At 45.7% G+C, this 72,089-nt stretch overlaps 3 protein-coding genes and 1 pseudogene across 6 annotated transcripts in view; 1 reads left to right on the top strand and 3 right to left on the bottom strand.

Moving 5' to 3' along the window:
* The first annotated feature begins 36,206 nt into the window (after positions 1-36,206).
* On the top strand, positions 36,207-41,946 carry LOC123123558 (kinetochore protein NDC80 homolog). The gene is made up of 4 exons (XM_044544085.1): positions 36,207-37,442; positions 38,929-39,175; positions 41,176-41,322; positions 41,415-41,946. The coding sequence occupies exons 1-4, from the start codon at positions 36,286-36,288 to the stop codon at positions 41,607-41,609; spliced, it is 1,746 nt and encodes a 581-aa protein (XP_044400020.1). The 5' UTR covers positions 36,207-36,285; the 3' UTR covers positions 41,610-41,946.
* Positions 41,947-42,566: 620 nt separating this feature from the next.
* LOC542782 (cysteine proteinase inhibitor A) lies at positions 42,567-43,841 on the bottom strand. Its single transcript, XM_044544086.1, has 3 exons — positions 43,444-43,841; positions 43,085-43,283; positions 42,567-42,762 (listed from the first exon to the last, which is right to left on the bottom strand). The coding sequence occupies exons 1-2, from the start codon at positions 43,672-43,674 to the stop codon at positions 43,086-43,088; spliced, it is 429 nt and encodes a 142-aa protein (XP_044400021.1). The 5' UTR covers positions 43,675-43,841; the 3' UTR covers positions 42,567-42,762; position 43,085.
* Positions 43,842-49,538: 5,697 nt separating this feature from the next.
* LOC123123559 (uncharacterized) lies at positions 49,539-63,067 on the bottom strand (annotated as a pseudogene).
* A 7,040-nt stretch (positions 63,068-70,107) lies between these two features.
* The window catches only part of LOC123123557 (cysteine proteinase inhibitor A), a 3,085-nt gene continuing 1,103 nt past the window's right edge, over positions 70,108-72,089 (bottom strand). For 2 of the 4 annotated variants that reach the window (XM_044544082.1, XM_044544084.1), the window contains exon 3: positions 71,263-72,043. The gene's annotated coding sequence lies outside the window, so the exon portion shown is untranslated. The other 2 variants (XR_006460673.1, XM_044544083.1) reach the window with 2 other exon arrangements.

Raw genomic sequence — 72,089 nt, 5'->3', positions numbered from 1 at the left:
CCTCCGCCGCGCCTCCTCCTCGCCCCGCGCCGCCGCCGCCCTCCGCCGCGGTCGCCGCCGCCGGCCGCCATGCCCGCCGGCGCCCGCGTCGCCTCCGCCGCCGCCGTTCCCGGCGCGCCGCCGCCGCAGCTCGCCGTCGCCGCGCCCTTCTTCCTCCTCCCCACCGGCGCCTCCCCGCGCTTCCTCCGGCCCCGGCGCCTCGAGCTCCGGGCGGCGAGCTTCGCCCGAGCTCGTGCCAGATCCGATCGGGGATCCCCGTGCGTTGACTTTTCTCCCCCCCCCCCAAACTTCCAAGTCATATTATTTTGCATCACATGCCCATGTTCATCGCATCACAACTCTCTGTATATAGCTCCGTTTCGCGCGTGTAATATGTCGAATTGTTCGTCTCGTGATGCTCTTTATTTTGTTCAATTGTACCATGTTTATTAGAGTCCATCTTGATGCCCAAATCTCTGGTGCAAGAGTGCTAGTTGCTGTTATCTGCTGGTACTTACCAGAACTTGCAGATTTGTTATTTTTGTATCATTTAATCTGTGCATCTAATGGGCATGAGCTCTACATGTGTTTTGTTGTATGCCATGCTATATTTCCAGTGGTGTATGCCATGTATTTTTGTGATCTTTGTGGGGACTAGCACAAGCATGCAAACAAGGCCCCGTAATGTTTCTGATTTCAGGGACAATATTTTCTCTAAGTCTTTGTCTGCTGTTATTTTGTTGCCACGTAAACTTGATGCTACAGAGAGATCCATGCATATTTTGGAGATATTCATGAAGGATGTTTTGTAGATATTGTTGTAATTGATCCATTTCTGCCCTTGTTTGCAATTATGGAGTGCCATAGCATGACTCAATCTTGCTCTACTTTTGCTATAAAATATTTCTGGCAGATTGTTTACGTGTTAGTCAATTTTGCCAATCTTATTGTAGTTGATCCATTCATGCTATGCTTTTGTTCTTGCCATGGATAGCTTCATGAACATGCCATATTGCTGTAGGTATGCTTGTTTTGTCATGCATTGCTTTGTGGTGAGTGCATCAAGCTCACCAAGATGCCTTCATATTATTGTTTCTGCCATGCTCTGTTTTCTGCTAAGTCTGAAACCTGTTAACGTAACTTGCTATGTTTGCATGGTTGCCATCATATCTTCTGGTCCTTTTTGGTTATGGTCAGTAAGGGACTTTTGTCATATGCATTTAGTAGAACACTACCATGCCTTGTTTTGCTATGTTAACTTCCTGTAGCATGTTGATTTCGTGCTCTGAATATTGCTACCTGATGCTGTTTCAGGCATGTCCAGTAATTTCACTAAGTTCGTGAACCTGATATCTTTTGCACTTTTGCCATGCTTGTTTGAGCTGTTATGTTGTGATCTAGCCGTAGCTCAGTGTTCATCTTTTGTCAAGCATCTCCTGTAGATTACTGCCATATGCTTTGTTGCTATGTTGGAGTGCTGTAGCATTGTTACTTGTTGCATTTTAAGTGCTATCATGCTGTTAATCGCAGATTCGTGTCATTCTTGTTTTGCTTGCCATTTGCAAACCGTGCATCCGTTTCCGGTGATCTTTATATCGATTTCGACCGAAATCATCTCATCTTTCCAGTGGCATGCTTGGTTTGCCAAGTTACTGCCTTGTTCATCATTTTCCTTCCGGAGCACGCATATGCATCGCATATCATATCTCGCATATCATACATGTTTTGCATCATGTTGCTTGTGCATTTCTCGTGATTGATTGTGGTTCCGTTGCTTGTGTTCTTGTCTTGGGTAGAGCCGGGAGACGAGTTCGTGAACGAGGAACCTGTTGAGTACGCTTACGAGGATCAAGCTTTCGACAACTCTGAGAACCTTGCAGGCAAGATGACCACCCCTCGAAATCACTTCTATCTTTGCTTTGCTAGTTGTTCGTTCTATTGCCATGCTGCGCTACCTACCACTTGCTATATCATGCCTCCCATATTGCCATGTCAGCCTCTAACCATCCTTTCCTAGCAAACCGTTGTTTGGCTAAGTTACCGCTTTTGCTCAGCCCTTCTTATAGCGTTGCTAGTTGCAGGTGAAGTTGAAGTTGGTTCCATGTTGGAACATGGATATGTTGGGATATCACAATATCTCTTATTTAATTAATGCATCTATATATTTGGTAAAGGGTGGAAGGCTCGGCCTTATGCCTGGTGTTTTGTTCCACTCTTGCCGCCCTAGTTTCTGTCATACCGGTATTATGTTCCTTGAGTTTGCGTTCCTTACGCGGTTGGGTGATTTATGGGACCCCCTTGACAGTTCGCCTTGAATAAAACTCCTCCAGCAAGGCCCAACTTTGGTTTTACCATTTGCCACCTAAGCCTTTTCCCCCGGGTTTTCGCGAGCCCGAGGGTCATCTTTATTTAAACCCCCGGGCCAGTGCTCCTCTGAGTATTGGTCCAACCTGTCAGTCGCCGGTGGCCACCAGGGGCAACTCTGGGCTCGCCTATCGGAAGCTTGGACAATCCGGTGTGCCCTGAGAACGAGATATGTGCAGCTCCTATCGGGATTTGTCGGCACATTCGGGCGGCTTTGCTGGTCTTGTTTTACCATTGTCGAAATGTCTTGTAAACCGGGATTCCGAGACTGATCGGGTCTTTCCGGGAGAAGGTTTATCCTTCGTTGACCGTGAGAGCTTATGATGGGCTAAGTTGGGACACCCCTGCAGGGTATTATCTTTCGAAAGCCGTGCCCGCGGTTATGAGGCAGATGGGAATTTGTTAATGTCCGGTTGTAGAGAACTTGTCACTTGACCCAATTAAAATACATCAACTGTGTGTGTAGCCGTGATGGTCTCTTCTCGGCGGAGTCCGGGAAGTGAACACGGTTTGAGTTATGAATGACGTAAGTAGGAGTTCAGGATCACTTCTTGGTCATTGCTAGATGACGACCGTTCCGTTGCTTCTCTTCTCGCTCTCTTTTGCGTATGTTAGCCACCATATATGCTTAGTGCCTGCTGCAGCTCCACCTCATTACACCATCCTTTCCTATAAGCTTAAATAGTCTTGATCTCGCGGGTGTGAGATTGCTGAGTCCTCGTGACTCACAGATTCTACCAAAACAGTTGCAGGTGCCGACGATGCCAGTGCAGATGATGGGATCGATCTCAAGTGGGAGTTCGATGAGGAACGTGGTCGTTACTATGTGTCTTTTCCTGATGATCAGTAGTGGAGCCCAGTTGGGACGATCGGGGATCTAGCATTTGGGGTTATCTTATTTTCATTTGGATCTTGACCGTAGTCGGTCTATGTGTGTATTTTGGATGATGTATGGATTATATTTATGTATTGTGTGAAGTGGCGATTGTAAGCCAACTCTTTATCCCATTCTTGTTCATTACATGGGATTGTGTGAAGATGACCCTTCTTGCGACAAAACCACTATGCGGTTATGCCTCTAAGTCGTGCCTCGACACGTGGGAGATATAGCCGCATCGTGGGCGTTACAGGTCGGGCATTGAGACTGACTCAAGTGCACACCTTGTAACACAGGCAAGAACCCTTTCTTTGACTGATCCATTTTGAACTTCTTCAAAACTTTATCAAGGTATGTGCTTTGTGAAAGTCCAATTAAGCGTCTTCATCTATCTCTATAGATCTTGATGCCCAATATATAGGCAGCTTCACCGAGGTCTTTCATTGAAAAACTCGTATTCAAGTATCCTTTTATGCTATCCAAGAAATTATATATCATTTCCAATCAACAATATGTCATCCACATATAATATTAGAAGTGCTACAGAGCTCCCACTCACTTTCTTGTAAATATAGGCTTCTCCAGAAGTCTGTATAAAACCATATGCTTTGATCACTTCATCAAAGCGTATATTCCAACTCCGAGATGCTTGCACCAGTCCATAAATGGATCCCTGGAGCTTGCACACTTTGTTAGCACCTTTAGGATCGACAAAACCTTCTGGTTGCATCATATACAACTTTTCTTTAAGAAATCCATTAAGGAATACAGTTTTGACGTCCATTTGCAAGATTTCATAATCATAAAATGCGGCAATTGCTAACATGATTCGGACAGACTTAAGCATCGCTACGGGTGAGAAGGTCATCGTAGTCAACTCCTTAAACTTGTCGAAAACCTTTTGCAACAAGTCGAGCTTTGTAGACAGTAACATTTGTTGGAGAACGTAGTAATTTCAAAAAAATTCCTACGCACACACAAGATCATGGTGATGCATAGCAACGAGAGGGGAGAGTGTTGTCCACGTACCCTCGTAGACCGAAAGCGGAAGCATTAACACAACGCAGTTGATGTAGTCGTACGTCTTCACGATTCGACCGATCAAGTACCGAACGCACGGCACCTCCAACTTCAGCACACGTTCAGCTCGATGACGTCCCTCGAACTCCGATCCAGCCGAGTGTTGAGGGAGAGTTTTGTCAGCACGACGGCGTGGTGACGATGATGATGTTCTACCGACGCAGGGCTTCGCCTAAGCACCGCTACGATATTATCGAGGTGTAATATGGTGGAGGGGGGCACCGCACACGGCTAAGAGATCAATGATCAATTGTTGTGTCTATGGGGTGCCCCCCTGCCCCCGTATATAAAGGAGCAAGGGGGAGGCCGCCGGCCAAGGAGGAGGGCGCGCCAAGGGGGGAGTCCTACTCCCACCGGGAACATAAACATAATTATGAACAAGGAGATAATCAATAACATTTATTATTGCCTCTAGGGCATATCTCCTACACGCTGTTCTGCCGTAACGGATCCAGGAGCTACGACGAGCCTCCGCGAGAGCCGGAGCAATCGCCGCGCTGAGCCGGGCCAAAGCATTCCTGCCGGAGCTAGACCCGGCAGACATCGCCCTTGGTTACCCAAGCCTGAAGGAAGACGGCTCAGCCTTCGACCAGAGGGACTTCGCGGCGTGTGTGAAGGCTGTACGCCCGGTGGCCACCATCATCGGGAACGACACTGACTTAACCAAGTACCAGCCGGGTTACGATGCGGAGAATCAGAGGATTCCAACCCCTCGCTATGAAGCTCTCAATCTGATTCCTCCGGCTCGTCAACACACCTTCGCCCCGGAGATTGACCCGGCCGGGTTAATTGACGAAGAAGCCCAGTTCGAAGCTCTCAGCGGCATCGACTGGAAATCATCCACCTTCGAGGTCTTAGGATCAGCCGTAGAAGACAGGAATGAGCCGGGGACTTCAACCCAACAGGCATCATAGTTTAGCTGGCGGGTTACCAAACATTGTTCCACCTTTTAGACTTGAAGAGTTATTGTAATAGAGTAGGTGCAACAATTTATCTCTGCCGTGCCATCGCGCACGTTTTGAATGCGAAAGCCCTTTGAATTTGTCTCTTTGATGTTTCTCCAGGTCATAATCATTCCATTGCTTTTCTTATCCTCAAAAGGTGCCTTTAAGTATCTGCATGTAAAGGCAAATCACAAGTCTCGAGGCGGCTTACCGCCCTGAGATTCAGGTGTTTGAGATAAATAACCCGGAATATGAATCAATAAAGACTGGTCCTTTAATTATACTCTGAACATAGCCGAAATAACACACTTAATAGCCTGTAAGCACCTTCTGGTTTAAATAACCCGGGTAGTAAGGTTGATACCTTAACTCCGATTTACTTGCCTTGATGACACCCATGATGTGCAACTAACACTGTAAACCAAAGTTAAGCCGGCAAGTGAGACCCGGTCATGCATACCTCAGGGTAAACTTGTGAAAAAGCAGAAGAACTTAGGGGCTTCCGGTTCGAATACGACCAGAGACCCGGCCCAAAGGGGTTAAGCCAAGATTCGGATACGATCATATAGCCCCCAGCAGGTGTGGCGATGCCAATCAAGAGGGTACCGACAGCTATGTTCTCTTTGGTTCGAATACGACCCATGTTTGAACAGGAAGCCCCAAGTGACTTTGCTGCTTACGGCTAGATCCGAATACGATCATAAGCCGGATCCTCCTTTAAGTCAACATGTAAAAACAACACACACATATTTGGAGGAGAGAAAAGGACAGAGGTCCTGCTTTATTGCTTATCATAATATATACATGGCTGAGATAAATATGTACACCACGAGAGCCGGTAGCTCAAGTGTAGTAAGGCCGAAGCTGAGCTATGTTCCACGGCCGACGGGTCTCTTCCTCAGACTTACGCGAATCTTTGTGCTCCCGAATATCAATGAGGTAATATGACCCGTTGTGCAAGTTCTTGCTGACCACAAAGGGCCCTTCCCAAGGTGGGGATAACTTGTGTGCATCTGTTTGATCCTGGATGAGCCGGAGCACAAGGTCGCCTTCCTGGAAGACCCGGGATTTGACCCGGCGGCTATGATAACGGCGCGGGTCTTGTTGGTAAATCGCTGAACGGGCTGCTGCCACGTCACGCTGTTCGTCCAACAAGTCAAGAGCATCTTGGCGCGCCTGTTCATTACCCGTCTCAACATAAGCCGCCACACGAGGTGAGTCGTGACGAATATCGCTGGGGAGGACTGCTTCTGCTCCATAAACCATGAAGAAAGGCGTGAAACCTGTAGACCTGTTAGGAGTAGTGTTGATGCTCCATAAGACGGAAGGCAACTCCTCCACCCAACAACCCGGCGTCCGTTGTAAAGGGACCAAAAGCCGGGGCTTGATACCCTTCAGAATTTCCTGGTTAGCTCTCTCAGCCTGACCATTGGATTGAGGATGAGCCACTGATGAAACATCAAGCCGGATATGCTCTCGTTGACAAAACTCTTCCATAGCGCCTTTGGAAAGGTTGGTGCCATTGTCAGTTATAATGCTGTGCGGAAAACCAAAACGGAAAATCACCTTTTTCATAAATTGAACCGCCGTGGCTGCATCGCACTTGCTAACTGGCTCAGCTTCCACCCACTTTGTGAATTTATCAATTGCCACCAAGAGGTGGGCCGTGGTCGCGTTTTGTCTTTCGTTTTGCATTTTGTCCATGTCATGCATTTCATATCATGTCATCATGTGCATTGCATTTGCATACGGGTTCGTCTCATGCATCCGAGCATTTCCCCCTTGTCCGTTTTGCAATCCGGCGCTCCCATCTCCTCTGGTGCCCCCTTTTTGTTTTTCTTTCATGAGCGAGTGTCAAACGTTCTCGCAATGGACCAAGGCTTGTCAAGTGGCCTTGGTATACCACCGGTCAAGTTCCGTTCCATTTGGAGGTCGTTTGGCACTCCAACGGTTAACCGAGTAACCGCAGATGCCTTCTGTGTGTTGCAGCAAAACCCCCCTCAAAAACAGCCTAAAACCCACCAAACTCTCTTCCATACTGTAGGTCGTTCGATCACGATCGTGTGGGCGAAAACCGCACCTCATTTGGAGTCTCCTAGCTCCCTCTACCTATATATTTGCATCCCTCCCGAGATTTCTCGCAGATGAAACCCTAGCAAAATTCCCCGCCGCCACCGGACGTGTCCGGCCCGAGCCGGACAGGTCGCGCCGCCGCCTCCAGCCACCCACGGGCTGCCACGTGGCCCACGCCGCCCGCGCCGCCCGCCGCCCGCCGAGCCCGTACGCCGCCCCCCCGGCCCGCGCCGCCCGCGCCTCCGCCGCGCCTCCTCCTCGCCCCGCGCCGCCGCCGCCCTCCGCCGCGGTCGCCGCCGCCGGCCGCCATGCCCGCCGGCGCCCGCGTCGCCTCCGCCGCCGCCGTTCCCGCGCGCCGCCGCCGCAGCTCGCCGTCGCCGCGCCCTTCTTCCTCCTCCCCACCGGCGCCTCCCCGCGCTTCCTCCGGCCCCGGCGCCTCGAGCTCCGGGCGGCGAGCTTCGCCCGAGCTCGTGCCAGATCCGATCGGGGATCCCCGTGCGTTGACTTTTCTCCCCCCCCCCAAACTTCCAAGTCATATTATTTTGCATCACATGCCCATGTTCATCGCATCACAACTCTCTGTATATAGCTCCGTTTCGCGCGTGTAATATGTCGAATTGTTCGTCTCGTGATGCTCTTTATTTTGTTCAATTGTACCATGTTTATTAGAGTCCATCTTGATGCCCAAATCTCTGGTGCAAGAGTGCTAGTTGCTGTTATCTGCTGGTACTTACCAGAACTTGCAGATTTGTTATTTTTGTATCATTTAATCTGTGCATCTAATGGGCATGAGCTCTACATGTGTTTTGTTGTATGCCATGCTATATTTCCAGTGGTGTATGCCATGTATTTTTGTGATCTTTGTGGGGACTAGCACAAGCATGCAAACAAGGCCCCGTAATGTTTCTGATTTCAGGGACAATATTTTCTCTAAGTCTTTGTCTGCTGTTATTTTGTTGCCACGTAAACTTGATGCTACAGAGAGATCCATGCATATTTTGGAGATATTCATGAAGGATGTTTTGTAGATATTGTTGTAATCGATCCATTTCTGCCCTTGTTTGCAATTATGGAGTGCCATAGCATGACTCAATCTTGCTCTACTTTTGCTATAAAATATTTCTGGCAGATTGTTTACGTGTTAGTCAATTTTGCCAATCTTATTGTAGTTGATCCATTCATGCTATGCTTTTTTTCTTGCCATGGATAGCTTCATGAACATGCCATATTGCTGTAGGTATGCTTGTTTTGTCATGCATTGCTTTGTGATGAGTGCATCAAGCTCACCAAGATGCCTTCATATTATTGTTTCTGCCATGCTCTGTTTTCTGCTAAGTCTGAAACCTGTTAACGTAACTTGCTATGTTTGCATGGTTGCCATCATATCTTCTGGTCCTTTTTGGTTTATGGTCAGTAAGGGACTTTTGTCATATGCATTTAGTAGAACACTACCATGCCTTGTTTTGCTATGTTAACTTCCTGTAGCATGTTGATTTCGTGCTCTGAATATTGCTACCTGATGCTGTTTCAGGCATGTCCAGTAATTTCACTAAGTTCGTGAACCTGATTTCTTTTGCACTTTTGCCATGCTTGTTTGAGCCGGTTATGTTGTGATCTAGCCGTAGCTCAATGTTCATCTTTTGTCAAGCATCTCCTGTAGATTACTGCCATATGCTTTGTTGCTACGTTGGAGTGATGTAGCATTGTTACTTGTTGCATTTTAACTGCTATCATGTTGTTAATCGCAGATTCGTGTCATTCTTGTTTTGCTTGCCATTTGCAAACCGTGCATCCGTTTCCGGTGATCTTTATATCGATTTCGATTGAAATCATCTCATCTTTCCAGTGGCATGCTTGGTTTGCCAAGTTACTGCCTTGTTCATCATTTTCCTTCCGGAGCACGCATATGCATCGCATATCATATCTCGCATATCATACATGTTTTGCATCATGTTGCTTGTGCATTTCTCGTGATTGATTGTGGTTCCGTTGCTTGTGATTCTTGTCTTGGGTAGAGCCGGGAGACGAGTTCATGAACGAGGAACCTGTTGAGTACGCTTACGAGGATCAAGCTTTCGACAACTCTGAGAACCTTGCAGGCAAGATGACCACCCCTCGAAATCACTTCTATCTTTGCTTTGCTAGTTGTTCGTTCTATTGCCATGCTGTGCTACCTACCATTTGCTATATCATGCCTCCCATATTGCCATGTCAGCCTCTAACCATCCTTTTCCTAGCAAACCGTTGTTTGGCTAAGTTACCGCTTTTGCTCAGCCCCTCTTATAGCGTTGCTAGTTGCAGGTGAAGATGAAGTTGGTTCCATGTTGGAACATGGATATGTTGGGTTATCACAATATCTCTTATTTAATTAATGCATCTATATATTTGGTAAAGGGTGGAAGGCTCGGCCTTATGCCTGGTGTTTTGTTCCACTCTTGCCGCCCTAGTTTCTGTCATACCGGTATTATGTTCCTTGAGTTTGCGTTCCTTACGCGGTTGGGTGATTTATGGGACCCCCTTGACAGTTCGCCTTGAATAAAACTCCTCCAGCAAGGCCCAACTTTGGTTTTACCATTTGCCACCTAAGCCTTTTTCCCCGGGTTTTCGCGAGCCCGAGGGTCATCTTTATTTAAACCCCCGGGCCAGTGCTCCTCTGAGTATTGGTCCAACCTGTCAGTCGCCGGTGGCCACCAGGGGCAACTCTGGGCTCGCCTATCGGAAGCTTGGACAATCCGGTGTGCCCTGAGAACGAGATATGTGCAGCTCCTATCGGGATTTGTCGGCACATTCGGGCGGCTTTGCTGGTCTTGTTTTACCATTGTCGAAATGCCTTGTAAACCAGGATTCCGACACTGATTGGGTCTTTCCGGGAGAAGGTTTATCCTTCGTTGACCGTGAGAGCTTATGATGGGCTAAGTTGGGACACCCCTGCAGGGTATTATCTTTTGAAAGCCGTGCCCGCGGTTATGAGGCAGATGGGAATTTGTTAATGTCCGGTTGTAGAGAACTTGTCACTTGACCCAATTAAAATACATCAACTGTGTGTGTAGCCGTGATGGTCTCTTCTCGGCGGAGTCCGAGAAGTGAACACGGTTTGAGTTATGAATGACGTAAGTAGGAGTTCAGGATCACTTCTTGGTCATTGCTAGATGACGACCGTTCCGTTGCTTCTCTTCTCGCTCTCTTTTGCATATGTTAGCCACCACATATGCTTAGTGCCTGCTGCAGCTCCACCTCTTTACACCATCCTTTCCTATAAGCTTAAATAGTCTTGATCTCGCGGGTGTGAGATTGCTGAGTCCTCGTGACTCACAGATTCTACCAACACAGTTGCAGGTGCCGACAATGCCAGTGCAGATGATGGGATCGATCTCAAGTGGGAGTTCGATGAGGAACGTGGTCGTTACTATGTGTCTTTTCCTGATGATCAGTAGTGGAGCCCAGTTGGGACGATCGGGGATCTAGCATTTGGGGTTATCTTATTTTCATTTGGATCTTGACCGTAGTCGGTCTATGTGTGTATTTTGGATGATGTATGGATTATATTTATGAATTGTGTGAAGTGGCGATTGTAAGCCAACTCTTTATCCCATTCTTGTTCATTACATGGGATTGTGTGAAGATGACCCTTCTTGCGACAAAACCACTATGCGGTTATGCCTCTAAGTCGTGCCTCGACACGTGGGAGATATAGCCGCATCGTGGGCGTTACAGGTCGGGCATTGAGACTGACTCAAGTGCACACCTTGTAACACAGGCAAGAACCCTTTCTTTGACTGATCCATTTTGAACTTCTTCAAAACTTTATCAAGGTATGTGCTTTGTGAAAGTCCAATTAAGCGTCTTCATCTATCTCTATAGATCTTGATGCCCAATATATAAGCAGCTTCACCGAGGTCTTTCATTGAAAAACTCGTATTCAAGTATCCTTTTATGCTATCCAAGAAATTATATATCATTTCCAATCAACAATATGTCATCCACATATAATATTAGAAGTGCTACAGAGCTCCCACTCACTTTCTTGTAAATATAGGCTTCTCCAGAAGTCTGTATAAAACCATATGCTTTGATCACTTCATCAAAGCGTATATTCCAACTCCGAGATGCTTGCACCAGTCCATAAATGGATCCCTGGAGCTTGCACACTTTGTTAGCACCTTTAGGATCGACAAAACCTTCTGGTTGCATCATATACAACTTTTCTTTAAGAAATCCATTAAGGAATACAGTTTTGACGTCCATTTGCCAGATTTCATAATCATAAAATGCGGCAATTGCTAACATGATTCGGACAGACTTAAGCATCGCTACGGGTGAGAAGGTCATCGTAGTCAACTCCTTAAACTTGTCGAAAACCTTTTGCAACAAGTCGAGCTTTGTAGACAGTAACATTTGTTGGAGAACGTAGTAATTTCAAAAAAATTCCTACGCACACACAAGATCATGGTGATGCATAGCAACGAGAGGGGAGAGTGTTGTCCACGTACCCTCGTAGACCGAAAGCGGAAGCATTAACACAACGCAGTTGATGTAGTCGTACGTCTTCACGATTCGACCGATCAAGTACCGAACGCACGGCACCTCCAACTTCAGCACACGTTCAGCTCGATGACGTCCCTCGAACTCCGATCCAGCCGAGTGTTGAGGGAGAGTTTCGTCAGCACGACGGCGTGGTGACGATGATGATGTTCTACCGACGCAGGGCTTCGCCTAAGCACCGCTACGATATTATCGAGGTGTAATATGGTGGAGGGGGGCACCGCACACGGCTAAGAGATCAATGATCAATTGTTGTGTCTATGGGGTGCCCCCCTGCCCCCGTATATAAAGGAGCAAGGGGGAGGCCGCCGGCCAAGGAGGAGGGCGCGCCAAGGGGGGAGTCCTACTCCCACCGGGAACATAAACATAATTATGAACAAGGAGATAATCAATAACATTTATTATTGCCTCTAGGGCATATCTCCTACACGCTGTTCTGCCGTAACGGATCCAGGAGCTACGACGAGCCTCCGCGAGAGCCGGAGCAATCGCCGCGCTGAGCCGGGCCAAAGCATTCCTGCCGGAGCTAGACCCGGCAGACATCGCCCTTGGTTACCCAAGCCTGAAGGAAGACGGCTCAGCCTTCAACCAGAGGGACTTCGCGGCGTGTGTGAAGGCTGTACGCCCGGTGGCCACCATCATCGGGAACGACACTGACTTAACCAAGTACCAGCCGGGTTACGATGCGGAGAATCAGAGGATTCCAACCCCTCGCTATGAAGCTCTCAATCTGATTCCTCCGGCTCGTCAACACACCTTCGCCCCGGAGATTGACCCGGCCGGGTTAATTGACGAAGAAGCCCAGTTCGAAGCTCTCAGCAGCATCGACTGGAAATCATCCACCTTCGAGGTCTTAGGATCAGCCGTAGAAGACAGGAATGAGCCGGGGACTTCAACCCAACAGGCATCATAGTTTAGCTGGCGGGTTACCAAACATTGTTCCACCTTTTAGACTTGAAGAGTTATTGTAATAGAGTAGGTGCAACAATTTATCTCTGCCGTGCCATCGCGCACGTTTTGAATGCGAAAGCCCTTTGAATTTGTCTCTTTGATGTTTCTCCGGGTCATAATCATTCCATTGCTTTTCTTATCCTCAAAAGGTGCCTTTAAGTATCTGCATGTAAAGGCAAATCACAAGTCTCGAGGCGGCTTACCGCCCTGAGATTCAGGTGTTTGAGATAAATAACCCGGAATATGAATCAATAAAGACTGGTCCTTTAATTATACTCTGAACATAGCCGAAATAACACACTTAATAGCCTGTAAGCACCTTCTGGTTTAAATAACCCGGGTAGTAAGGTTGATACCTTAACTCCGATTTACTTGCCTTGATGACACCCATGATGTGCAACTAACACTGTAAACCAAAGTTAAGCCGGCAAGTGAGACCCGGTCATGCATACCTCAGGGTAAACTTGTGAAAAAGCAGAAGAACTTAGGGGCTTCCGGTTCGAATACGACCAGAAACCCGGCCCAAAGGGTTAAGCCAAGATTCGGATACGATCATATAGCCCCCAGCAGGTGTGGCGATGCCAATCAAGAGGGTACCGACAGCTATGTTCTCTTTGGTTCGAATACGACCCATGTTTGAACAGGAAGCCCCAAGTGACTTTGCTGCTTACGGCTAGATCCGAATACGATCATAAGCCGGATCCTCCTTTAAGTCAACATGTAAAAACAACACACACATATTTGGAGGAGAGAAAAGGACAGAGGTCCTGCTTTATTGCTTATCATAATATATACATGGCTGAGATAAATATGTACACCACGAGAGCCGGTAGCTCAAGTGTAGTAAGGCCGAAGCTGAGCTATGTTCCACGGCCGACGGGTCTCTTCCTCAGACTTACGCGAATCTTTGTGCTCCCGAATATCAATGAGGTAATATGACCCGTTGTGCAAGTTCTTGCTGACCACAAAGGGCCCTTCCCAAGGTGGGGATAACTTGTGTGCATCTGTTTGATCCTGGATGAGCCGGAGCACAAGGTCGCCTTCCTGGAAGACCCGGGATTTGACCCGGCGGCTATGATAACGGCGCGGGTCTTGTTGGTAAATCGCTGAACGGGCTGCTGCCACGTCACGCTGTTCGTCCAACAAGTCAAGAGCATCTTGGCGCGCCTGTTCATTACCCGTCTCAACATAAGCCGCCACACGAGGTGAGTCGTGACGAATATCGCTGGGGAGGACTGCTTCTGCTCCATAAACCATGAAGAAAGGCGTGAAACCTGTAGACCTGTTAGGAGTAGTGTTGATGCTCCATAAGACGGAAGGCAACTCCTCCACCCAACAACCCGGCGTCCGTTGTAAAGGGACCAAAAGCCGGGGCTTGATACCCTTCAGAATTTCCTGGTTAGCTCTCTCAGCCTGACCATTGGATTGAGGATGAGCCACTGATGAAACATCAAGCCGGATATGCTCTCGTTGACAAAACTCTTCCATAGCGCCTTTGGAAAGGTTGGTGCCATTGTCAGTTATAATGCTGTGCGGAAAACCAAAACGGAAAATCACCTTTTTCATAAATTGAACCGCCGTGGCTGCATCGCACTTGCTAACTGGCTCAGCTTCCACCCACTTTGTGAATTTATCAATTGCCACCAAGAGGTGGGTCTTCTTATCCTTGGACCTTTTAAAAGGCCCAACCATATCAAGCCCCCAGACCGCAAAGGGCCAAGTGATTGGGATCATCCTCAACTCCTGAGCCGGCATGTGAGCCTGTCGTGAAAACCTTTGGCAACCATCACACTTACTGACCAAGTCCTCTGCATCCGCGTGAGCCGTCAGCCAATAAAAACCATGACGGAAAGCCTTGGCCACAAGAGATTTTGAACCGGCATGATGACCACAATCCCCTTCATGGATCTCCCGCAAGATCTCTTGGCCTTCCTCAGGGGAGATACAACGTTGAAATGCCCCTGAAACACTGCGATGATGTAACTCGCCATTGATGACGATCATTGACTTAGCCCGCCGGGTTATTTGCCTGGCCAAAGTTTCATCCTCAGGCAACTCTCCCCGGGTTATATAGGCCAGATATGGCATTGTCCAGTCTGGTATGACATGAAGAGCCGCCACCAGTCGTGCTTCCGGGTCAGGGATAACTAAGTCTTCCTCTGTAGGCAATTTAACCGAGGGGTTATACAGGACATCCAGGAAGGTATTAGGCGGCACCAGCTTTCGCTGAGAGCCTAGCTGGCTTAAAGCATCAGCCGCCTCATTCTTCCTGCGATCAATGTGCTCCACTTGGTATCCCTAAAAATGCCCAGCAATGGCATCAACCTCGCGGCGATAAGCCGCCATGAGAGGATCCTTAGAATCCCAAGTGCCTGATACTTGTTGAGCCACCAAGTCTGAGTCACCAAAGCACCTTACCCGGCTTAAGCTCATCTCCCTAGCCACCCGAAGACCGTGGAGCAAAGCCTCGTATTCAGCCGCATTGTTAGTGCAAGGAAACATCAACTGTAGCACATACTGAAACTTATCACCCTTAGGGGAAGCCAATACAACGCCAGCCCCCGAGCCTTCCAACTGCCTGGACCCATCAAAGTGAATGGTCCAATATGTGTTATCCGGCTTTTGCTCGGGTACTTGTGACTCTGTCCAATCATTGATGAAATCCACCAAGGCCTGAGATTTAACAGCGGTGCGTGGCACATATTTGAGGCTATGAGGTCCAAGTTCTATAGCCCACTTAGCAATTCTCCCTGTGGCCTCTCTGTTTTGGATAATATCACCAAGAGGAGCAGAACTGACCACAGTGATGGGATGACCCTGAAAATAATGCTTAAGCTTCCGGCTTGCCATGAACACACCATATACGAGCTTCTGCCAATGCGGGTACCGCTGTTTGGACTCAATGAGCACTTCGCTGACATAATAAACCGGCCGCTGAACCGGATGCTCCTTACCCGCCTCCTTGCGCTCCACCACAATAGTCACGCTGACGGCTCATGCGTTTGCCGCCACATATAGTAGCAAGGGCTCCTTATCAACCGGAGCAGCAAGGATTGGGGGCTCTGCCAGCTGCTTTTTTAAATCCTCAAAAGCGGTATTAGCTGCATCATTCCAGACAAAGTCATCAGTTTTCTTCATCAGCTGATATAAGGGCATAGCCTTCTCACCCAAACGGCTTATAAACCGGCTTAAAGCAGCGACGCGACCCACCAAATGCTGAACGTCATTTATACACGCCCATAAAGGCTCTGGGGAGAACCCATATGCACGTGTGGAATAATAAACGGTAAAATGTATTCCTAGTCGTGCCTCTAAGACTAGCTCAAGTGTTGCATGATGATTATGTTTTCCCAATCATGGGCATGTCTATGCCAAGCAACTTTGAGGGCACAATGTCAGGAAGGACATTTGTGTTGAATCGACCCGAATTGATGTTATGCTATGAGATACATTCGTCACAAGTTAATGGTTTATAACACAGAGATAGTTAATGTTTGCATAATTCCTTAGACCATGAGAGTATCGAGTTTCTTCATGCTTGCTTCATGAACTTTGGGGTTTGTTAAACGTCATCCGTAACTGGATGGCTATTACGGCGGCTTACGGGTTCATGGGAAAGTATGTTAAGTAACTTGATAGCTCGAGATTGGGATTTGCTCCTCCGGCGATGGAGAGATATACTCGGGCCCACTCGGTGTTACGGTGTCCATCATCGTCTGGCCAGACACTTTGTGATTTGATCACGGGGATGCCGGAACACGAAACGAGAAAAGAGAACAAAACCGGTAACGAGGTAACTTGCATAGTGGACAAAGTGTTGGCCCATGGGGATGCAATAAATCTCACCTCAGGTGTTTGTGATATATCGTGAAGCAACAGGAATAGCTCACCTCAACTGGAGGTTCACTCGAATATTCATTCGTGTGGGTATAGGGGTCAATATGGGTGTCCACGGCTCCGATGTTGATCATTGATCGGAAGGGGTTCCAGGTCATGTCTATACTTCACCGAACCTATAGGGTCACACGCTTAAGGGTCATCTATCTGCTGAATACTAGACAGGGAGTCTGAGAGAAAATCACCGAAAAAGTTTCGGACACCGAAAAGTTTCGGACAGCGGAATCGTACCGCAGAGAGAGGTCACCGGATGAGTTTCGGTGAAACCGAAAAAGTTGTTTCGGGGTATGCCATTAAGTCAAAATGGTTTCGGCACATGCCTGATAATTCTTGGAGGGTGCCAGAATCATTCTGGAAACTTTTTGGAATTTTCAGAAATAAAAACCGAAAATGTTTCGGAGCTGCCGGTACCGCTTTGGCTGTTTTTCGCAGATGAAATTCACTAATCTGAAATTGTTTCAGAACGAATCCAAAATCATTTTAGTGGGTACTGGAATTATTCTAAGACCCACAGAAATATTTTCGGATTTAGTGGACGCGAAAAATTGTCTTCATGAATAGTGAAAACGCATTCTTGTTTGCTTTTCGCAGATGAAAATCACTAAACCGAAATTGTTTCGGAATGCGTTGAAAATTATTTTAGTGGGTACTGGAAATGTTCTGAGCCCACATAAATATTTTCAATTCGAACGGACGCTGAAAAATGTCGTCATGAATAGTGAAAGTGCTTTTTGCTTGGCTTCTTGGAGAAGCCACCTTGAGGGCCTTTTTGGTATTTCCCCCCCTTGGCTTCTTGGAGAAGCCACCCTTGGGCTTGGCCTATAAATAGGGGTGGAGGGGGCTGCCTAAAGGATCATCCCTTCTCACATACATGCCATTGCAATGATCTGGCTTCTTCTCTCCCTCCCAGCGAAATAGTTTCGTAGAGCCGAAAGGCTGTCTGGGTTCTGGCAGGAACTAGTTCTGGACGGCGAAGCCCTGCCGGATAGCTGACACCGTATGTGTGCAACTCTGTAGAGAGGTCGTAGTTTCGATCTTAGTGCCCTGAGGGGCTGTTCGAGAGTGCCTCCCGAAGGGCTGTCCAAGTGACAGTCCGAGTTCTGTGGGTCCTCCCGGAGGGCTGTCCGAGTGACCGTTCGAGTTTCGAAGGTCCTCCCGAAGGGCTGTCCGCGACACCGTCCGGGGGACTGTTCGACCGCCTCCCGAAGGGCTGTCCGTATGGCGGATGAGGGTATTCATCCTCGCGGTTGGGAGGTTGTAAATCCTAGCTGCGGGGATCTGCACCGCCGATCGTCATCGACTCTACTTCCCGCTGCGCTACGAGTCGGTAAAGAAAAAGATCAAACCTTGTATGCAGTCTCCATAGTGGTCCTGGGCTGGTGCGTAGGTCAGAAATTTTTTGTTTTCTGCTACGTTACCCTACACAGCGAGCCGGCGCAGGACTTCGGCCAGATGAGTCGGCACCTCGTTGGATAGGGCCACCACAGCTAAGGCACGCTGTGACCCGGTGTAGAGCTGTTCCACCAGGGTGTACACGGCCTTTAACTTGGTGACCACGCTCTGGTTGAGGTTGGCGCTCCTGGGACCTGTTTAACAAGATCAGATAAGCCGGTGACAAGGATGAATCATGACATATACAAACTTGATGAAAGCCGGTGAGGCGACTTACCGAAGATAGCAGCCACCATTTGGGAAACCTGGCGCTTTAGGCCGGAGAGCTCGGCGGTCTTCTCAGCGAGAGCCTTCTCCGCCTGTTCCGCCCGAGTCACCAGTGCGGCCTTCTCTTTGGCCCAGGCTTCCCTCTCAGCATCAAACTCGGTCTTCAATTTTTCATGAGTGGCGATTCTGGAGACAAACTTGGCGTTTGCCTTCCGGGTCTCCATCTCCTGCATTTTCAGCCGGCTCTTGAGATCCGCAAGATCCGCCTCTAATTTCTTGCCAACAGCCTGCATATATTTCCGGGTTATTACAGTCATTATATAAGTCCCAAGCGCTTTCCAAGCAAAGACACTTGGCACTTGGGGGCTAATGCATATTGAACGTATCTATCTACATATTGCCGGCTCAGTTGAGTAAGCCGGAACCTAAGTCTACAACATATTCAGGCATAAGTCGTCGACTTGGGGGCTAGCATGGCAAAGGTAACTATGCAGTAAGGTAAGAGGACAGCAGAAGGGTACCTCGGATCTTTGTTGGATCTGGTTGACCATGGCAACCTCGGCGTCCCGGCTCTTGTGGACTTGGCTGATGTAGCCAGAGACGAGCTCTCCAATGCTCAAGTCGGTGTAGCCGGAGAGGTCCAGGTTCACCCGGTGGGGCTGCAGCAGCTCCCCCTTCGCGGAGCATTTGGCCAACGCGGTCGGTCTCCCCGGCTCAACGAATTCCGTCCGGGTGATTACCACGTCCGGGTCGTTTGCTGGTGGAGCTGAGCCGGAGGCCTCCGGGTTAACCGAAGCTTCGGTCGTTGTCTTGGTAGTCGGGGCAGGGGCCTCAGGCGCCGTGTTCATGGGAGTGGTGGCTTCGGGGGCGGAGGTAGCTGGCGGCTCTTGAGCCGTCGCCTCCGGGTCAGGTAAGTCTGGCACTCCGGCTGACCTGGTCTTCTTCGCTCTTTTGGTGAGCTTTGCTTGGGCACTGAAAAGACAGAAGTGTTAGGCATGCAAAGAGTAAGTACAGACAAGATAATGTAAGGATATTGTTATTACCCGGGTGCAGTCTTGAAGGCCGGCAGATTTGACTGCATGGAGTCACCCGAAGAGGGGGAGGTCTCCTGATAATTGGAGTCAGAAGAATTGAGTGGCTGACGGATAACACCCGCCAACGGATGAAAAGGGTACAAGTGAGAAAAAACCTCAGTGCGACGCTTCCTTGTGGCGTCGGGAAACCCGGCGGAGAGGTCGGTGTCCTTGCGGGCCCGGGTGTGACGCCGGCTTTCGTGAACCTGCTGCTTCAAAGGAAATTGAGGGTCTTGGTGAGCTAAAGGATGAGAAAAGCTTACTTTCCGGGTTACCCTTCGGACTTTCAGCTGTGGCAAGGGCTCCGAGCCGGAGGAAAGTGATGTTACCTCTTCAACCACCGGGTTACTGGCGCCGGTATCATCCTATCAACGAGCAAAGTGTTGATAAGGAAGACAGCAACAAAACAACAAATATAGCAGGAATTTAAAGATTTAAGGGTTACCTCTGACTCGGAGTTGTCGCTTAATTGCATTAGCTCCGAAGCAGTGGGTCGGCTTCCCTTCTTGCGAGGGGCGGCTTTCTTGGCGGCTTTCTTCGCCTTCCTGGCCTTCTTGGCCGCTTCGTGGTCATATTTGACCCGCCAAAATTTGTCATCAGCCTGAAAGATACAATGATTGATTCTTAAAACAATTCAGATCAAGGTTATATGCAGGAGAAATTGAAAGGTTAAAGTCCGCGGCTTACCGCTGGGGCTGGATTGGTCTTGCAGAAGGGCGCTAGCCCGGTCCTTCCACAGTCCGCCAGACTCTCGTTTAATAGAGCCTTGGTCTCTTCCTCCGCAACGTCTTCTGGAAGATCATTGCGACTGTGCCTCTGCGGGTCATCTTTTCGCCCGGTGTACTCACACATTAAGCCGGGGCGGCGGCTCAATGGGATCACCCGCCATGAGATCCAGACCCGGACCAGGTCAATCCCGTTCAGACCGTTGCCTAGCAGGGCCTTGATCTTATTGATGGTTGGAAGCAGAGGCTGGCGTTCTGCTGCAGTCAGTTTGTCCGACAGCGGATGAGTTGGCTCTAGACGTGTTGGGCGAAAGCCGGGCAGCGGATTCTCGTCAGCCGGGGACGTATCTTGGCAGTAGAACCAAGTCATATTCCAGTCCTTAGGGTGGCTTGGCGGCTCTGCGTAAGGGAACAGACAGTCCCTACGCCGCTGGATGGAGATGCCGCCTAACTCCAGACTTGGCCCATTGGCGCACTCATTTTGGCGGTTTGAGTAGAACAGTTCTCTGAACAGCAGCAAACTGGGCTCTTCTCCAAGGTACACTTCGCAAAAGACTTGGAAGTTGCAGATGTTGGATACGGAGTTGGGTCCTATGTCCTGAGGCCGTAGGTCAAAGAAGTTGAGCACGTCCCTGAAAAACTTTGAGCCGGGCGGTGCGAAGCCCCGGCTCATATGGTCTGCGAAGATCACTACCTCCCCGTCTCTTGGCTGTGGTCTCTCTTCCGACGGGTCAGGGGCACGGTAGGACATGATTTCCTTCTTAGGAAAATATCCGGACTTAACGAAATCGGCCAGGGTCTCGTCGGTGACGTTGGACCTCATCCAGTTGCAAGTGATAGGAGCCTTGGGAGGCATGGTGAAGGTTGGTGGTCTATGATAAAGAGAAAAGTGTCCGGGTTAACTATAAGCCGGGGATCTATCATTTAAGCTAAGATGGCGGCTTATAAAGGGGACTAATGATATATATTCAGATACAGTGCGTTATTTAAGCCGCAGGGGAATTCAGAGTAAGTTGGTTATATACGGCTTTACCACAGTTAAGCCGGAGGTTTCTACAGAGCATGGTTCTCTTTAAACCGGAAAGTTCTACGGCGCGTGTTTTCTTTAAGCCGGAAATGTAAGCCGCCAAGGTTCAAGGGCTGCAGTTTTTACTAAGTGTGGTAAAACAGGTTTCACATATTGCAGTAACTTTTCTGGATCAAAATGGTCGGGTGAAATGAAAATTTTCTAGACCTAAAAAACAGAGGCAGGAGAAGTTCTTGAGGTTGAACACGGTTCTTATGCAGTAAAAAGAGGGTTTCTTGCAGGTGAAATGGATCTCAAACATCTACCGCAGTGGTTCTACGCAGAGTTAAGATCAAGAGAAGGGTGGTAAAAAACAAAACTACCGCAGGCCGCAACAAACTATGAAGAACTAGAGGAACTACTGCAGATCTACTCTACGGGGTGGTGAGAACTTACCGGAGCTGAAGAGGTGCGGGAGTCGCCGCCGTTTGTCTAGTCCGGGTCAGGGTGATGCAGCGGCCAAGGTTGATGAAGACCGAAGGCGAGACGACGACGGCGGAGCACGAGCTCGGGCAGAGGAGCGACGGCGCGAGGAGGAAGAGGAGAGCATGAGAAGAGCCCGTTGGGCCGGCCTATTTATAAGGCAAGGTCATAAGTGGGCGCGAGATTCAAGGAGACCACGGCGTGGTTATCTCCCCCCACGACGCCTCGATTTTCGGAACGACAGTAAAAGCAAAGATCCGTTGCGGATCTGGCGGAGTAAAAGCGGACTTAATGGAGGATGACGTCACGGCGATTATCCGGAGTCCAGAGGATGACGTCACTCCAGGTTATGGCCATTCACATGAATTGTAAGCCGGAGATTCTTTTTGTCAGAAGAATTGAAGATTGACATGAGCCGGCTCAAATCAATCTGGGGCCTAATGTTGAGGATATAGACCTTAGAGTCACCCGCCAGGAAGGGCCGGGTTACTCGTACGGTCGTGGCCAGAAGCCCGGAGCCAAGTTTCAAGACGACGGGCCAGAGATGGGCTGAGACCCGGATATAGCTTAAGGCCCGTAGTTACAATCATTATTATAGTAGGACTTGTAGTGTAAGGCAAGCATAGTTTAGAGTTCGAGCCGGACACTCTTATAAGCCGGCCGGGACTCTAAGGGCTGCTGGGTGTGTTCCTCCCTATATAAAGGGACGACCCGGCAGCAGGCTAAGGGCGAGAACAATCTCTTCGAGAGCCGGGCGTAGTTGTTCAACTCCCGGCGATCATAACCCTAATCAAGATCACCCCAACTGGACGTAGGCTTTTACCTTCACCGTAAGGGGCCGAACCAGTATAACCCTCGTGTTCCTTGTCCCGCATAACCCCTTCAAGCTTCCTAGTTGCGATGGCTCCACGACTAAGTCCTAACCCTAGGACATCTGCCGTGACAATTCCACGACACATAGGGAATGACTTTCATTCTTTTTCTATCTTCTGCCGTGGTCGGGCTTTGAGTCTTACTCAATTTCACACCTTGTAACACAGGCAAGAAACTCTTTCTTTGACTGTTCCATTTTGAACCACTTCAAAATCTTGTTAAGGTATGTACTCATTGAAAAAACTTATCAAGCGTCTTGATCTATCTCTTGATGCTCAATATGTAAGCAGCTTCGCCGAGGTCTTTTTTTGAAAAACTCCTTTCAAACACTCCTTTATGCTTTGCAGAATAATTCTACATTATTTCCGATCAACAATATGTCATTCACATATACTTATCGGAAATGCTGTAGTGCTCCCACTCACTTTCTTGTAAATACAGGCTTCACCGCAAGTCTGTATAAAACTATATCCTTTGATCAACTTATCAAAGCGTATATTCCAACTCCGAGATGCTTGCACCAGTCCATAGATGGATCGCTGGAGTTTGCATATTTTGTTAGCACCTTTAGGATTGACAAAACCTTCTGGTTGCATCATATACAACTCTTCTTTAATGAATCCATTAAGGAATGCAGTTTTGTTTATCCATTTGCCAGATTTCATAAAATGCGGCAATTGCTAACATGATTCGGACAGACTTAAGCATCGCTGCGAGTGAGAAAATCTCATCGTATTCAACACTTTGAACTTTGTCAAAAACCTTTTTCCGACAAGTCTAGCTTTGTAGATAGTAACACTACTATCAGCGTCCGTCTTCCTCTTAAAGATCCATTTATTTTTTATGGCTCGCCGATCATTGGGCAAGTCAATCAAAGTCCATACTTTGTTCTCATACATGGATCTCATCTCAGATTTCATGGCCTCAAGCCATTTTGCGGAATCTGGGCTCACCATCACTTCTTCATAGTTCGTAGGTTCGTCATGGTCTAGTAACATAACCTCCAGAACAGGATTACCGTACCACTCTTGTGCGGATCTTACTCTGGTTGACCTACGAGGTTTAGTAATAACTTGATCTGAAGTTCCATGATCATCACCATTAACTTCCTCAATAATTGGTATAGGTGTCACAGAAACTGGTTTCTGCGATGAACCACTTTCCAATAAGGGAGCAGGTACAATTACCTCATCAAGTTCTACTTTCCTCCCACTCACTTCTTTCGAGAGAAACTCCTTCTCTAGAAAGGATCCATACTTAGCAACAAATGTCTTGCCTTCGGATCTATGATAGAAGGTGTACCCAACTGTCTCCTTTGGGTATCCTATGAAGACACATTTCTCCGATTTGGGTTTGAGCTTATCAGGATGAAACTTTTTCACATAAGCATCACAACCCCAAACTTTAAGAAACGACAACTTTGGCTTCTTTCCAAACCACAGTTCATAAGATGTCGTCTCAGCAGATTTAGATGGTACCCTATTTAACGTGAATGCAGCTGTCTCTAATGCATAATCCCAAAACGATAGTGGTAGATCGGTAAGAGACATCATATATCACACCATATCTAATAAAGTATGGTTACGATGTTCGGACACACCATTACACTGTGGTGTTCCAGGTGGCGTGAGTAGTGAAACTATTTCACATTGTTTTAACTGAAGGCCAAACTCGTAACTCAAATACTCTTCTCCACGATCAGATCGTAGAAACTTTATTTTCTTGTTACGATGATTTTCCACTTCACTCTGAAATTATATGAACTTTTCAAATGTTTCAGACTTCTGTTTCATTAAGTAGATATACCCATATCTGCTCAAATCATCTGTGAAGGTCAGAAAATAATGATACCTGCTACGAGCCTCAATATTCATCGGACCACATACATCTGTATGTATGATTTCCAACAAATCTGTTGCTCTCTCCATAGTTCCGGAGAACGGCGTTTTAGTCATCTTGCCCATGAGGCACGGTTCGCAAGCATCAAGTGATTCCAAAATCCCATCAGTATGGAGTTTCTTCATGCGCTTTACACCAATATGACCTAAACGGCAGTGCCACAAATAAGTTGCACTATCATTATTAACTTTGCATCTTTTGGCTTCATTATTATGAATATGTGTATCACTACGATCGAGATCCAACAAACCATTTTATTGGGTGTATGACCATAGAAGGTTTTATTCATGTAAACAGAACAACAATTATTCTCTAATTTAAATGAATAAACGTATTGCAACAAACATGATCAAATCATATTCATTCTCAACGCAAACACCAAATAACACTTATTTAGTTTCAAGACTAATCCCAAAAGTATAGGGAGTGTGCGATGATGATCATATCAATCTTGGAACTACTTCCAACACACATCGTCACCTCGCCGTTTACTAGTCTCTGTTTATTCTGCAACTCCCGTTTCGAGTTACTACTCTTAGCAACTGAACCAGTATCAAATGCCGAGGGGTTGCTATAAACACTAGTAAAGTACACATCAATAACATGTATATCCAATATACCTTTGTTCACTTTGCCATCCTTCTTATCCACCAAATACTTGGGGTAGTTCCGCTTCCAGTGACCAGTCCCTTTGCAGTAGAAGCACTTAGTCTCAGGCTTAGGTCCAGACTTGGGCTTCTTCACTTGAGCAGCAACTTGCTTGCCGTTCTTCTTGAAGTTCCCCTTCTATCCCTTTGCCCTTTTCTTGAAACTAGTGGTCTTGTTAACCATCAACACTTGATGCTCTTTCTTTGATTTCTACCTTCGTCGATTTCAGCATCGCGAAGAGCTCGGGAATTACTTTCGTCATCCCTTGCATACTATAGTTCATCACGAAGTTCTACTAACTTGGTGATGGTGACTAGAGAATTCTGTCAATCACTATTTTATCTGGAAGATTAACTCCCACTTGATTCAAGCGATTGTAGTACCCAGACAATCTGAGCACATGCTCATTGCTTGAGCTATTCTCCTCCATCTTTTAGCTATAGAACGTGTTGGGGACTTCATATCTCTCAACTTGGGTATTTGCTTGAAATATTAACTTCAACTCCTGGAACATCTCATATGGTCCATGACGTTCAAAACGTCTTTGAAGTCCCGATTCTAAGCCGTTAAGCATGGTGCACTAAACTATCAAGTAGTCATCATATTGAGCTAGCCAAACGTTCATAACGTATGCATCTGCTCCTGCAATAGGTCTGTCACCTAGTGGTGCATCAAGGACATAATTCTTCTGTGCAGCAATGAGGATAATCCTCAGATCACGGATCCAATCCGCATCTTTGCTACTAACATCTTTCAACATAATTTTTCTCTAGGAACATATCAAAAATAAACACAGGGAAGCAACAATGCGAGCTATTGATCTACCACATAATTTGCAAAATACTATCAGGACTAAGTTCATGATAAATTTAAGTTCAATTAATCATATTACTTAAGAACTCCCACTTAGATAGACATCCCTCTAATCTTCTAAGTGATCACGTGATCCATATCAACTAAACCATGTCCGATCATCACGTGAGATGGAGTAGTTTCAATGGTGAACATCACTATGTTGATCATATCTACTATATGATTCACGCTTGACCTTTCGGTCTCCGTGTTCCGAGGCCATATCTGTTATATGCTAGGCTCGTCAAGCTTAACCTGAGTATTCCGCGTGTGCAACTGTTTTGCACCCGTTGTATTTGAACGTAGAGCCTATCACACCCGATCATCACGTGGTGTCTCAGCATGAAGAACTTTCGCAACGGTGCATACTCAGGGAGAACACTTATACTTTGATAATTTAGTGAGGGATCATCTTATAATGCTACCGTCAATCAAAGCAAGATAAGATGCATAAAAGATAAACATCACATGCAATCAATATAAGTGATATGATATGGCCATCATCATCTTGTGCTTGTGATCTCCATCTCCGAAGCACCGTCATGATCACCATCGTCACCGGCGCGACACCTTGATCTCCATCGTAGCATCGTTGTTGTCTCGCCAACTATTGCTTCTACGACTATCGCTACCGCTTAGTGAAAAAGTAAAACAATTACATGGCATTGCATTGCATACAATAAAGCGACAACCATATGGCTCCTGCCAGTTGCCGATAACTCGGTTACAAAACATGATCATCTCATACAATAAAATTTAGCATCATGTCTTGACCATATCACATCACAACATGCCCTGCAAAAACAAGTTAAACGTCCTCTACTTTGTTGTTGCAAGTTTTACGTGGCTGCTACGGGCTTAGCAAGAACCGTTCTTACCTACGCATCAAAACCACAACGATAGTTTGTCAAGTTGGTGCTGTTTTAACCTTCGCAGGGACCGGGCGTAGCCACACTCGGTTCAACTAAAGTGAGAGAGACAGACACCCACCAGTCACCTTTAAGCAACGAGTGCTCACAACGGTGAAACCAGTCTCGCATAAGCGTACGCGTAATGTCGGTCCGGGCCGCTTCATCTCACAATACCGCTGAACCAAAATATGACATGCTGGTAAGCAGTATGACTTATATCGCCCACAACTCACTTGTGTTCTACTCGTGCATATAACATCAACGCATAAAACCAGGCTCGGATGCCACTGTTGGAGAACGTAGTAATTTCAAAAAAAATTCCTACGCACACGCAAGATCATGGTGATGCATAGCAACGAGAGGGGAGAGTGTTGTCCATGTACCCTCGTAGACCGACAGCGGAAGCGTTAACACAACGCAGTTGATGTAGTCGTACGTCTTCACGATTCGACTGATCAAGTACCGAACGCACGGCACCTCCGAGTTCAGCACACGTTCAGCTCGATGACGTCCCTCGAACTCCGATCCAGCCGAGTGTTGAGGGAGAGTTTCGTCAGCACGACGGCGTGGTGACGATGATGATGTTCTACCCACGCAGGGCTTCGCCTAAGCACCGCTACGATATTATCGAGGTGTAATATGGTGGAGGGGGGCACCGCACACGGCTAAGAGATCAATGATCAATTGTTGTGTCTATGGGGTGCCCCCTGCCCCCGTATATAAAGGAACAAGGGGGAGGCCGCCGGCCAAGGAGGAGGGCGCGCCAAGGGGGGAGTCCTACTCCCACCGGGAGTAGGACTCCTCCTTTCCTTGTTGTAATAGGAGAAGGGAAGGGAGAAGGAGAAAGAAGGAAGGGGGCGCCCCCCTCCCTAGTCCAATTCGGACTAGTCCATGGGGAGGGGTGCGGCCACCCTTTGGGGCCTTTCTCTCCTTTCCCGTATGGCCCATTAAGGCCCAATACGAATTCCCATAACTCTCCGGTACTCTGAAAAATACCCGAATCACTCGGAACCTTTCCGAAGTCCGAATATAGTCGTCCAATATATCGATCTTTACGTCTCGGCCATTTCGAGACTCCTCGTCATGTCCCCGATCTCATCCGGGACTCCGAAATCCTTCGGTACATCAAAACACATAAACTCGTAATATAACCGTCATCGTAACGTTAAGCGTGCGGACCCTACGGGTTCGAGAACTATGTAGACATGACCGAGACACCTCTCCGGTCAATAACCAATAGCGGAACCTGGATGCTCATATTGGCTCCCACATATTCTACGAAGATCTTTATCGGTCAGACCGCATAACAACATACGTTGTTCCCTTTGTCATCGGTATGTTACTTGCCCGAGATTCGATCGTCGGTATCTTAATACCTAGTTCAATCTCGTTACCGGCAAGTCTCTTTACTCGTTCCGTAATACATCATCCCGCAACTAGCTCATTAGTTACAATGCTTGCAAGGCTTATAGTGATGTGCATTACTGAGTGGGCCCATAGATACCTCTCCAACAATCGGAGTGACAAATCCTAATCTCGAAATATGCCAACCCAACAAGTACCTTTGGAAGCACCTGTAGAGCACCTTTATAATCACCCAGTTACATTGTGACGTTTGGTAGCACACAAAGTGTTCCTCCGGTAAACGGGAGTTGCATAATCTCATAGTCATAGGAACATGTATAAGTCATGAAGAAAGCAATAGCAACATACTAAACTAAACGGGAGTGGTAAGCTAACGGAATGGGTCAAGTCAATCACATCATTCTCCTAATGATGTGATCCCGTTAATCAAATGACAACTCATGTCTATGGCTAGGAAACATAACCATCTTTGATCAATGAGCTAGTCAAGTAGAGGCATACTAGTGACACTCTGTTTGTCTATGTATTCACACATGTATCAAAGTTTCCAGTTAATACAATTCTAGCATGAATAATAAACATTTATCATGATATAAGGAAATAAATAATAACTTTATTATTGCCTCTAGGGCATATTTCCTTCAACATTACCATCACGTCAGTCTTCTTCTTGAAGATCCATTTATTCTCTATGGCTTGCCGATCATCGGGCAAGTCAACCAAAGTCCATACTTTGTTCTCATACATGGATCCCATCTCAGATTTCAGGGCCTCAAGCCATTTCGCGGAAACTGGGTTCATCATCGCTTCCTCATAGTTCGTAGGTTCATCATGGTCTAGTAAAATGACTTCCAGAACAGGATTACCGTACCATTCTGGTGCAGAACGTGCTCTGGTTGACCTATGAGGTTCGGTAGTAACTTGATCTGAAGTTTCACGATCATCATCATTAATTTCCTCACTAATTGGTGTAGGCATCACGGGAACGGTTTGCTGTGATGAGCTACTTCCTAATTCGAGAGAAGGTACAACTACCTCATCAAGTTCTACTTTCCTCCCACTCACTTCTTTTGAGAGAAACTCCTTCTCTAGAAAGGATCCATTCTTGGCAACAAAGATCTTGCCTTCGGATCTGTGATAGATGGTGTACCCAATAGTTTCTTTTGGGTATCCTATGAAGACGCACTTTTCCGATTTGGGTTCGAGCTTATCAGGCTGAAGCTTTTTCACATAAGCATCGCAACCCCAAACTTTAAGAAACGACAGCTTAGGTTTCTTGCCAAATCATAGTTCATATGGTGTTGTCTCAACGGATTTAGATGGTGCCCTATTTAACATGAATGCAGCTGTCTCTAATGCATAACCCCAAAATGATAGTGGTAAATCGGTAAGAGACATCATAGATTGCACCATATCCAATAAAGTACGGTTACGACGTTCGGACACACTATTACGCTATGGTGTTCCAGGTGGCGTGAGTTATGAAACTATTCCACATTGTTTTAAATGAAGGCCAAACTCGTAACTCAAATATTCGCCTCCGCGATCAGATCGTAGAAACTTTATTTTCTTATTACGATGATTCTCCACTTCACTCTGAAATTCTTTGAACTTTTCAAATGTTTCAGACTTGTGTTTCATTAAGTAGATATACCCATATCTGCTCAAATCATCTGTGAAGGTTAGAAAATAATGATACCCACCGCGAGCCTCAACATTCATTGGACCGCATACATCGGTATGTATTATTTCCAGTAAGTCAGTGGCTTGCTCCATTGTTCCGAAGAACGGAGTCTTAGTCATCTTGCCCATGAGGCATGGTTCGCAAGCATCAAATGATTCATAATCAAGTGATTCCAAAAGTCCGTCCGCATGTAGTTTCTTCATGCGCTTTACGCCAATATGACCTAAACGGCAGTGCTACAAATATGTTGCACTATCATTATCAACTTTGCATCTTTTGGCATCAATATTATGAATATGTGTATCACCACGATCGAGATTCAACAAAAATATACCACTCTTCAAGGGTGGATGACCACAAAAGATATTACTCATATAAATAAAACAACCATTATTCTCTGATTTAAAAGAATAACCGTCTCGCATCAAACAAGATCCAGATATAATGTTCATGCTCAACGCTGGCACCAAAAAACAATTATTTAGGTCTAAAACTAATCCCGAAGGTAGATGTAGAGGTAGCGTGCCGACGGCGATCACATCGACCTTGGAACCATTCCCGACGCGCATCGTCACCTCGTCCTTAGCCAATCTTTGTTTAATTCGTAGCCCTTGTTTCGAGTTGCAAATATGAGCAACAGAACTAGTATCAAATACCCAGGCGCTACTACGAGCATTAGTAAGGTACACATCAATAACATGTATATCAAATATACCTTTGTTCACTTTGCCATCCTTCTTATCCGCCAAATACTTGGGGCAGTTCCGCTTCCAGTGACCAGTCCCTTTGCAGTAGAAGCACTCGGTTTCAGGCTTGGGTCCAGACTTGGGCTTCTTCCCGGGAGTGACAACTTGCTTGCCATTCTTCTTGAAGTTCCCCTTCTTTCCCATGCCATTTTTCTTGAAACTAGTGGTCTTTTTAACCATTAACACTAGATGCTCTTTCTTGATTTCTACCTCCGCAGCTTTGAGCATAGCGAAGAGCTCGGGAATTGTCTTATCCATCCCTTGCATATTATGGTTCATCACAAAGCCTTTATAGCTTGGTGGCAGTGATTGAAGAACTCTGTCAATAACACTATCATCCAGAAGATTAACTCCCAGCTGAGTCAAGTGGTTATGATACCCAGACATTCTGAATATGTGTTCATTGACAGAACTATTCTCCTCCATCTTGCAGCTATAGAACTTATTGGAGACTTCATATCTCTCAACTTGGGCATTTGCTTGAAATATTAACTTCAACTCCTGGAACATCTCATATGGTCCATGACGTTCAAAACGTCTTTGAAGTCCCGATTCTAAGCCGTAGAGCATGGCACACTGAACTATAGAGTAGTCATCAGACCGCGTCTGCCAGACGTTCAAAGCGTCTACATTAGCGGGAGGGGGCTGTCACCTAGCGGTGCATCAAGGACATAATTCTTCTATGCAACAATGAGGATAATCCTCAAGTTACGGACCCAATCCGTGTAGTTGCTACCATTATCTTTCAACTTAGCTTTCTCTAGGAACGCATTAAAATTCAAGGGAACGGTAGCACGGGCCATTGATCTACAACATAGATGTGCAAAAACTATCAGGACTAAGTTCATGATAAATTAAGTTCAATTAACCATATTACTTAAGAACTCCCACTTAGATAGACATCCCTCAAGTCATCTAAATGATCACGTGATCCATATCAACTAAACCATGTCCGATCATCACGTGAGATGGAGTAGTTTTCAATGGTGAACATTTCTATGTTGATCATATCTACTATATGATTCACGTTCGACCTTTTGGTCTCCAGTGTTCCGAGGCCATGTCTGTACATGCTAGGCTCTTCAAGTTTAACCCGAGTATTCCGTGTGTGCAAAATTGTCTTACACCCGTTGCATGTGAACGTAGAGCTTATCACACCCGATCATCACGTGGTGTCTCGGCACGACGAACTGTCGCAATGGTGCATACTCATGGAGAACACTTATACCTTGATATTTTAGTGAGGGATCATCTTATAATGCTACCGCCGTACTAAGCAAAATAAGATGCATAAAAGATAAACATCTCATGCAATCAAAATATGTGACATGATATGGCCATCATCATCTTGTGCCTTTGATCTCCATCTCCAAAGCACCGTCATGATTTCCATCGTCACCGGCTTGACACCTTGATATCCATCGTAGCTTCATTGTCGTCTCGTCAACTATTGCTTCTACAACTATCGCTAATGCATAGTGATAAAGTAAAGCAATTACGCGTTTGCATTTCATACAATAAAGCGACAACCATAAGGCTCCTGCCAGTTGCCGATAACTTTTACAAAACATGATCATCTCATACAATAACGTATATCACATCATTTCTTGACCATATCACATCACAACATGCCCTGCAAAAACAAGTTAGACGTCCTCTACTTTGTTGTTGAAAGTTTTATGTGGCTGCTATGGGATTCTAGTAAGAACCGTTCTTACCTACGCATCAAAACCACAACGGTGATTTATCAAGTTTGCTTTTTCAACCTTCAACAAGGACCGGCTGCAGTCAAATTTGATTCAACTAAAGTTGGAGAAACAGACACCCGCCAGCCACCTTTATGCAAAACTAGTTGCACGTCTGTCGGTGGAACCGGTCTCATGAACGTGGTCATGTAAGGTTGGTCCGGGCCGCTTCATCCAACAATACCGCCGAATCAAAATAATACATTGCTGGTAAGCAGTATGATGATCACCGCCCACAACTCTTTATGTTCTACTCGTGCATATCATCTACGCATAGACCTTGCTCGGATGCCACTGTTGGGGAACGTAGCATGCAATTTCAAAAATATCCCCACGCTCACGCAAGATCTATCTAGGAGATTCATAGCAACGAGAGGGGGAGAGTGTGTCTACGTACCCTCGTAGACCGAAAGCGGAAGCATTTGACAACGTGATTGATGTAGTCAAACTTCTTCTCGTTCCGACCGATCAAGCACCGAACGTATGGCACCTCCGAGCTCTTCACACGTTCAGCTCGATGAAGTCCCTCGAACTCTTGATCCAGCAAAGTGTCGAGGGAGAGTTCCGTCAGCACGACGACATGGTGACGGTGATGGTGAAGTGATCCGCGCAGGGCTTCGTCTAAGCACTACGTGAATATGACCGGAGGCGTAAACTGTGGAGGGGGGCGCCGCACACGGCTAACAATGTTTGTTATGTGTTCTAGGCGCCCCCTCCCCACATATATATAGGTGGGAGGGGGAGGGGGACAGCCATGGGGCGCCCCAAGTAGGAGGAATCCTACTTGGGGGCCTTGTCCAATTCGCCCCCCTTACCATCTTTTCCAGAGAGGGAAGGAAGGGGGAGGCCGAATTGCCTCCCCTTCCTTCTCTCTTCCCTTTTTAATTTTCCCTCCTATTCGGCCAGCAAGGGGGGCGCGCGTTTCCCCTCTTGGCCCAATAGGCCCATATAGTTTTCCGGGGGTAGCCCGGAACCCCTTCCGGTGACCCGATACGTACCCGGTACGCCTGGAACACTTCCGGTGTCCAAATACTATCGTCCTATATATGAATATTTACCTGTCGACCATTTTGAGACTCCTCGTCATGTCCGTGATCTCACCCGGGACTCCGAACAACATTCGGTCACCGAATCACATAACTCATATAATACAAAATCGTCATCGAACGTTAAGCGTGCGGACCCTATGGGTTCGAGGACTATGTAGACATGACCGAGACACCTCTCCGGTCAATAACCAACAGCAGAACCTGGATGCTCATATTGGTTCCTACATATTCTACGAAGATCTTTTATCGGTCGTACCAGAATGACAACATACGTAATTCCCTTTGTCATCGGTATCTTACTTGCCCGAGATTCGATCGTCGGTATCTTCATACCTAGTTCAATCTCGTTACCGGCAAGTCTCTTTACTCATTCCGTAATGCATCATACCATAACTAACTCATTAGTCACATTGCTTGCAAGGCTTATCATGATGTGCATTGCCGAGAGGGCCCAGAGATACCTCTCCGATACTCGGAGTGACAAATCCTAATCTCGATCTATGCCAATCCAACAAACACCTTCGGAGATACCTATAGAGCATCTTTATAATCACCCAGTTACGTTGTGATGTTTGATAGCACACAATGTATTCCTCCGGTATCCGGGAGTTGCATAATCTCATAGTCAAAGGAATATGTATAAGTCATGAAGAAAGCAATACCAATAAAACTTAACGATCATTATGCTAAGCTAACGTATGGGTCTTCATCACATCATTCTCCTAATGATGTGATCCCGTTCATCTAATGACAACGCATGTCTATGGTTTAGAAACTTAACCATCTTTGATTAATGAGCTAGTCTAATAGAGGCTGTTTAGGGACACGGTGTTTTGTCTATGTATCCACACCTGTATCAAGTTTCCGGTTAATACAATTCTAGCATGAATAATAAACATTTATCATGAAATAAGGAAATATAAATAACAACTTTATTATTGCCTCTAGGGCATATTTCCTTCAGATAGTTCCGAAGGAGAACTATGCAAGGCTGGCGTCGTGAAAGACCACCGAACGGACCATCTGCTACCTGTCATCGTTGCCACAGGGGCCCCGCCATCGCCGCTCCGACTTCATCGCAACAAAACGAGCCGAGGTAATCCCACGAACACATCAGAGAAGAACCCGAGCCTAGGTAATCCCACGAAGACATCAGAGAAGAACCGACTACCACAACCATTGCCGCGTCTCCCACATCACGCACTGCCATCATCGTTACCATAGAAGACCCGACGCCAACACCGCCAACTTCCACTCTTCTTATTGTTGTGGCATGGGGAAACTGAAACTAGCACAATGCGAGAGTCTTCAACAATAAATTCAAGCTGCCAACAATCAGTTTCGCTCAAAAATATAGCGAGGCTCTAAATTGGGTGATGGCGGGTGCTAAACATTTGTGTAATATCGTCTCGCGAGTGTACTAGACGGCAAAATTGACACCTTGGCGAGATGAATAAAATTGTACTTGTAGTTTCTAGCTTCGAGCTAGCTAGTTGTGCATGTTTGTGCAATTCGATAGTAGGTGCACAGTCCTGGCATGTACTACTCCATGCAAGAATCAAGCAACCGAGTTTCAAAGTCCTAGTACTATACGTGAGTGCATATGTGCTAGTGTATATATATGTGTAAAATACAACTAGCTTCCTTTTCTTTTCTTCTGTTCGAGTACAGGAAAACACACCCAGCTCTCCCTGAGCCTCTTTCGTGCTCTACTTTGTTTGATCTCGTGAGTCATCGCCATGGTTGTCCTGCACGCGCGTCTAGGCTGTCTCCCTTCTCAGTTCCTTGTAGTGCCACCACCGCCGGTACGACTCGCCACAGATAGGAGGAGAAGCATGAAGAAAGGATTTATTTGTGGCACTATCAAGTAGATTTCGCTTGTCACTGTCTATCTACACATAATATAAACATTATAAAGGTGTGATTACCTCTCTTCTATCACTCTTATCCCCTAAGACATTCCTGGTACTTAACCATAAAAGATGACATTGTATTTCAGACCGTAATACCATATCATAGGTTTGCGTGTGAAAATTCATTTAGCTATGAGAGGAGAGTGGTACCACCACATAGAATAAATAGATAAATAAATGAAATATATGTTACCAGTAATAAAATATGACTATCAATGTTAAATACTACCTCCGATCCATAATAATAACTGTCACAGATTTGAACTAACCCCAGTTCAAAACTAGGACACTTATAGGAGGGAGTACAATAAAAAATATTCCGACCCTGAATAAAGGATGAGATATATATCATCACGCTATGGAAATGAACCCGCTAATAATCGGTTAGATAGATTCCCCCAAAAATCACCGTCCGTCTTGGGTTGATCAGAAAACTTCTGGGTGGAAGTTCCCCGGCATGGAGGCCGCGCCTCCCGCGTTCTTGAGGTGCATCGACGAGACATATTTGTCTGCCCCGTCGCCGTCTTGCGGGCAATCCAGGCGCAGTTGGAGCATGCTCTCCAGCACCGCCTGGAAGTCTTGGGCGTCCATGGCAGGCGCCAGGCGGCTGCCAACGTCTCGTCGACGGCCGGTTGGTTCAACCGTATTCCTTTTGACACGAAGACGTCCGTAGAGATGTCAAGCATATATGGGCTGTGATAGCGCGTTCGTTGGTATTCAAAACGGACTCAGTTTCCACGTCCGAGATGAAGTCGTTTGGTAAAAGCTCGCCGGGCCACCTTTGCGTAGGCTGGCCCACGTAAAAGCCCATCCAGCCCAGCCCACAGCATACCAGCATTCTCTTCCATTTTTCTCAGCCTCCAAAAGCCACTTCGTCCCAAAAATCAAATCGGAGCCCCGCAATTTCCAGAGCAAACCCCAACCCAACCCCAACTCCGGCACCGGAAATGCGGCGCGGGCGCGGGCGCGGCGGCGGCGGGCGGCACCCGAAGGCGCCCCCCTCCTCGGCGGCGGTCGACCGCACCCCGATGTCGGACGCCTTCATCATCCAGAGGAACCTCGACCACGCCTTCTCCCGCCGCGACTCCGACGCCTACAGCATCTGCAGCAGCCGCCCCTCCTCCATCGGCACGGCTCAGGCGGCCTCCCACGCCGGGGGCCCCATCACCAGCCTCTCCGACCGCGGCTCCCAGGCCGCCGCCCTCCGCGTCGTCAACGCCTACCTCGCGCCCGCCGCCATCCACCTCCGCCCGTCCCTCCCGCCCGCCAAGGACATCGTCGCCGCCTTCCACCACCTCGCCGACCGCCTCCGCTACCCCCTCAAGCCCGCCGCCTGGGAGGACGACCTCCTCTCGCTCCTCCGCTCCCTCGGCTGCCCCTACAAGGTCACCAGATCCGCTCTCAAGGCTCCCGGCACCCCGCACTCCTGGCCGCCGCTCCTCTCCGTCCTCTACTGGCTCACCCTTCTCTGCCGCGTCACCGACGGCCTCGACGCCTCCCCTCCCGTCTCCGCCTCCAATGACCTCATGACCTACATCACCGAGAGCTACTACCTGTTCCTCACCGGCGAGGATGACGCCGTCGCCTCCCTCGACGACGACTACCACGCCAAGGCCCGCGACCAAATCGGTGAGAAGGTAGCGGTCGTCCAGGAGCTGGAGAAGGAGCTTCAGGATCTCGAGGCCAAGCGGAGCAAGCAAATGTCGGCGCCCTCTCGCCTCAAGGCGCTGGAGGAGAAGAAGGATGCATTTACTGCCGACGTTCAGAAGTTCGAGGCCGTGGTGAAGAGCTGGTCCACCAAGATCAAGGAGAAGGAAGAGGCCTTGGTGGAGAAGGAGAAGGAGCTGGAGGCCAAGGTGATGAATTGCCAGCAGACCATGGTCGAGAATGAGGAGCTGGTGAAACAGGTCGAGACGCAGGTGGTCAATGTGAGGGATGTCGATAGGATGGCGAGGGAGATGCAAGCTGTGGAGAATGATATTGCCAAGTTGGAGAATGCGAATGCCGTGCTGGAGGAGAAGGGGTGGGAACTCGAAGCTGCACTAGTCAGTAAGCTCGAGGAGATCGAGGGCCTTGCGGAGCTGTGCAACCAGTCCCTCAGAAAGTATGAATTCCCCAAAAGAACTTTGATCTCCTGGTTCTTTGATCCCCCCCCCCCCCCCCCCCCCCCCCCTCCATGTTTGTTATTCTCCACTTGTTATTTAAGCACCTTAAAACTGATGTTAACTAAGTAACCATGCCTCTCTTATTTGATATGTAGAAATGAAGTACTTAAACAAACATCTATCTATTCCAATGCTGACATGGTGCTCCATAGCTCAATATGTTTGTTCTTCTTACCCTCCAGAGTTCAAATAGTAGTTCATTCGGTGAATCAATTAGTTTTCTTCATGCCTCAGCACTTCAATCTCTCAATGTCAGAGGATTATTTTGATAATCTTTTGCTTTGTTTAGGAGTTTTGGTCACTCAGTTTACAAGATTGTGCTTTAGCTTGCGATAGTACTCTCTTGATTGTGCAATCAGTCTTTTGTCTTTTAGGTTACCTTTTACCTTTCCTGATGTCTTAACTTGTATTGTTGCTTGTTTTCTTAACGGTTTGGAGTAACTCTGCTAGTCTGCTACGTGTTCAATTATATATGTTAGTGTGTTCAATTATATATGTTAGGAGAAGGCATGATTCTTTTATGGACTATGATTGAGATGTGAAGTTAAAACAAGGAAACTGCTTTCTGTTCATCAAAAATAGTTATATTGTCAGCCGCTTGTATCTGTGCATACATAGAATTCTGATTGTGACACTGAATAAGGGCGTGCACAAGGCAGTCCTCCAGTAGTTAACATTAGCTATTAGAGACGGTTCAAATGTTGCAGTGTTACACATCAGAAAGTGCAGGGAAGTTGTAGGACATCGTATGTTTTTGCCCTTGATTTACTTTACCTCCCATTCCCTCTTCTCATTTGTTTATGTAGCTTAACTCTCTGTGTAATTCCTTCCCCTCTGTTTCTCATCATTCCTTTTCTTAAGTTTTGCTGTTGAACATAGTATCATGTTGCAAATCGATGACTTCATATGAAAGCATTTCCAGCAGGGCTATGAAGCTATGTGTGTGTTCTATCGGTATTTTTTAAATCTTTCTTTTGGGTGATGGACACAATGTTTTAGGCAGACTTAGTTAGAATTAATGCACACTGCTCCTCTGTTGCAACAATATTATATATCGCATGTCTATATGTTAATTGGGTATGGCTATGATACATACGTTTTCACAAAAAGCTTCTAATATGTTTCACATCATAATATTCTTCATAATTGAGAAATATAAAAAAATGAAGGCTATGCCAACATTTTGTAATTTTAAAAAAAACATCGCCGAGATAGATTCTGTGTAACACAGTATTCTTAAGTATTGCTCCTCAGTGCTCAGTTAGTGGCAGACTGAAGCAAACGAAGATCAAGATCTCAGAAAAGATATCATTTTATTATGTTTCCCAATCTGTTGTTTATTCTTTGTCTTCTCTTTCGTCAATTTATATGTAGAGCGGTAGAGCTTGTTGCCTTACTGTCAAACATCACTGTGCCATTTTGCAGGTTGAAACCCAGTATTGATTTCCAGTACGAGGTAAATGCAAAAGGATCCTCCCCGGCTGAGATCCTTGGTACCACCTACAAAACCACTCTGAAGCCCGCGCTCAATGCTCTTGCCAATGAGACTAAAAGGCTAATTATCTCAAAGCACGACGAGTCAAGTGATCTACAAAAGCAGCTGCAAGGAATTGTTAAAATGCTGGAGGAGAAAAGGAGTCATGTTTCTGTTCTACAGGCTAAAAATAATGAGGTCAGTCACCTTATACGATATATGGTATATCACAGCATGACAAAATAAAACAAAAGACCTCAAGTCCATTTTAACCCATAGTATGTTCATGATTGACTTATTAAAAACTCATGCATCAATGTGGAAATTCTTCCTGTATATCTTGTAGCAAAACTTGTTCATTATCCTAGCAAAATGGAGGTTCTGTACTATGAGTTGATCAACTTACTCCACTTGTCTAAAATGTCATTAATTTGTTATTCATTACAGCCTAGAAAAAAAATTGGCTTATTATTTATGTGCTCAAGTGAACTCTAGCAAAGTATTATGGAGATTCTGTACTATGAGTTGATCAACTTACTCCACTTGTCTGAAATGTCATTAATTTATTACTCATCATGCAAAAAGTACTCAAGTGAACTCTTTTTTATGGAAAATCTAAAGTCAACACTGGCCAATGACTTACTTCCTTCTCTTATACTCCCCCAGTTCAACAATACATGTTGTTTTGGGTTATGACTTTTGACATGGTGTCTAGCGTGCAATTTTGGCTGTTAGTTTTCATATGAATAAGTTAGAAAAGAGCCATAAGGTTCTACTTCTACTAAATATTTTCATGGCAAACCTAATCATACTGTTTTCACTCCGCCAATCCAAATTATGAACATCAGTTGTCAAAGGTAGATATGTGTTACATATATTCCGAAATGGAGATATTAATTGGTTACAATAGTTACAAAGTTCTGATGACCTGCATTTTATGGTAGAAAACTTGCTATACTGCTGGTAATGTGGTTTGTTTTATTTCTCATCTGTTCCAACTGCTAGAGAACCAGTTTTGAGGGCACGTACAGTGGGGTGATGTCAGTTTTCTCTTGGTAATGCCACTGCCATGTAGGATAATTGCTGAGTTGGAAGAGAGAGAAGTGAAAAGAGGGAGGGGGGGGGGGGTCTTTTCTTAACTAAGACATGTTTAGTTATCACTACACAATTTTAGGGGCATGCAATATTACTTTGCTAGAAAATAACACAAAGAGATAATCTATTATCTAGCATGTTCAAGTTATCATCTTAAATGACATGGAAGCTTAAGAGAAGGCTGCCTTCTCAGCCACTGTACATGCCCTGAAACCCTGAAAGGCATCGCTTATGAACTAGCCAATCCCTCCTGCATATTTGGCGATTAGGCCCTCCATCGCCTATGAGTGTTTAGGGCCTTGGTGAATACTGAACATAATGTAATGACTGATGTTCATCTGTAACCTGTTACAAGTGGTATGCTATATATCTTCACATGTTCTTATTTGTGCTGCATAAACTGGTTGAGATGCCTAGCTTGTGATAAACAAACACATTTAAGCTCTGTTCAAAATACGGGATATATCCCTTTTCCCCTGGGAAATAAAATGGTTCCTGTAAAATTCTTTCTTTCCATAAAATCCCTTTAGTTTGAAAAGAGTGGATTTTGTGCAACCAGTTGCCGCTACACCCCATTATTCAAATAACTTATTTTGGAGTTTCCAAAAAATGTAAAACAGTTCATGGATTTGATCTCTACTTGCATTTTCATGCAATTATTCTGAATAGTTCATTAAGATAGCTAAACATCCGAACATGTTTTATTGATCAAGCATATGCTTTAGCTGAAAGCATTGAACTGATAGTAGCTTTGCCATGTTTACTTGTTCATGAATGTAGTGTTGCATGTGTTGCCTTAGTGTATTAATTCTCCATATAATGATTTATGAACACATAGGCGTTGATGTGGATTCTGGATTTACTTCAATATGACAGATCATCACTCCTGGCTAGCTTGTATAGTTGGTTTCTGAAAAATGAGTCACCGCATGTACCTGGGAAACTATGTCAAGATTGCACCAACGTAGATATTTTGGACTCCCCTTTCATACAACACAATCACAAACTAGTCTGTAACCTTGTGGATAATTTGGTGCAAAATAAAACAGTAAACTAGTTATTGTTTATATTGTTCCTGTTTACATTTTAGTTTCTGTACCCAGATGACTGCTCAGGTGGATTCACTGGATCGTGAAATCCAAAGTCATGTTTCACGCTGCGCAGCTGATGCTAGAAAAATGAAAGACGAGCTAGAGAAAAAGGAACATCACCTGAGCACCATTGAGAAGGAGGCAGAGGTCTTTTTAAAGGTAACATTGTCTCTTAAACTCGCCTGTTCCCGTAGCATGGCACACATACCATCATCAGATAATTTATTTACGTTATTGTTGTGATTCTTCAGAACTCTGAAGAGGGTCTCCAAGCTGCGTTGAAGGAGACCGACGAAGAAACCCAGATGTGCGCGAGGGAGCTGCTCAAGCTCATTGATTCCATCGCAGAGTACAAGGAGTTTGTGGAGCAGTCAACTGCCGAGATGAAGAAAGAGCTCTACGAATGCGCGGACGACATTGCTTCGCTGTCGGCCAAGATGGTGTGAGGCTGGTCACACGTTGAAAGCGAGTTAGATTTGGCGCTGCTGCTGTAGAGTTATTCCCATGCGCCAATAGCTACCTTTTGGATTGCTTAACGTCGTCTGCGGTGTAGTGTGATAGTTTGAGGGCTTGATCAGGGGTGTAGTTGTGCGCCGGTGGTTTGAGGGCTTGATCAGGGGTGTAGTTGTGCGCCTGTGAGATGAGTTCAGTGCGCGTGTGTCTTACTGCATTTGCCAGAGGAACATACTACTTATTTGTAAATAGCTAAGCACCTATGTAGGATGTGTAGAGAGATTGTTGAAATGACGGCTATGTCTGAGCTCCCAATTTCATTTCTGGATACATCACTCATGCTGCACCATACTAACAGGTCTTGAGAAGCTGCAGGGGACAGTCCCCCACGCACTGCCAGAAGCCAACTGAAGTAGGGAAACAGCAGCAAAATAACAGCAAATTGCAGCAGCTAATAAGTTGCAGCTGCTAGGCAAACAGAGTCAGCAGCACTGCGTTCAATTCAGACAACAGCGGAGCCCAACATCAGCATACAGAACAACACTGTCAGCCTGCGCCTTCAAGCCAGCCCCCTGTCGCAGCGCGCTTTTCTGAAGGTTCGACCAACGTTAGCAGGCTTAATTCCTTGGAAACAAGATTTATTTCTTGTTTTCCAGGGAGTCTGAAAAATGGCAGTACGACCGGCCATAATGCCCTTCCGATCTCTAGCAGAAACAAGACTTAAACCAGGTATCGCTCCAAACAGAGGAGCAAGTAGGCATTGTGCTGATCTCTAAGCTCAAGGCAACACCAGCAACATTCCAGACATAATTAGCTAGACGGCCGAGGAAGAACAAGTGTTCCACCATCCATTCCACCCCCTTTTCTTGCACTTTGCTTTGGCCAGAATTCTGTTCTGATCACTAGCCATATGGAGCTTAGTCAGAACTAGAGAGGCCATCAGGCCAAGATAAATTAACCGCATAGGATATGAACCATCTGAAACTCGAACGACAAGATATATAATGGGCAGGTTAAAACAACTCGCAAGAAGCAGACTTGTTCTTGATACTATTACACAAGAGAGCACGCTAAAGACAGGTTCCATGGATGATAGCTAGATCCACACCATATCTCCAGATCCTTGCACAGTTGGGACTGACGAGCCTGAAATTACCAGATTTATTTACATTAATCAATTCTCTACACACAAATGGCGAACAAGGTCTTAATCTTCATATTCTAGTAATGCTTGCATGATGAAAAATTCTCTTCTATAATTGATAAGCAGGGTCCCATGATAAATTATCATATGGCAGCATCACAGGTTTTTTTTTCAAAGTTCATAGTCCTTGTGATTAATCAAGAAACTAGAAACCTACCAAAATAGTTATTCAACCAGGGCAAAAAAAGCAGACATGATACGGTCTTGAAACGAATGACAACCTTGATACTTTGATGCATGAAATAGATGCACATTTTATTTTACCTTAAACGTTGGGAGAGGCGCCCTCTGCGGGCTTGAACTCGACGAGCTTCTTGACATCCAGCCACAGCTGCTCCAACACCTTGGCTTCATACAGCTTCTTTGCCCCGCCTTCATCGACCTGGATTGTGATGTAGTAGAGCCTGCCGGCAACAGCTTGCTCCTTGACCTTCACCACTTTCTCCAACTCCAGCTGGGTATTCTGCAGCGGTGAATTCAGATTAGACCAATGCAATACTACTACTACGCAAGGAAGGACCTGCGTGCGTCGATCGAATCGTCCGGCCGGCCGGCCGGGTGTCGAACACGGGCATACAGATTCAACAAAGGGAAGAAGAAGGGGTGGCGGGTCGAGGGCTTACGCCCTCCTTGTTGTGCTCGGAGACGGCGAAGCGGGCGAGGTCGACGATGTAGGGGTCGTTCTCCCGCCCCAGCGAGTCCACGATGCCTCCCGCCAACCGCCGCGCGGGTTCCGCCGCCATGGCAGCCTTCTCTCGTGCGCTCTGCTTCTGCGTCTGAATAGACGGTAGGACGAGGGCGAGTAGCAGGAGCAGGGCGGCCACGGATCCTAAGACCCGGTGGTGTTTCCACATCTCCGTCGATCGGGTTCGGCTGCAGCGGCGGAGGAGGGGAGAAGATGGCTCGATTTTGCGACGGCGGATGGCTTGGCTGGAAACCTGGAGTGGCTGTGGAGGTGCTCGATTTGGGCGGCGGATGGCTGGAGTGGCCGTGGACGGTGCCGAACCGGGAACGTAATTAAAAGCATCTTCAATAGCTGGCGGAAGCTGCCGATCCGGGAATGTAATTAAGAGCGTCTTCGCCTTATTTTAGTGAAAAAGAATATGTGTTTTTTTTTCCGAGGAGACGTTTATATCCGGTCGACCGGGCTGATTTTTCAGACGGTCGCACCGCTCACTCCACGACTTGCTCGTTTGCACATGGATCCACCATCAAATGACCGTTTCTCCTTTTACCTTATCTCTTCGGAGACGAACGATGTCCGCTCAATCTTTTCCTCATGCACAAGCCCATCTCCTCTGCAACGCGAGCTCCATGCTCTACCCACTTCCTCTTTGTAGAGACTAGTCCTCCTCCACTGGCGACAGGCTGTGCCGCCTGGCCATGGCCACCTCTCACTTTTGTTTCTTCTATCTTGTGGTGGCCGTGGCTGCCCCACTCCACCCCCTTTTCCCTACCACTGACAAGTGCTGCAAAACCAACACCCATCGGTGCTGGTGACGGCCGCGACTTGTGTTGCAGACACATGGCGGCCGGCATTGGGGCGTTGGAACCCCGGCGACAAGTGATGGATCCTAGCCGGCTACGTTTCAGGAGTTAGCGTCCTTCATCGGAACGAACACCTTGTAGTGTACGCAAGTCTTTTGGACCTTTCTGATCATACGTCATAGGCCGTCCGATGGGCCCGGGTCGAAAATGATAAGGGGTCTTTAGTCCGGCGCACTAAGCGGGTAGTCGACATTTTAGATCTAGACACACCTCGGCTCATCAGAGCTGCACTTCATCCAAATGAAGTGTGATGGCTGTTGGTGTACGTGTCCGCTAGGTCGGGTAGTAGGTGTGTCCGCTAGTCCACCTGGATAGTTTAACGATTTGTCCTTGCGCAAATGCCCAAGACCTGTATACTTATGAACCAGCTTAAATATATGATATGGAGCCTTGTCACCATGTATACAGATATGCAGTATCCGTTGATAGACTTCTTTTATCCTGCCGACCAGCAATATCTGGTGCCACAGGCGCACGCAGGAGCATCCATGCCACCAAGTTGGAGCCATCTTCACGTCACCTTCTTACCAGAAACGTGATGTTCAGGAAAAAGATAATCATTTGAAATGCTTGAATATCACTTTAGCTAGATTTCAGTCAGCTGAATATTAGTTTCGCTGGTCCTTGGATTGTGCTTTAAGATTAGTGCAGTTTTTTTCTGTCATATATTGTTGGTGGGTTTGGATTGAACTGACCCTATTTTCGGTCAGTCCATTTCCTTCTTGGGACTGGATTTTGGTGTGTGCATGCTTTTCTTCATGTGTTTTCTTTTATTTTCTGCATGTGTATGCTTTTATATTTTTATTTTTCAGTTGAGTTTTTTTTTCTTTACGTGTATTTTTGGATGTTGAGTGTGTAAATGTATACATGCAAATACTGCATGTACAAATTACATTAGAGTACGGATACTTCACTCTTATATGTTTATTCTACATATTATTAAAAGTGCATTTTGTGCTAATTGTGTGGAAAATTTTGTTTTTCATTTTCTTTATTCTTTAAGGGTAATACCAATGCTAATTGTTTTATGCTAATTTTGTGCTAATTAAATACATTTTTCTATTATTATGTGTATGTATGCACGAAAGTACTATACAATGTGTGTGTGTGTAAATTATACTAGACTGCTAAAGTTGCATTACTATATGTGTATTCACTGCATAATATAAAAAGTGCATTTTTCAATGTCAAGTTGTGTGCAAATTTTTATTTATTTTCTTTCGTCCATAGAGTAATACCAATGTCACTAATTTATTCTCTCTTATAAAGCTTTTTTTTTTGTTTCATTATGTTTAAAGTATACACGCAAGTATGATACACCATGTGTGTAAATTATAGTAGAGAGCAAAAATTGCACTGTATAATCTTATTTTTTGCATATTACAAATGTACAATTTCAGGGCATGCTTGTGTGCAAGTTATTTTTAAATTTTCTTTCTTCTTAAAGGGTTTTATTTTTCCCTAGAAACTTCATTATTTTGCTTTTGTTTTTGTTTTTATATTTTCTTTCTTCTTAAAGGGTTTCATTCTTACATAGAAAACTTCATTATTTTGTTTTAGTTTTTGTATTATTTTCTTAAAAGGTTACATTCTCCCACAGAAAACTTCATTATTTTGTTTTTGTTTTTGTTTTTTATTTTCTTTCTTCTTAAAGGGTTTCATTCTTCCCCAGAAAACTTCTTTATTTTGTTTTTGTTTATTTATTTTCTTTCTTCTTAAAGAGTTTCAATCTTCCCTAGAAAATTTCATTATATTATTTTTGATTTTTATTTTCTTTCTTCTTAAAGGGTTTTATTCTTCTAAAAAATCATTATTTCATTTTCATTTTATTTCTTTTTTCTTTTTTAACGGTAATACCAATATCTTTGCACTATTATATGGTTATTCTTTCCTATTATAAAAAGCACAATTTCTGTGTAGATCGTGTGAATTTTTTTCAATTTATTATTATTATTATTTTCATCATGTTCTTCTTAAAAGGTAATACCAACACCAAGAATTCATTTTTTCTTAGACAACTTCATTTTTATTTCTGTGTGTAGGTGTACACGCAAATACTATACAATATGTGTGTAAATGACAATTTATGAGTAAATTGTCTGCAAAAATTTTCATTATTTATTTTAGCTTTGTTTCCATTTTCCTTCTTCTTAAAGGGTTTCATTCTTACATAGAAAACTTCATTATTTTGTTTTAGTTTTTGCATTATTTTCTTAAACGGTTACATTCTCCCATAGAAAACTTCATTATTTTCTTTTTGTTTTTGATTTTTATTTTCTTTCTTCTTAAAGGGTTTATTCTTCTAAAAAATAATTATTCCATTTTCATTTTATTTCATTTTTCTTTTTTTAACGGTAATACCAATATCTTTGCACTATTATATGGTTATTCTTTCCTATTATAAAAAGCACAATTTCTGTGTAGATCGTGTGAATTTTTTTCAATTTATTATTATTATTATTTTCATCATGTTCTTCTTAAAAGGTAATACCAACACCAGGAATTCATTTTTTCTTAGACAACTTCATTTTTATTTCTGTGTGTAGGTGTACACGCAAATACTATACAATATGTGTGTAAATGACAATTTATGAGTAAATTGTTTGCAAATTTTTTCATTATTTATTTTAGCTTTGTTTTCATTTTCCTTCTTCTTAAAGGGTTTCATTCTTACATAGAAAACTTCATTATTTTGTTTTAGTTTTTGCATTATTTTCTTAAACGGTTACATTCTCCCACAGAAAACTTCATTATTTTGTTTTTGTTTTTGATTTTTATTTTCTTTCTTCTTAAAGGGTTTTATTCTTCTAAAAAATAATTATTCCATTTTCATTTTATTTCATTTTTCTTTTTTTAACGGTAATACCAATATCGTTGCACTATTATATGGTTATTCTTTCCTATTATAAAAAGCACAATTTCTGTGTAGATCGTGTGAATTTTTTTCAATTTATTATTATTATTATTTTCATCATGTTCTTCTTAAAAGGTAATACCAACACCAAGAATTCATTTTTTCTTAGACAACTTCATTTTTATTTCTGTGTGTAGGTGTACACGCAAATACTATACAATATGTGTGTAAATGACAATTTATGAGTAAATTGACTGCAAATTTTTTCATTATTTATTTTAGCTTTGTTTTCATTTTCCTTCTTCTTAAAGGGTTTCATTCTTACATAGAAAACTTCATTATTTTGTTTTAGTTTTTGTATTATTTTCTTAAACGGTTACATTCTCCCACAGAAAACTTCATTATTTTGTTTTTGTTTTTGTTTTTTATTTTCTTTCTTCTTAAAGGGTTTCATTCTTCCCCAGAAAACTTCTTTATTTTGTTTTTTCTATAGAAAAACCCTAAACCCTAAACCTCGCACTAGGCCCAGGCAGGTTTGGCCGAATGCTTTGCCAGCTGCTGCTGTACGCATGAGTTTGGGGCTTTAACAAAATATTTTTTTCTCTGACCCTAAGAAAAATTGACTGACCCAAACTAATTTCAGTCGACTGACTGTTAGTCGCTCCCACCTTGAATATACCTTTTGAAACTTCTCTATGCTGATTCTTTTCATTGCAGTACGAGAACTGAACCATGGCAAAGATCAAGCCAAAGGCATTGCTGGCACAGAGCAAACAGAAGAAGGGCCCTACTCAGATCGGTCTGGTGAGGATCATCACCTACATCGTCCTCGATTGGCGCCCTAGCAGTGTCGTCTGTATACTATGCCTATCAGTACTGGCAGAGCAAAGGACCGGCCGTTGCAGCAGCAGCAGAAGGCGTCGTGGGGAACTAAAGCCCCAAGAATGTAGTTTATTTTGCTACTGTTGTATTGTCTAGTCTGTTAATTTTGGTTGTCGTGGTCCGGTAAATTTGTGGAACATAGACAGAGCATGCGACGGTTAGCTGTATCCCCTTGTAAATTGCCTTAACATTTATGCTTATATTTCTTTCTTTGCGGGTGGCTCCGTTTGGTAGTGTTCTCTTCTGCTCAGATAAACATACCAGGGCACAAAAGCTGCTCCCAAGTCCAAGTGTAACGTGCACATACTGAAGCTAGTGTTACTTTATGGAGGAAATCCTGTGGAAATTGATGGTGTTTCAAACCTTCGAGGGGTATTCTTTTCGCCTTACCTGTCCCTGTTGTATTAAGAGGTTCAGTTGGCCCAATTATCTACCCAGCGGAGCAGTCTGGGTGGTGCCTTGGGTGTCCCCAAATCCTATTTGGCTCCTTAAGCGCCACTTATAGGCATTTTTGCTACATGGCGGCATGGCGCACACCCCTCCACGGCACCATGTAGCAAAATGGCCAGGTCCATGTAGGTCCCTTTTTTTAAAATCTTTTTTGGCAACCTTCCATATGTGATATATAGAAGACAAGCGGCGAGGTCAGACAAGCGCTATGCTACTGCAGGTCCATGGTGCTTGCATATGTGCATTTCAGCAGCTAAATTAAGGTGGCTCTGAAATGTTTGGTGATTGGACTTACGGCGAGGTCAGACAAGCGCTATGCCACTCAAATCTCTCGTCTGATTTCGTCTCTTGAAAATTGGATCATCAATCTGTATGTATATGCAGTTTTGCTTGGCTCCCTCCGTTTCAAAATATAAGTCTTTCTAGAGATTCCAACAAATGACTACATACGAAGAAAAATGAATGAATCTACACTCTAAAATATGTCTACATACGGATCCATATGTTGTAGTCCAATTGAAATGTCTAAAAAGACTTATATTTAGGAACGGAGGGAGTAGCACGCAATGGCTCCTCGGATTTTGAAGATACTAACTGAATGTCCGTGCGATGCAACGGAACGATAGCGTTGCTAGCTTAGCGATGCAGACCCGAGCAACTTCGGCTCGAAATTGAGGCAATTGTTTGCCATCAATCAGGCGACATCAGCCAAAGGGGTCACTGAGAATACAAAACTGAATGAAAAAAGTGTTCCTCTTCAAATATCCCTTCAACCTTAAGTATGCTTTCACGCGTTCACTCTTAAATGGGCCAGTTCAAAGCAGCTACAGAGAGGGGACAGGGTGTCCGCGTTTGGTACACATTCCTTGCATTACACGGGGAATAGGATCCGCAGGAAAGCACAAAGTTGATATCAAATTAAAAATCAGAAACTCATGAAGAAATGCGCAAAGTTCATAACATATTTAAAATCAGTAACTCGTGAAGAAATGTAAATTTTGAGGGAACCGATGTTTCACAGATCAAAACATGCTCCTATGCACACAGCAAAAAAAAAGTACTTATACAGTACAAACAAACAACGCTAATCACATAACTGAATAACCCCACTGAGAACAATCTCTGCACCAAATTTACATTGGCATAACTCAATCACGCAATTCATGCTCCATCTTTCAAGCTTTATTTAACTCCATTCCTCAATTACCTTGCAGGTGGCGGGACTTCCTTAGAAAATCTATCGATTTCCACGATTGCAACTCCGTACTTATGTCCAATGGCGAGGCTACATACATATGATACTCTGGTCAGACATCTGAACTGTGGAATAACATTGTGAAGAAAAATCCCCATGCTCAATTATAAAACCGTCCTACTTTGTTCCCGCAATTTAATGGTTGTTTGGATAGCTGCTATATGGAACATGTTTTAGCAAGAACGGCTTAAAGAGGACTTTTAGAAAACTAGTTCAAGTTGTGTTTTTTTTAGTGTAAACTAGTTCAAGTTGTTGTTTTGTTAAAACTGATTTATGGAAATACTTTGTTTGGAGTTAATAACTTCAAATAGGAGACATGTGTACTATTAGATGAAGTAGCACGTTCTGACGGGCCTTCTCCCTTGCCCTGGACCTCGCCTCCTTCTGCTGCCTTTCCGAAGATTCCTTACCAAGGGCGATCAGTTGGTGTGCGCTCTGCTGGATCTGTACTGTCGATGCTCTAATCTGAATATGAGCTGCTGCAATCACTGCTGGAATATCACATGCGGAGTTTGAATTGGAATTGCTTCTGCTTGAGATAGGGTTGTTGATGATGATTGCATCTTCATCAAGATTGTTCACCGATGAGGCTTTGCCGCAAATGTCCATGTACTCGTCCTCCTCTTCCACGAGCTCCGGTGCCGACGTGATCGCCAAAGGACAGACGCCACCGACTATGTCGACATCTTCCTCCTGTTTGGTCATCCTCTTTGGCAGGTGGCAGCGACCATGGGCAAGGGCCGGCAGTGGCAGACTGCTTCGAGGGTAGAAGTAGCGGTGGGGACAATGACAAACAAGGGCCAACAGTGGCAAAATCTTTCAAGGCCGGCGGCACCACCGCCACCCCAAGAACCTCGCATATCCAGGGCAGGCTTTGGGAAAACGACGATGGAGTTGACTCACCGTACCGAACGAGATTTTATAAAAATGTATATTAATCGTTTTCCTTAAACGCGAAATTACGGTTGTAGGAGTACGGAAGCAACAATGGAGTACAGAAGCACTGCTCTTTCATTGACTATGTTAGTACTTTTCCCCCCTCAAAGGGCTGATTGAGATTGGATGTTGGCACTGGACGAGATGGCTTTAGTTCGTTAGCCCGCTTTGTTCCCACCAAAAATTTGAAAAGAAGACGTGTGGGGGTAAAGTACAAGAGTTATAGGATTTTTTTTTTCGGTTACCTTCTTGTGGCCTTGATGTATGCAAAACATACAACCTCGCCGAGACCGAAATTAACCATTCTTTCACACCTGCAAAATTATGAGTCATACTATTAATTTCTAAACTTCTTACAGAATTTAGCTAGCCATGTATATATACTCTACATCATAATAAAGCAAAGAAAAGCAGAGGAAGAGAAGGGGAATGGTGTCTTGGCCCTCTGGTTTGTAGTTAGAGTGTTACTTGTGGATTGTCTGCTTTCTCCCGGATGGATTCTGACCCAAATTTAAACTTGCACGTGTTACTATGTGATTGTTGTTCAAAGCAGATCTAACATGGACATTTATTTACTATAATGACCATCACATGTGTTTCTTTAGTACAGTGACCCTGAAAATTTAAAAAGAACTATGCCCGAGGGGAGTAGCTAGTAGGAAGCCACAATGTATGGTAGCGGCTGCCGGAGCGTTTTACCTGTAGGTTCTGGAGTCGTGGAGATAAACACCATCGCCCTTTGACGCGGTAATCAACACTGCTGGACGATCTGGGTGGCAATCGATCACACCAACCATACAGTATTGTCCGAGCCCCTTGATTTCATGGATGCATGTCTGTGTTCGCATATCCCAGATCTGATTGATATTAGAAAATGAAGGAGAGACGTTACAGTATTAATTTGAGATGTGCGTCATGCAATGCATGCAACCACGCAGTACAACATCTGATATCATTTGTTTGTTTGCTGAATTAAGAAGATGATCTAGAAGCCATACCCGTGCCGTCCCACGGTATGATCCTGTAACCATGTAGTGCTGCTGATCACCACCCGTGGGATAGTAATCAAAACAGCGCAGCAGTTTGTCTTCACAGTTGAGGCTGGTGAAATGAGTGGGAGAAAAAATTCTCCAGATCTGTGAACGAGAAATAAATAAATTATATCAGATGAACAATCGATATTTACTTGTAGCTAGGCACGAGGACGAGTAAACAAAAGGAATAATAATGAACCTTCACTGTGCCGTCCCAGGAAGCACTGGCAAAAGTGTTGGCATCATGCGGATTAAACTTGACTTGCCTCACCCAGTCCGAGTGCCCAGTGAATGTCCGAATGCACACCCAGCCCTTCTCCCAGTTCCAAAGCTTGATCTGTTGGTCGTGAGATGCCGACAGTACAAACGGTTGGGTCGGCTGAACGGCGAATGATGTGACCCAACCGCCGTGAGCTTTGAATTCCTTGACTCTCTTCATTGTCATAGAGTCATGCACGTGGATGTACCCGTCGGTATCACCCACCACGAACAATTGCTCCTTCGACTGCACAATGAACCTGACGGAAGTAACGTACCCATCGTAGGAGGCGCTAAGCCTTCTGAGGGAATGAGCCAACCCAGGGTAGAATTCACGCTCCATCATTTTTGCCTGCGTCGCACAAAAGATATGGATACAATTGGAAATCAGTGTGTAATATACTATGTGAGGGCCCAGCCCATCAATGCATCCCAACCAACAAGAATACGGCTGCATCCTACGTATATACCTGGGTCTTGTAGTTCCAAATGACAAGCCGTGCCTTATAGGCTGCCAAAATCCTGCATGACACGAAGAAACATAGTAGGCATGAGCGCTTGTGTCTGTACTGATGTTCAAAAAAAATATTGAAACAAGTCATCAACGTGTGCACATGCACGGGATAGCTTAATACTATTAGGGAACAAGGTGATACAATACCTGGATGACACGTGATGCACTTAATTTTTTTGATTTACTAGCAGGATGCTCATGCGTTGCACGGAACATCAAGATGCATTTGTATGAGTAGTTTATCTTGTGGGAGAAAAGGATGAACGAGGGAAGACCTTATTTGCAAATGTGGAGAGGGGTGTGGGTATCTTTTTGCAAAATTGCCATAGTTTCCTTCCTATCCGTCGGATATAAATCGGACGGCCTATATTGCAGGATGGCAGGCACACCATCAACACCAACTCTGTTTTTTATAAGAGTAGAGACAAATATATATTTTTGTGGGAAAAATCCATCAATCTTGAAGCAAAAGAAAATTGTATTCGCTCAGGCAGGAAAATGTATATGTTTTTTTTTTTTGTGAACTGCACTATAACCGGTTGTATGGTTTTGAATCTATCTACATATCTAATGAGCTAGTGTTAGCTCGAGATTAACGCGTTTTTTTAATCAAACTAAATAAAATGCTGACACACAACTCATTTCTTTGAGAGTCGATCTCACGTCCAGGAAAAAGATAAGTTGATCTTGAACGGCTAACGAGACTTGAGCTTTTCATGCAGCACTAATTGTCACAAGGAGCAAGAACCAGTGCACGGAGGAGCTATAATCCCTGGGGAGGATATCTGGTGCTACGGAAGCACCTAAGATTAGGTGCTCCAGGAGCTTTTCAACCGTTAGATCTGAGATCCGAAGGCCGAGGAGAGAGAGCTCACGCTTTTATTCAAAGAACCCCCAGAAATTTGGTATTGCAAATCGGGTCCAGCGCATCTGTAGATGACCGTTGGATTTCAGATCCATGGCCGAGAAGCTCTTGGAGCACCTAAACTTAGGTGCTCCCGTAGCACCAGATATCCTCCCAATCCCTGGACAGTTCTCGTGAGTCGTGACCAAGATCTACATCGACCGTAGAGGTTATATATGGGCTGCTGCATTTAGCTGTATAGTTAGGCAAAACTTGTGCTTCCACCGGTTTCCAGAAAATCTACATGATACACGGCGCTCTCTAGGCGCGGCAGTGGGAGTCACCCTCGCCGGTAGCCCGGCCTCGGTGCCGGCGCCTTTGAGGCCCATGCATTTTGGGCAGACTTTGCGGTGGAGGAGGAGGACTGCATCAGCACCCTTGGTGACTTCATCCAGCGACACCCAAGGTCGGGCATCTTCGCAGTGGCCGGGTGCGCTGGCTCGATGGTGGCAGCGTGGGATCTCGTCTCCCCACCATGGAGCTATCTTCGTCTTGGGTGCACCAGGCGTTCCCCGCCGGATTTGTTCACTGGGGAGGCGGAACATGCCGTCGCCGTGGGACCTTCCCGGCCAATGGAAGCAGGGCGGCGCTAGGCACACGGTCTGTCCGCTGCGCAGCTCTCGAGTGCGACCGTCGTCGGTGCTTCCCCGGTGGGCACATGATCACCACCACCGACCCTCTCGCGGATGGGGCAAGGGTTCCACCGCCGAACCGTCCCCACTCCCCCTCTGGATGGGCCAGTACCAAGGACTCGGTTGGCCCAGCTCTGTCCCGGCCCACGGGCCCCAGCCAAGATGTCTCGGTGCTCCATTCAGCAAAATCACTAATTAAGAGGTACCCCTTGCAAAGGTTATCCCAAACTTCTCTGGTGGTGACAAGTCACGCAACGCATGTGGACCACTTGTCGCCACTAGAGAGTTTTGATGGGTTTTTTCACACCCATGCATGAGGAATGTGAGGTTGACTGTGTTTTTTTCTAGATCTATTTAGAAAAAAAGAAATATCTCATGAACCGTGAGTCCAAATTACAGACCATGTTCACCATTGTATTCCTCTTGTAGAGATCTTCAAATATAAAAATCCCATGTTGATAAGTCTTGACGGACTTCTTTTCTGACGAAATTTATGCTCCCAGCTAGTACTAACATGTGCTCCCAACTGGCACTAACTTGTGAATCCCAACAAGTGCTCCCAACAAGAATTAACATGTGTGCTCCTAACCACACTAATCTATGCTCCCAACGCGAACTAATCCGTACTGTCACCTAGTACTAACTCGTGCTTCCACCTAGTACTAACCCGTGCTCCCAACGGGAAGCACAACTGTGCTCCCAACATGAACTAACCTGTGCTCCCACCTATTACTAACTCATGCTTCCACCTAATACTAACCCATGCTTTGAATGTGAAGCACAAACTATCCTCTTGCGTGAAGCACACTTGTGCTCCCGCGTGGAGCACATGTGTTATCCTGTGTGAAGCACACCTGTGCTCCACGCATGAAGCACAACCAGGAAAAAAACAAATACGGAAAAAATAAATTGAAAACTAGAAAAAACCTGAAAAAACGAAACACAACAATAATGTTCCTATGAGAGAAGCATCCAGTTGGTGACACGTCCTGTGCTAGGGGAAAGTGCCCCCCGCAGGTGGCACCCGTGGATAAGTTGCTCCCTTGATTCAGTTCAGCATGTCCTAGTTAAAGCGAGTGGCATTGCAGGAATGGATCTAGGTGGTTTTGCACACTCATGGACCCCTGAGCCGGCCATCCGATGGCTTTGGATCCAAAAGGGATCAGCTAACCTGGCTCTAAGGTTTATGCATCTCGCGTGGTGATCAGACGCTTCTCCGACCTCTCCTCCCCCTCCCAACCTCTATTCTCTCGTTTTGGAGTCAATTACAGAAAACCACCACATTTGGGGCTAGGGTATGAGAGAACCACCATCTTTGGCAAAAATATTTGTAGCGAGTTTGGTAGGCATGATCAAGTAGATATCTGACAAGGATCGATGGTCTGGACATGAAGAGGTGAGATGGATAGATTTTATCTACTTTACGAAGACAACAATGTATACATGTACATAAGTTCAAAATGTTGACATAAAATATTGATGATATGCAATGACGATAATGTTTGTATGTGAGGCTATGAAATGCAATGTATGTGTGTATGTGATGATATGCAATGTTGATACTGTTTTGTATGTGATGCTATGAAATACAATGTTGATGATATAATCTATCTCTATATGAGGCTGTGTAGTCGGGGGTTGCGCTCCTAGAACAGTGTGCTAGCATTGCAACTCTAGCTACCAAAGCCACCACAAGGCATCATAGGCTGACCAAAGTGCACGGTCAGTCACTACTGGCCTATCCCATGCCGCCCCATCAACAGTCGCCACTGACCAGTTGGCCGTCCAGTGATGACTAGTCATCACTCACATGTCAGCTGATCGGTCAGTGTTGAGGTAGTCATCACTGACAGGTCACCGACCGACCACTAATGATAGTTTTTGGCCGGTTAGTGCTGATGGCCTTGTAGTAGCATGAGTCCCTCATTCAAGAGCCTTGCGCCATCCAGGAGCACACATATGCCTTATATAAGGAGTTGTTTGAGGCGGCTCCGAGTAGGGGGTGCCCTTGCGCCTAATTGCTTACCCATGGAGTCAAGGGTCTTGATCCCCGTAGCATGAGACCCTCACCCTTACTTTCCTTTAATAAGAAATTAGGGCGGCCTTGGGTGACATGCGAACAAGCTCATCCATGAGCCCTGATGGCCTTCCACTGGCATTTTTCACCAAGTTCTGGAGCACCATCAAGGGAGTGGTTGTTCGGATGTTTCACGACTTCTTTGTCGAGACCCGTAACTAGTCTCAAATTAATTTCGGGGTCATCACCCTTATCCCTAAAGTACTTGGGGCCACTAACATTAGGAAATTTAGTCCTATTACTATGATCAACGTCCTTCGGTGCATATTTTTGAAGGAGTGCGCAATGCACTTGGCTCCAATTGCTGATAGGTTGATTCACCCCTAGCCAGTGAGCCTTCCTCTAAGGTCGGGATATCTTAGATGGGGTGCTTGTGCTTCATGAGGTTTCCCACAAAGTTAAGTTGAAGCGCTAGAGGGGGGCTTCCTTAAACTCGATTTCTGTTAAGCATATGACCACCTGGAGTGCTCGTTCCTTCGTCAGGTCCTAGAGCGGAGGAGCTTTTATGACAACTGGATCACCTGGGTGATGCAACTTGTGTAGTATGGCCATCAATATCAATGGTGTGCCAGGACCTTACTTCAGGTCCTCCCGTGGTGTGCGCCAAGGGGAACCACTCTCTTCACTCCTATTTAACCTTGTCGCCGATGTCGTTGCGAATATTCTGGATAAGGCCAGAGCGGCTGGCCGCATCCATGGGGTGGTGTTCCACTTGATTGCTGGAGGCGATCTCACCCACCTCTAGTATGCAGATATGATGGTGGAGGGATCCGACCATGACATCATCAACCTGGAGTTTCTCTTGCTTTGTTTTGAGGTGATGTCTTGTTTGAAGATTAAATTTCCCAAGAGCGAGGTGGTGGTTCTGGGATACTCGCCAAACAAGTAATAACGTATTGTGAACAACCTGAATTGTCGCCTTCCCTCCTTCCCCATTACCTCCCTGGGTTTTCCAATTAGTGACTCGCGGATCCTAATCTAGGACTAGCCCTACTTGTAGAGTGGTTTAGATCTGGTATGGAGCCCTGGCAGGGCAAGTTCATGTCCATAGTCGCTAAGAAGATCCTAATTAACGCTCTACCATACCCATGTTCCTATGAGTTTGTACCTTCTCCTTGATGGGATCCACACAGAGATGGACAAGGAGGTTTATCGCTTCTTCTCACATGGGCCCAATGAGAAGAAGTACCACATGGTCCAATGGGCGCAGGTTTGCGATCTCATAGACCAAGGTGGTGTAGGGATTATTGCGTCCCAGGCCATCAATGTGGCCCTAGCCCTGAAATGGGTCTGGATGATCCTTTGCGTGTGGGGGCCTTTGGCTTGATCTGATCAAAGCAAAATACCTTCATGACCACCCTCTTCTCGAGTGCTGTTGAAAGGAATGGTCCATGTTTTAGCGGTTGTTGCAAAGTATTAAGCACCTCATTCCAAAGGGGGCCCTCCCTCTTTGCCATTTGTAACGAGTGTGACACTACAGTTATCGCAGTCTGTCGTAATGCCATTGGAATCTCTCGTTCCGCCGGCCATTCGAGGCTAAGGAGGCAGTTGAGTGGTAGGCTCTGGTCGTGACGGGTGTGGGCTGGCTTTCACTGGGCTCGCCGAACTCGGTGTCCTGGGGGCGCTCGCCGTCGGGAGTGTTCAGCTCTAGGTCTATTTAATGCTATCAAGTGGGTGGGCCTGGCCCCAGTTGGGTTGCCGTGATTTGGGCCATGTGCGTCCTGCTCGAGATTTGGATCTTCCTATGGCAGCTCACCCATAGCTGCCTCCCGCCGGGCTCTCTGAAGTTTTGTAGAGGAATGGCCCTGAAGATGGCATTTGCCCTCTGTGCGGGGGTGGCAAGGATTCTACTTATATTTTCTTCTTTTGCATGGTGGCTCAATTCCTTTGGGGTTTCCTTCACAAGGCCTTGGGGTGCAATTGCTGCCCGATAGATTTGCGTGACCTTGTGGTAATTATTGAGTCTCTCACTGGTAGGAGGAGACGCCTCCTCTTGTTATCCTCCGCGTCCATGGCTTGGGCCCTTTGGACCTCCCGAAATAAGATTGTGATTGCTCATGAACCGCTGCGACATGTGACTGATCTTATCTGCATTTATTTCTTGTGGAACTTCGGGAGTGAGACGCCCTTGACTCGATGGTTCTGTTGCTTTAAGTGGCGGTGAGTCATCTGGTTCCGGCGAGCTAGCGCAGGCCGCCTCTATGTACCCGTTTTCAATATTTTGTGTGGATTGCTTAGTTAGGGCATCTCCAACGACGACCCACAAATTTCTTCCCGCATCTGTTCGCAAACAGGGGGTAGACTAGTCCGCGGACATGGATGCGGGAGGCCGTCATCCAACGCTGCTCGCATACATTTCAAACACTTTGTGAACCAACCAGACGAAATTCGTGCAAACACGAGCGGATTTCATACAAACCGGGCGACATTCATGCAAACACGGCGGATTTTCATTAGATTTCAAACATTTAGAACAAAAATCCGTTCCGACCGAACCCTAAACCTATCCTATGGCGTCGTACTACGTCCAAGCCCTTGTCGTCCTCCATCCGCCGTCTCCATGATCACCAGTGATAAGACCGATGAAGTGAAGCTACGGTCTCCGGCGAGGAACAGTAGAACACGGGAGACAAACTGGCCCACATGGAACACAAGGACCTACCGCCTCTCGTGCCCTACTCATCCTCGGAGGAGTCCACGCCTTATCCGTCGCCGGTAGACGTGAGGTCCACGATGGAGATGGTGGCACCGTCGCCATTGTCGTCAAACCGGCCCGCCCGATAGTTCATGGACAGGGCGTAGGAGGCGCAACTGGCATTATTCTCGTCCACAGCTTCCTGGCGAGCGGCGGCTTGAGCGCAAAGGGCATCGTAGAGCGCACGCTGCTCGGCGACAAAGTTGGGGTTCACCGTGGCCATGGCCGCCACAGCCTCCTCGCTCGCGCGCTCGCCGTCGATCTGGCCCTCCGCCAGCTGGTGCTGCTCCAGCGCCCGCTGGAACGCCGACATAGGCGCCGGCGCAGGCTGCACCTCCGCCATGGCGGTGTTGTAGTGTGCATGCGCCTGCTCCATGGTGAAGCCGACATGCACAGGGGAGGGCGCCGGGGCGGTGTCATCGGAGCCTATCTCCATCGTGGTGTCCTTCTCGTTATCGGAAACCTCGGGCGAGTTAGCCGGCAAGCCGGCCTTGATCCATCTGGCACGACACCTCTGCCAGGCGACGGCAAGGGCGGCCACCTCGTGCTTCATCGTCGCCGACAAGGCTCTACCATAGAGCTTCGCCGCCCGCAGTCATGGCGGATGTGGTGCAATGGAGGAGGATGGAGAGTGGCTTGTGTTGTGGCGTGGAGTTAGCCGGGTGTGGCCACCTTTAAATAGAGAATTCCGGTGCAGGCAGGCGTCTGGGTGCGTCAATGCGTGGCGCCGGAGTGGGTTTCTCGGCCAGCGAGCCTGCTTAATGGCGGCATACTGATGGACGGGGCATTGAACAGACGTGGTAGATATCTGTTCCGTCCTGCCCAGTAACGCGTCGCCGGCATTGAATAGGGGCGGACACCGGGGACGCGTCATGGGCGGCTCCCTCGGCAGGCATGTCGCTTTAATGGCGGAGCCAACAAGAGGTTGCGTCCGCTCAGAGCCGGCTTCAATGTGGAGCAGCGCGTTCTACAGCGGCATGAATGCGGGCAGCCAACGCTGGGCGGGAACACACGCGGGCGAGGGAGGAGGGGGTTTGGGTGGGCTAGGGTGGTCAGAAGCGGGTTTGGGTGCTGTCCGGACGCCGACAAAGTCCCCCATGTTTGTCTTCGGTTTATGGGAGAAAGTGCGTCCGGACTGCCCTGCGGACCGATATAGGCCAGTGTTGGATGGCTTCCGTGGTCTAGATGTATGCGGGTGGTTTGCGGATGGCCCTTGGAGGCCCTTATGTCCCCAACAGTCTTCCTTTACCTTTGTACTTCTTGTATGGATCTTTGGCTGGTTTCTGAAGTGATATTAAGTGCACGTCACTTTCTACCCACACCAAACATAAAAATACCGCTTATGCTTGAACTCACCAAGGCTCTGTAGGGTGCACATCCATTGACTCTAGCATACCGTTATAATCACAACGAAATATGACCTGAAGTAAGCATGATTTATCATAACAGGCTCCGTACCAGGCCGAAAACATAAGGTGAAATATACCGAAAAAAAAGTATCAGAGAATATCCTAGCTAGTGTCTATTTGGTACCTCAGATGTCGTCTTCTCACACATTGTTGCACAGACGGCCTTTAGGGTCACCTCACGAAATCCACGGCTGTTTTCCTTTCTAGCATCCTTAAAATTCGTCTCAGACTGATAATCTTTCCCTAGGATAGTCTCTACGACTATGTCAAGCATGTCCATGTTGTCCGGCGGCTGCTGTAGTTGTCTCATCGTTACAACGATGGTGTGTGTGGACCTTGGTGGCACAACACTGCATACGTGTCCCAGATATGCGTAATAACGGTCTGCCCCTGGGAGTCTTGGGACACACCTAACAGACACATGCTGATCATCGGTGTTGTTAGTTACATGAAATGGGCAGGAGATAATCTTATTCGGCCGGAAAGAGAAGTGGAGCTGGAGGGGATGGACATCTATCAGTTCAGTGTCCTTGACCATGCAAGTGCTCATCTGCATGCAAGAAGAAAGCCACGAGGTTAACTACAATAACGTGGCTATGCCGCAAGGGCAGACCGGGTGAATCATCCCACGATCAAACTTAAGAAAATTAACGTGTGTGTGTGCGCGCGCGCGCGCGTGTGTTCAAGCTTGGCTTTTGTTCACCCGCAAAAAAAAAGCCTGGCTTTTGTTTTTTTATAGGATGGGAAAACAAAACAAAAAAACGACTACAATCATACTAGGCTAGGAAAATAGATTCTGGTATTGCTGACCATACCTGGTCAATCAATGCCCCTTGTCATTTTCTAGTGTCTCCGTCTCACTTAGCATATTAACAATATCCCCTATAGTTGGCCTTTTCTGTCGATCGGCCTCCACACAGCTTAAAGCAATTTCGACGCATCTCTTTACTTGTTCACAATACAACTCCAACTAATTCCCTGACACCACTGATTGTAGCCTATTCATCCAATTCCCATGTACCTGGATAATGATAACACAAAGAACGGTGGGTAAAAGAAAGAAAAATAGTAGAATGACAATGTACATCCGAGATCAATAAATACAATTTTCTTACAATCTTAATGAATTGCTCAGAGCTCATTTCAGCACTTCTGCAGTGCCCTGGAGGACCTGCAATTATCTTTATAACTACAACTCCCAGGCTGAATATATCCAGTTTATTTGAGATTATTCTATGATGTATAAACTCCGGTGGTAAGTACCCACTGCAAGCACGACACAACGGATATGTTACTGACATTCCCTGTGCCCAAGGCAAATAGGAATTCTCTGCTTAGAAAAATGAAACAGTTCACATGAAGAATAAGCTTACAGTGTTCCTATAGGACTGTTAGTGCTATGAGATTTTTCTTCCTTGAAGAATCTGGACAATCCGAAATCAGCAATTTTCGGGATCATGTTCTTATCCAGCAATATGTTGGCTGGTTTTAGATCCAAATGAAAAATAGGAGGCTTCAATTCCTCGTGAAGGTACTTCAAACCATTGCAAATACCCTTGATTATGGCGTAGCGCGTGCGCCAACCATGTCCCTTAGATTCATCTGTAGAAACAAACACAATATTATAAATCTTGAAACATATATATATATATATATATATACACACACACACACAAAATGAGCAGTTAACATGCTATGTATTCAAGTGGATCATCATCATGGATTTACCAAAGAGATAGCTGTTAAGGCTTCCATTTTCCACAAACTCAAAGCAAAGCGCTCTCTTTGTCACCTCAGCAAGAACCTTAGTTTTGTTGTACGGCAAGTATTCTCGTCGGGTTTCATGGCAATAACCAACTAACTGCACGATGTTCTGGTGTTGCAGATTTACAAGATTGTAAAATTCCTTATCAAATTGCACATCGTCATGTCCTGACATGTCGTGAAGAATCTTTACAGCAATTTTTTGACCATCTTCCCGCTCCCCCTATTGGAAATATATAGTTTAGTTTTCTGTTAATAGGGACATATGTGGCATCTATAAAGCGGAAAATATTACCCAAATACACGTCCTTAAATATGCATAGATTTCTGAAAAATCATATGCAAGGTGCTCCTTAACAAGATTGATAGAAGAAGAAATATTGTAGCTTGTGGATTAAGTTGAGCAGTGTATATGGTAAATCAAACATGAGAAAACGGTGTCATCAATCTTGGGCAAGCGCCTAAATCCCGCCACAGTAGATGAAATAAAGAGTGCAATGAACGTTGATTTTTTTTTCACCATTTCTAATTGTATATGAAATTGTGAATGATTAATCATACCAGATAAACTTTTCCGTACGAACCACTGCCAAGTAATCGGCCTTTAGAGAAATTATCTGTCATGCTTTCCAGTGAATGGAGTAGCACACGGCTTGGCCCATCCGCCATGTTATTGCTTCCTCCTGATGTAAAGGTAAAAGAACCAGCTGCATGTTTATACAGATAAGATAATAAGCGTCAGTACAGATTTGTGAGCAGTTTAACTGCTCGGCTCTTTCTTGGTTCTCCGCCAGTAAACCAGTCGAGCTTTGCACAAAGCAGATCTATAAAAAAAGCAGTATAAAGAGGAATAGTTTATGACGAACCAGTTCTATTACAGCGGCACTGCCATACACACACACCAGATCTGCGAGGATAAGAAGTAGCAGAGTCAACGGAGAGAACTAACCTGCAGTTGCAGGGGAGGAATTGCAGCGGGGAAGTATGAGCGCTCAACAATACGGAAGTGGAAGGAAGGAAAAACGAGGAGCAAAATGCAAGTGGAAGGAAGGAAGGAAAATGAAGAACAAACCTATATCATCTCAATATCTGTATGTGGATGTATGGTTGTGTGTGGACCACAAACCTGTATGGGTTCGTACCAGTTGATTTGTGTGGGGCAGATGTGGCCCAGAAAAGAAACAAGGATTCAGTATACATGGCCTAAGCTGTACTCCCTCCGTTTCTTTTTACTCCGCGTATAAGATTTGGTCAAAGTCAAACTACACAAAGTTTGACCAAATTTATATCAAAAAATATGAACATCTACAATACTAAAACAATAAAGTGTGAAAATATATTTCATAACGCATCTGATAACATTGATTTCATATTGTAAATGTTGATATTTTGAACATAAAGTTAGTCAAACTTTACAAAGCTTGACTTTGACCAAACTTTATATGCAGACTAAAAAGAAACGGAGGGAGTACTATATCTATCTATACGTATGTACTCGACCTAAAACAATCTATATATCCAAAGCTTTCATCAATTATGGTATCAATGTGATTATTAAGTGGTGGTGGTGTGTCTATGTGGAGTTGTGCCGTATTAACCATGTAACAAAATGTATACGACTGAAAACTATTTTCGGATACTAATCCAATGATATAATTTTTTTACATATAAATCATATTTATTAATTAAATTTATAGTCAGATATGGACCGTGACATAAACCTAACGGCATAAGGATGGGATGTCCAACGACTTGTCTACTTACTTACACCCTGAAGCGAAGAACCAAGGGAGGCTTCGCCAATCCTGTCGAGCTGGGACACACAAGGACGATGGTGAAGAAGACCCGAGCAACTAGGAGGTGGCCCACGCGCCTATGGGTTTCAAAATTAGTTTTGAACAGGGTGGATGAGGAGGAAACTTAATAGCACGAGACAGCGAATTAGTCAAGCAACAGCAACTTGGATTAGGACATGAAAAGATCAGGTTCCATGGATGGTCCGATGGTACAGGGTCTAATTAATACTGCTAGAGATTTGTGAGCTACTCCCTCTGTTTCAAAATAGATGACTCAACTTTGTACTAACTTTAATACAAAGTTGAGTCATTTATTTTGGAACGGAGGGAGAACACGAAGGTAAAATCGATCTACATGCATCCTCCCCCTAAGGAAACCTACACCGTTACAACGTGAGTTATTTACGTGCCGGAGACAACAGGAAGCATAATTAACCAGGACAATCACGGTGAAACATCAGGTTCGTCGCAGCAACAAGCAGGTTGATTTGGTTTACCTCTGACGATGAGGTCATGGAGGTAACAATGATGTTTACCTCTGACTTAGTACTAGCCACATCAAGTTAGAGAACCGTGTTTGCACTAGGAAGATGGTGAATGCTGGTGGAATAAGTTTCGTCCTGGGTGGGGACGGGCCGTGTTTGCACTAAGAAAGGAGTATCATGTAAGGCGTAAATTCTTGGAGCAATTTTACTTTTACGGAAAATATACTTATTTTTTGTCAGGAGTAGGAATGGAAAACCAATAACCATATCAATTTTTGAAAGTCAATTTCACAACGGTGCAAAAGCATGAAAATTCTTTATGGTTATTTTTTTTTCTGAACACGGCAACTTGGAAGAGTATTACACATCTTTTCGCATCAAAATGCATTTAGGCCCTCTAACATGCACATGCTGCAACATTCAGTACTCACGAATGACAGTTCGTTTAATAGCCCACCAGTCAATTAACCCTCTTCTGTGTGCTTCCTTATTAACCCTCTTTTTGCTTCCTTTAACACCCAACAAAGCAACCAGTCAATTAGCCTCTCTCTTTGCTTCCTTATGGATGAGACTTGCCTCCTCCCTACGCGTGCGCCCATCCGTGCTCCTGCGTACGTGGCTTGATTTGATTGGAATAAAATAAGGCCCGGCCCGGCCCCCTTAAAATCAGGGGATGATTAGATTAGAAAGAAAAAAGAAAAAAAGACAGCCGTAGGATGAAGTGGGAGCATGGGGAGGGAGCAGGCAAGCCCGATCCGCTTCCTTATAAGCCTCCCCTCTTTGCTTCCTTATTAGAGCAACTATAACAGACCCCGCATCCCGTCCCGACACGTAAAATAACCGCCAAAATGCGAGTCGGGGCGGAAAAACCAGCCCGATCAGACCCCGCATCCCGTCCCGGCCCGCAAAAATTTTTAGGGGGGGCGGCAAAATCCCGACCCCAACCCGGAAAAACACGGGTTTTCCATTCACGGCTGCGGTGCCCTGCATATAAGCGAAAGCGGTTGGTGGGGGGACATTTCATCTCCCCCCTCGCGCCGCCGCCGGCCGCCGCCCAAGATTCCGGCGACAGCAGCCGGCAGGAGCACGCCGGAAGGCCGCCACGCGCACGAGGCCTCCCCTCCCTTCCCCCCTGCGTTGGCGGGCCGCCGGATTTGCAGATCTGCGGCACTTCATCGCGGGCCGCCAGATTTGGCTTTTTCCGGCCGCCGGTTGCTGCCCCAGGCAAGGGCGCATCGCCGCATGCAGGCACAGGTTCGTCCGTCCACCGCCGCCGAAGGTTTGCGCGCATGGACTCGTCCGGCCGTCCACCGGGCTCGGCGCTCGCGCAGCGTCTTTGTGGCCTGCCGATGCCGCTCATAGAGTGCGACGACTGCCCGCGCCAAGTGCCGCGGCTCACTTCGGGCACGCCGAAGCACCCCGGATGGGTGTTCTACAAATGTGAAAACGACGGGGTACGTGCACTTGCGGTAGCTCGTTCCATAACTCATTCTTTAGTTCAAAAGCGGTTTTGCGCGAACTGCAAACGCGTTTTGCGGGCCGGCGGATGCGGGGTCTGCTAGAGTTGCTCTTAGGATCTTGTGTTCCTTTGAAATCCTCTCTTTCCCTTCTTATTTCTATCCTCTCTTTCCTTATTCCCTAGGCGGCTTCTTAACACCTAGCAAAGGGAGTAGATGGATTGGATCTAAGGAGGCTATGTGGGACTATTTAACAACTTAATTTTTCTAGGAGTACATCTTAACAGGCAACACGATGTAGCTCAGTTGGCCGTCACATCCTGTACCGAATTTAGGTTTCGAGTTCAATTCTCAATACCATCACTTTTTTTTTTGCCTCGGCCTGGCTCGATTTGTTAGGCCACAGGCGGCAACACATGGCCAGGTTCGGAGGGCGAGAAAAATTCGGCCTGGCTCAACCCATAGCCTACTCTATTTTAACACGGCCAGGTTTGGAGGGCGAGAAAAATTCGGCCTGGCTCAACACATAGCGTACTCTATTTTAACACAGTGGCTCACCATGTTGCCATTCTCATCCTAGCCGATGATGGTCGCGATGTCCACGCGATCACAATGCATTCGACGCGGTAAATCCCAAGGCTATGAGTTTGCCAGTGCATACCACACTTGTCATTATGTTGCGTAAGGGAACGTTTAAAACTTTAAAAACAAATCTCATTGACCACGAACTACTCCCAATGCCAAGACATGTAAAGACTTTCGAAAAACTAATCAAATCCTAGACATAAAATACTTTTGAATCAGTGAACAGTTTTCCGAATCAACGAACATTTTTGTTTGAAATTTTTGATTTACTCAAAATCATGAACATTATTTTTTTTACAAAAAAAATTAAATGTACAAACCGGTTTTGAATTCATTAACAGTATTTGAACCAACAAACATTTTATGAATCGATGAATTTTTTTAAAAATTGGGGAAATTTTTTTAAAAACAAATATTTATTTTTATTTTTGTGAACATTTCTTTGCGGGAATTTGTGAATATTTTCTAAATTGTCATGAACATTTTTTTCAGATTCCCGAATATGAACATGATTTATTTCCCGACCATTTTTTCCAAATTGTGATTTATTTATAATTTTGCGAACAGTTTTACAAAACCACCAACATTTTTTGAATCTGCAAATTTTTTATGATTTTCTAAATTTTTTAATTCACATATATTTTATGATTTCTCAAAATTGTTTTTTGAAAACTCGCAACTTTTAGAATATTAAAATCTCAAATTAATTTAAAGAAGAAAGAAAACAGAATGAGAAAAGAAAATACAAAAAAAACAGGGCAGTGAAGCCCCGCACATGGGCTGGCCCATGAAAGCATACATGCGTGAGAAAAGAAAGATATAAATTGTGGAGGCTGGGGATCAAACCGTGGTCTCGTCGCTAGAGGAGAGATCTGCCAACCAGTCTGCTGCTCATCGTTTCGTGACTTCTACTCATCGCGCCTCTGTAAAATAACGAAGGAGGCGACGACTTTTGGTCCGAAAAATTGAATTGTTTTCTCACTTACGGATGGCATTGGTAGGTAATTTTTACCAACTTAGAGGGTAATTTTAATGACTGACGACCAGAAGCGATAGCCATTTCATTAGTAGGTAAAGATTAGGTAAAGAAAAGATAAATTTCTGGAAAATTATATGCAAGTTTGTCCTTAACAAGATTATTAATAGAAAAAGAAATACCATAGCTCGTAAATTAACTTGAGCAGTGTAGTAAATCAAATATGAGAAAACCGTGTCATCGATCCGAGGCATGCGCCTAAATTGCGTAATTTGTAAGCATGCCCTCAAGTTGCAGATTGCTCTCAATAGCAGGAGGAATGCTACTGCTCTCAACTTCAGCATCAGGAGGATTTGGTGTAGATGTGGAAGTTCTTTTATTTGCCTTTGAAGCTCTTTCCCACAATGCAACAATGCTAACACCCTTATTCTTCATCTATGATACAAGATCAGAAAAAGATAGATTGGCAATCTACCAAACTATACACTCTGAAAATTGGTACGTTAAAGTATCAAAATTTCAATCTAGCAAGTTGGTCGTTCTAGCAACCCGGTCGTTCCACCAAACTAGATGTACTAGCAGTACTGTGTACTAGGAAGAAGCAAGCAACCTGCTGTGCTGCGTTTGGATGTTCGTATTGGGCTGTCGAATTGGATTTGGTATTGGGCTGACCCCAATACAGACGTTTGGATGTATTCTGAAACAACCCACTGAAACAAAAACGAATACGCTGGAGTTTTCGCTCGCACGCGCCCACCCATCGCGCCAATATGGAGGCCTGGACCTCCGATTTCGCCTGAATTGCGTTGCTCCAGCAAAACAAAATGCTTCGTCAGTTTTTTCTTTCCTCCCCCTACCACGAGACAGAGAGCTTGTTTGGTTGGGGGGAGTTGTTGATTGGGAATGGGAGTTTAAGGTAAGTGAGACTTAAAATCCTTTGATTGATTCAGGGACATGAGAATTAAGAAAGGAGGGGGAAGGGGAATTAAGAGGGCCAACTCCCTCAGATCTCTTCCCTAGGGGACCCCTGGTAATTGAACTGGGGATTGGGAATTAGCAAAAAAGAAAAACGTTTCGTTGATTGTGCACGTTCGTGAGGGACCTTTGGTTAGCTGAGTACATACGTGAGGAAGGCATTCTCCTGCCTAATCCCACCAATCAAACAGGGGCAGTTAACTCCCTCTTAAAATCCCACTTCTAATTGCGTTCACATGCCAAACAGAGGAATGGGACTTAAAATCAATTTCCCATGTCTAATCCCTTGGCAAACTCCCATCTCTAAACTCCCATTCCCTCTCCCTGTTATCACCAAACACGCTGAGAGGGTTCGAGAGAGGAAACCGCCGCCTGGTAGATCGACGGCGGCGCCCTCGCAGATCCACCACGCCGGCATAGGTCGTATGGTCGCCGCCTCCCCTTCCCTTCTTCCGCTGCAGCCATCCCTTCCCCTCCTCCGGTGCTACCCCTTCCCGTTCTCTCCGGCCCTGCTCGCCGTGGCCAGATCGCATCTGAAGTCAACGGCGGCAGTCCACTCCGGCGCCGGCCCTTCCTTTCCTCTCCAGCCGTGCGGTGGCCCACTGCCGGTGCACATCTCCTCTCCCTCAGACCACCTCCTGGGCCGCCCCTTCTTCTGTGGGTCCAGCCAACCCCTTCTTCATCCATGATTCTTCCCTATCTCAAGCAGCCTGCTCTGTTTCCTTTTATTCCCAGCCCTTTTGTCAATGATTTGCTGAGCACTGATGTATCCTCTTGTTGCAGGTTGGATTAAAAGTTGGAAGCCATCTAGGCCGAGCTAAGGTATGAATATGCAATTTTGTGAACTATGCTTGTGGTGGTCTGATGCATATGCTTGTCTTATGATGAATTTGATGCATGCTTATGTATGATTTGATGCATCCTGGTCATACAATTTTGTGAACCTTCAATGCTTGTGGTGGTTTGATGCATATGGTCATCTTGAATGATGCATGGTTATATTGAAATTAGCCCAAAGTTAACATGATATATGTGCATTGTAGCTGCATCATGTCACAAATGGATTTGATTGCTTCCATCACCGAAGAGAACAAAAGAAGAAAAAGGAAAAGGATCATCTTGACAGCGATGTATGTTTAGTCAGTTTGTCTTGGCCTAGCTTATCTTAGTACGCAGAGAGTACCGAAGAGTTTGCGATGCTTTAGTGACGACGAGCTTCGATATGTTCATAGGAAGTACTTGCCGAAAGAAATGTACAATGGGTCAGAAGTAACTTGCTATGATGAGTTGCGCTTAACCAAAATGAATTTTCATGATCTTTGCACGATGTTGCGTATGAAGTGTGGTCTGAAAGATAGCGTATATGTCACTGATAGAAGAAAGGTTGCTATGTTCTTGTTGGTGGTTGGACATGGTATTAAAATGAGAGTGTTGTGTGGCACTTACAAGCGTTCTTTAGAGACTATCAGTAGGCACTTCTCGAATGTTTTTCTTTGTAGCAGCATGGCTGAAGGAACTGGTACTGGAAAGAGGAATTATGTCACATGGGATGATGAGATGGACACTGCCATGCTTGAGGTACTTGTTCATCATCACAACATGGGTGACCATTCACAAAATGGATGGAAAGCACATGTGTACAGTGCAGCTATCAAGAATGTGAAGGAGAAGTGCAATAAGGATATCACGAAGAACAACATATTAGGAAGGTTTAGGACTTTTGACAATCAATTTGAAATCATTAACAAGGTCCTTTCTCAAAGCGGTTTTGGTTGGGATTGGGTCAATCATAAGCTATCCATTGATAGCAACCATGTGTGGACTAAATATTTGGAGGTAACATCTATACATTTCCATTGTTTTAATTATTTTTTTGTATGTAACAAAACAGGGCAGCAACATCTATACTTTGCTCGTTTGCACATGGATCCACCATCGAACGACCATCTCATCTCTCCTTCTACCTTATCTCTTCGGAGATGAACAATGTCCGTTCAATCTTTTGCTCGCGCACGAGTGCACTCCAATGCATCGTGAGCACCGCTCTCTCCCCTCTTCCTCTTTGTAGATACTAGCCTTCCTCCACCGGCGACAGGCTGTGCTGGCTGGCCATGGCCACCGCCCACTTTTGTTTCTTCTATTCTGTTGTGGCCATGGCTGCCCACCCCACCCCTTTTTCGCCAGCAGTGACAAGTGTTGCAAAACCAACCCCCACCGGTGCTGGTGACGACGACTTGTGTTTGAGACCCGTGGCGGGCAGCATTGGGGCGTTGGAACCCCAAAGACAAGTGATGGATCCTAGTCGGCTATGTGCGAGGAGTTAGAGTCCTCCACGGTACCAGCATCTTGTAGTGTATGCAAGTCTTCTGGAACCTTCTGATCATACGTCATGGGCCGCCCGATGGGCCCAGTTTCGAAATGACAACGGGTCTTCAGCCCGGTCCACTAGGCCGGGAGTCAACATGATGAGAGGCTCCCTAGCCGGGACATTGTTAGTCACCTCGTTAGTAGCCCCTGAGCCGGTCTTCAGATCTGGACGCACCTCGGCTCATCCGCACACTGCATACATCATCCTGCACCATACTACTGTATATTAGTAACAGGTCTTGTGTAGCTGCAGAGGCAGACCCGAAACAAGAGCTAACTGAAGTAGGGAAGCAGCAGCAAAATAACACCCACCAAACTGCAGCAACCAATAAGTGCCAGATGCTAGGCACACAGATTCAGCAGCACTGCGCTCAATTCAGGAGCCCAACATACAGAACAACACTTCATGCAGTGCGCGGCTGCACCGCCAGCCTCCTTCCTTGGTACAGGATTCCAGTCCAGCCGTGCCGTCGCCCCTTGCTGCCTGCGCCGTCATGTCAGCCTCCCTGTCGCAGCGCGCTTTTCTAAAGGTTCGACCGGGTCCAAAACTGTCAGCAGCACCGACCATAATCCCCTCTGACCCCTACCAGAAAAAAAAGAGAGAATTAAACCAAGCATTGCACAAACAGAGAAACCAGTACGCTTTGTACTGACCCTGAGGTAACATTCCAGACACATTTAGCTAGAGGGCAGAGGAAGAACAAGGACTCCACCACCACAAAATTCACGCAGGTCGGACTCCTTCCATACCCTTTTCTTAGGATCTGCTTTGGTCGGAATTCTATTTCTGATCGCTAGCCAGCAGAAAACACTTTGATCCTCAAGTGTAGCTTGAAGTCCACAACATTTTGTATATGGAAAAAGTTACTCTTCTTGCCAGAAGATAGCCATAGCAAGATTTAACAGTAATAAAGTCACCAGATTTTGTCGACGACCATTTAACACGGTCAGGCTCATTACTTAACATGACCTGGGCACACCTGGATACCCTTCAGGTTTTGCCGCATAGCCATAGTTTCTTCCCTAATAAACCTTCTAAATTTTAAGCTATCAATACCCCAAACAAAACATTTCGGATTTGAGTGAGTCGAGGCCCCGGTTTATGTCGTCCTACCCTGAAAAGTTAATTAGCAGCTCATGCTAGGTCACCCATCAAAAGAGAAGCCATCAGGCCAAGCTAAATTAACCATGTTGGATATCAGCGCCATCTATAACTCTAATTAAGATATATGATGGGCAGGTCAAAACAACTCGCAACTCGCAAGAAGCAGACTGGTTCTTGACATTACACAAGAGAGCACATGTCCCATAGATAGATAGCTATATCCACACCATATCTGCAGATCCTTAAACAGCTGAGACCGACCCACCTGAAATTAGCAGATTTAGAGTAATCAACTCTCCACAAACAATAGG

This window comes from Triticum aestivum, chromosome 5D (genome assembly GCF_018294505.1).
Source record: "Triticum aestivum cultivar Chinese Spring chromosome 5D, IWGSC CS RefSeq v2.1, whole genome shotgun sequence".
Taxonomy (NCBI): domain Eukaryota; kingdom Viridiplantae; phylum Streptophyta; class Magnoliopsida; order Poales; family Poaceae; genus Triticum; species Triticum aestivum.
This window is presented reverse-complemented; position numbering and strand designations above follow the sequence as displayed.

Coding starts and splice junctions, on each gene's coding strand:
- LOC542782 (XM_044544086.1), bottom strand. CDS start 43,674: ATGTGGAAACACCACCGGGTCTTAGGATCCGTGGCCGCCCTGCTCCTG. Junction 43,284..43,443: donor CCGAGCACAACAAGGAGGGC/GTAAGCCCTCGA, acceptor TCACCGCTGCAG/AATACCCAGCTGGAGTTGGA.
- LOC123123558 (XM_044544085.1), top strand. CDS start 36,286: ATGCGGCGCGGGCGCGGGCGCGGCGGCGGCGGGCGGCACCCGAAGGCG. Junction 37,443..38,928: donor TGCAACCAGTCCCTCAGAAA/GTATGAATTCCC, acceptor GCCATTTTGCAG/GTTGAAACCCAGTATTGATT. Junction 39,176..41,175: donor TACAGGCTAAAAATAATGAG/GTCAGTCACCTT, acceptor TTCTGTACCCAG/ATGACTGCTCAGGTGGATTC.